The 72,089-nt window shown below is 37.0% G+C and overlaps 2 protein-coding genes and 1 long non-coding RNA gene across 10 annotated transcripts; 2 read left to right on the forward strand and 1 right to left on the reverse strand.

The window, feature by feature from the left end:
• The first annotated feature begins 1,532 nt into the window (after window positions 1-1,532).
• Window positions 1,533-22,273, forward strand: LOC127864363 (uncharacterized). The gene is made up of 8 exons (XR_008041801.1): window positions 1,533-1,556; window positions 10,051-10,194; window positions 11,702-11,795; window positions 14,242-14,391; window positions 15,899-15,992; window positions 18,443-18,592; window positions 20,099-20,192; window positions 20,500-22,273. It is a non-coding gene; the product is annotated as an uncharacterized LOC127864363 (long non-coding RNA).
• Window positions 6,090-28,530, reverse strand: LOC127864361 (uncharacterized). Of its 5 annotated transcripts, none has more exons than XM_052404017.1 (2): window positions 24,683-28,530; window positions 6,090-6,101 (listed from the first exon to the last, which is right to left on the reverse strand). In XM_052404017.1, exon 1 carries the CDS (start codon window positions 27,110-27,112, stop codon window positions 25,193-25,195), a length of 1,920 nt encoding a protein of 639 aa, XP_052259977.1. In that variant the 5' UTR covers window positions 27,113-28,530; the 3' UTR covers window positions 6,090-6,101; window positions 24,683-25,192. The 5 variants fall into 5 exon arrangements, with proteins under 5 accessions (XP_052259977.1, XP_052259976.1, XP_052259975.1 ...); XM_052404016.1 differs by lacking the exon at window positions 6,090-6,101 and adding an exon at window positions 10,154-10,301; XM_052404015.1 differs by lacking the exon at window positions 6,090-6,101 and adding an exon at window positions 12,938-14,498.
• LOC127864362 (uncharacterized) lies at window positions 28,496-57,312 on the forward strand. Of its 4 annotated transcripts, XM_052404021.1 has the most exons (16): window positions 28,496-28,625; window positions 29,993-30,251; window positions 30,966-31,062; window positions 33,593-33,674; window positions 34,041-34,120; window positions 36,659-36,729; window positions 38,088-38,208; window positions 38,365-38,457; window positions 39,680-39,772; window positions 41,641-41,774; window positions 43,363-43,482; window positions 46,911-47,054; window positions 49,387-49,443; window positions 55,860-55,975; window positions 56,178-56,382; window positions 56,611-57,312. In XM_052404021.1, the coding sequence occupies exons 2-14, from the start codon at window positions 30,036-30,038 to the stop codon at window positions 55,881-55,883; spliced, it is 1,332 nt and encodes a 443-aa protein (XP_052259981.1). In that variant the 5' UTR covers window positions 28,496-28,625; window positions 29,993-30,035; the 3' UTR covers window positions 55,884-55,975; window positions 56,178-56,382; window positions 56,611-57,312. The 4 variants fall into 4 exon arrangements, with proteins under 4 accessions (XP_052259981.1, XP_052259978.1, XP_052259979.1 ...); XM_052404018.1 differs by lacking the exons at window positions 55,860-55,975; window positions 56,178-56,382; window positions 56,611-57,312 and having other exon boundaries at window positions 49,387-52,360; XM_052404019.1 differs by lacking the exons at window positions 39,680-39,772; window positions 55,860-55,975; window positions 56,178-56,382; window positions 56,611-57,312 and having other exon boundaries at window positions 49,387-52,360.
• Window positions 57,313-72,089: the final 14,777 nt, after the last annotated feature.

Genomic DNA, 72,089 nt, shown 5'->3' on the forward strand with positions numbered 1-72,089 from the left:
CCCGGGTACAGGGCTCTGTTGCGTGCCGCTTTCTAAGTAGAATCTGACTATTTGTACCGCACTGAGCCTTCCTGCGGCTGTCATATTCCCGTCTCGATCCTTGGCCTTCAGTGGTTGTAATCATGCTATGGAAACTGATTTTTTTCCCTGTCACCTTTTCTGCCACCTTCATTGATGATTTGCTGGGCCCCATAGACCTTGTATGAAACTGCAGAATGACACAGAGCTGCAAAGTTTCTAGCATAGAATGAAGTTTTTGGGGGCATAATGATGAAAACAGATGCATTTAAGCTCTCACAAGCATTGTGTTAAAGAGCTTTGCCACTTCTTTAAACCCGTGGCATCAAATGTTTTAAATGTTCCTAAAATAATTTTCTTGTCACTCTCCTGGAGTGCTAGTGGCTCTCCATAGGGCAAATGTTTGTACGAGCTGGTCACTCGATAGGTGCACACTCGTGAGCGTTCCTTGCACATCTTGTGATACCGGAGAAGCAATGCATGATGTTTCTATAGCAAATTTGGCCGATCGAAGAAAAAAGCTCATCATGCAGCTCGTTTTCGCAGTCTTTCCAGTTCAATGCGCACTCGGCAGCGGAGGCAGCTGGCCAGCTTACGCATGTATTCGTCTTTGTTGTACTTTTTGGAAGGATTTGATGTCTGACTTTGCGGCACGCACATGTCTTTCGAGAGCTCTCAGCTTGTGAACAAAGCACTTGTAGTGGGTGGCCGTCTGCTTTTTAAGTGATTTGTTTGCTTTTTAAGCTCATAGTATCCCGTATAGCCTTTGCCGATTGCGTTACCAGAGTCGGTGGTTATTGACCTTACTGCCAAAGGACCATCTTTCACTTTATCCCATGACCTGTGAAGTAATACTCGCTCACTGCTTGCAATCGAGGCCTCAGCTGCAAGGTTTTTGAGCAGATCATGCCTGCAGTACCTTTTTCTGCAAGCTTGTTGGCCATGGCTATGGCAAGTGGGAGTTTTGACCTGTATTGTGTTCTACCAGGGCCCCAAAGCTTGTGTAGACTTTTCGCATCCCCCCTGGGGTCGACATGTGTAGGCGACGTCAAATTGGATGTCAACTTCAGGTTCGAAGCCGGTTTTCATGACATTTGCGACATAGTCCTGATTTAGTTCCAATTGTTTGTCGCTCAGTTCTGTTGTGCTGTCCCAAGTCATTAAACTTTTTTGAAATGTTTGCTTGCATGGCGCCTTAATATTAAGCCATGTTAATACAGTAGCTACATCATCCATTCCAATTTTAGATTTTAGCACTGGCATTGCTACTAAATAGTTCAAAAATCCTGCAGGGGGGCCTCTTGCGGTCTGGATTGTGTCCGACATTGGCAATGTTGCGAAATTAAATCCACAGTAACTACATTTTACACAGATGTAGACACACAGACCAGCACGTGTAACTTTCATTTTCATGTTTGGTTTCTTACAACCACTTGCATGTACATCTTTAATAAGTGCCAGCATTTTCTCATTATTCACAAATGAAATTTTCATTGCGGTCACACTCACAATCTGTTTTTCTTCCTTTTCAGGTTTAGGTCTGAGAGTGTATGCCAGAGTGTCTGCCTGTGCTAACCTGCTGTGGTTCTGACGAATTGACTGTCCCTGGCTTCCTTGTCTGTCAGCGCCGTACCAGTCGTTAGAAGCTTTCGGCGCCTCGGAACTTGCACTGGAAACTCCAGGTTGGTGTATTTCAGTGGATGTAGTCCATTTTGGCTTGTGTCCCAGCTTAACTGGGTGGCTTTCTTGCCTCTACTCCTGCGTGTGCTAATATTCCCCGCGTTTTCTGTAATTAAAAGGCATTTTCACCACTAAGTACAAATGTATGTCCAAAGTAGAAAAATAGATGTTGACTGAATAGCAACTTTACAAAAAATGATACCTGGCTATAAAGACTCCCACAAATGAAGGTTTTATCTGCAAAATATCACCAGGTCATTGTTTGGGGCTCTAATCTGCTTCAATGGATCATATTACCATAAGACAAATATTTAGACTAAAAAATGTGAGTGTATTAAGACTTGGAACTTCATGGTCAAATATGGCTATAGGAATTACCTCCTTGCATTGTAAGCACATCTGCTTAGAGCTGTAGTCTCTGTTTCTGTGTGCCATAGGCTTAGATATTTATGCAAGTAATACCAAGTTGACTTAAATCAACTATTTATACAACATTTAGTGCCTTTCAAACCATTTAAACCCCATATGTGCATCAACTTTGATGAAAAGTGAGTAAAAACACACTGATTTTATCGAAAAAATCATCAAAATTCATTTTATTTTTAACTTGGACCAGTGTTGTGAACAATTTTTTACTCAGGATCAAAAGATGAAACTCATTAGGAGTCATTTGTGGCAATATGATTATACTACATTTCATATCTGTGCCAACTGAGTGAGTTTTTAGACGGGGTAGAAAACCAAAAAAAATGACCAAAAAGTTGTGTGAAATGCGCCTCTGATATGCCTCACTAAAAATAGTATGCAATTGTACATTGTAGTTATTTCACAAAGAAAAACCACCCAGTTTCATCCAGAATTGACTGAAGTATACAAATAATTCAAATTTAGATGGGTTTAAAACTTTTGACTGCTATCTTAAGGAGGCAGTCGTTACAGTTTTTTTAGCCTTATCTGCGCATTGGCCCGGTCAAATTTCTGAATTTAAGCGTGTATGGCCTAAAAGAAATTGTTTTTTGACTCCAGGAGCTGAAATGTAAGTATAAATGGTCAATATTCTAGTAATTTCACATGTTTTGAGTAATTCGAAACTAAATGACCTGAATTTTAGTCAACAACAACAACATGCTGAGTGAGAAGTAAACACATGTACTTTCTGCTTGAAACAGCCGGCATTGACAGATTTCAACGGTGGGTTTAAATAAGTTAGCAGTGACAAAAAGTTCAATGGTAATGACCCAATTTGTTTGGGTTAGTTTGAAAGCATTTGCTTTGATAGTGTAGAAGGCATGTTGTCGACTGCTGTGGCGTATTCTTACCGGAAAGCTTAATGTGATTGCCGGGTTTATGTAAAAATGGGGTTTTTATGGGCAATTTCCGAGACCCCCGAAAGTTATTTTATTTTTTATTTTTTTTTTTTTTATCTTCCCCAGCAGATATAATTTAAAGAGCATTTTCTGCCTTGTTGTTTGCTTTATTTTCAAGCTGTTGACGGGCCGCAACAGCCGCAATGAATATGGTCTGAATATATTTTCAGGTTTGTGACTGAAGGCCTGTTTGAGGGTTGTTTTGCCAGAACCAGTGCTTGTCGGCCTGGGGATTTTCCAGAAAAAACTGTTAGAATGGCCCCTTAAGGTAAAAAATGCCAAATTTCACATCCAAGGCAGCATAGTCAAATGTGACATTTTTTGATAAAATATAATCCTCACCACCTGAAAACAGTTTTCCCATTCAATTCTGCCCAATTTTGAGCAGAGATATAACATTTCAGTAGGGGGAGGTAAGGCCTGATTTTTGAATAAAAACCCTTACTTTGCATGGACAGTTTTTAACCACTATACTTATCGTAGGTGATGTTAAATTTACCATTTCAGAGAGTGAAATCTTCTAAATAGGCATAATAGAATGTTCTGCTACAAAATTAAGAGTATTTACTTTCCACTTTCTTCAGATTCATCTGTGCTTAAGACCCTAGTGATCATGGCCGGCCTGCTTTTTTTTCGAGTTTCCCCCGGATCAGCTGTAGTTGAAACTGGGGAAGCTGTTTTCTGGGGTTGAAAAGAGTAGAGTTGGATGGTCTGTTTTTTGTTGCCTGTGGGATGGTGAAACCAGATAGGTACGGGCTATGGTGTGGCCACCGTGTTGTTGTATCGGGCAAGCGCATTCAAGCTAAAAGTCCACCGTCTCAAGTACTATTTGTTGTGATCCCGGGACACAGTGCACTGCAGCCGCCAATTTCCATATTTCTCACACCTCTTGCCACAATAAGCTTTGCATATAATATAGAGCATTTATCGTATGAGCCAGTAAATGTTAATAATGTCCCGCACAAGTGTTGCCTTACAAATGGTCAATGCTCGGGTTCACAGGGGCTTCAGGAAGTGCTTGTCTGTGGTCTGCGGTTTAATATACAAGTTAGGTTATTGTATGTTGGCCGTTCGTCAGTTTGCATTGTACTGTAACATCACCAGTTTTTTCGCTTTACACTTTAAGTCCATAGCTATGAGTCAGCTAGCAACTTGTAGATGGCACATACTTTCAGAGGCATATAGACCGTCCCGCGGTACAGGGCTCTGTTTGCGTGCCGCTTTCTAAGGTAGAATCTGACTATTTTGTACCGCACTGAGGCCTTCCTGCGGCTGTCATATTCCCGTCTGCGATCCTTGGCCTTCAGTGGTTGTATATCATGCTATGTAAACTGATTTTTTTCCCTGTCACCTTTTCTGCCACCTTCATTGATGATTTGCTGGGCCCCCCATAGACCCTTGTATGAACTGCAGAATGACACAGAGCTGCAAAGTTTCTAGCATAGAATGAAGTTTTGGGGGGCATAATGAAACACAGATGCATTTAAGCTCTCACAAGCATTTGTGTTAAAGAGCTTTGCCACTTCTTTCAACCCCGTGGCATCAAAGTTTTATTAATGTTTCCTAAAATAATTTTCTTGTCACTCTCCTGGAGTGCTAGTGGCTCTCCATAGGGCAAATGTTTGTCCGAGCTGGTCACTCGATAGGTGCCACACTCGTGAGCGTTCCTTGCACATCTTGTGATCTCCGGAGAAGCAATGCATGATGTTTTCTATAGCAAATTTGGCCGATCGAAGAAAAGCTCATCACTGCAGGCTCTGTTTTCGCAGTCTTTCCAGTTCAATGCGCACTCGGCAGCGGAGGCAGCTGGCCAGCTTACGCATGTATTCGTCTTTGTTGTACTTTTTTGGAATGGATTTGATGTCTGACTTTGCGGCACGCACATGTCTTTCGAGAGCTCTCAGCTTGTGAACAAAGCACTTGTAGTGGGTGGCCGTCTGCTTTTTAAGTGATTTGTTTGCTTTTTAAGCTCATAGTAATCCCGTATAGCCTTTGCCGATTGCGTACCAGAGTCGGTGGTTATTGACCTTACTGCCAAAGGACCATCTTTCACTTTATCCAATGACCTGTGAAGTAATACTCGCTCACTGCTTGCAATCGAGGCCTCAGCTGCAAAGGTTTTTGAGCAGTTATCATGCCTGCAGTACCTTTTTCTGCCAATGCTTGTTGGCCATGGCTATGGCAAGTGGGAGTTTTTGACCTGTATTTGTGTTCTACCAGGGCCCCAAAGCTTGTGTAGACTTTTTCGCATCCCCCCTGGGGTCGACATGTGTAGGCGACGTCAATTGGATGTCAACTTCAGGTTCGAAGCCGGCTTTTTTCATGACATTTGCGACATAGTCCTGATTTAGTTCCAATTGTTTGTCGCCTCAGTTCTGTTTGTGCTTGTCCCAAGTCATTAAACTTTTTTTGAATGTTTTGCTTGCATGGCGCCTTTAATATAAGCCATGTTAATACAGTAGCTAAATCATCCATTCCAATTTTTAGATTTTAGCACTGGCATTGCTACTAAATAGTTCAAAAATCCTGCAGGGGGCCTCTTGCGGTCTGGGATTGTGTCCGACATTGGCACTGTTTGCCGAATTAAATCCACAGTAACTACATTTTACACAGATGTAGACACACAGACCAGCACGTGTACTTTCATTTTTCATGTTTGGTTTCTTACAACCACTTGCATGTACATCTTTAATAAGTGCCAGCATTTTTCTCATTATTCACAATGGAAAATTTTCATTGCGGTCACACTCACAATCTGTTTTTTTTCTTCCTTTTCAGGTTTAGGTCTGAGAGTGTATGCCAGAGTGTCTGCATGTGCTAACCCTGCTGTGGTTCTGACGAATTGACTGTCCCTGGCTTCCTTGTCTGTCAGCCGTACCAGTCGTTTAGAAGCTTTCGGCGCCTCGGAACTTGCACTGGAAAACTCCAGGTTGGTGTATTTCAGTGGATGTAGTCCATTTTGGCTTGTGTCCAGCTTAAACTGGGTGGCTTCTTTGCCTCTACTCCTTGCGTTGTGCTAATATTCCCGCGCTTTTTCTGTAATTAAAAGGCATTGTTCACACTAAGTACAAATGTATGTCCAAAGTAGAAAAATAGATGTTGACTGAATAGCAACTTTCACAAAAATGATACCCTGGCCTATAAAGACTCCCACAAATGAAGGTTTTATCTGCAAAATATCACCAGGTCATTGTTTTGGGGCTCTAATCTGCTTCAAATGGCATCATATTACCATAAGACAATATTTAGACTAAAAAATGTGAGTGTATTAAGACTTGGAACTTCATGGTCAAATATGGCTATAGGAATTACCTCCCTTGCATTGTAAGCACATCTGCTTTAGAGCTGTAGTCTCTGTTTCTGTGTGCCATAGGCTTAGATATTTATGCAAGTAATACCAAGTTGACTTAAATCAACTATTTATACAACATTTAGTGCCTTTCAAACCATTTAAACCCCTATATGTGCATCAACTTTGATGAAAAGTGAGTAAAACACACTGATTTTATCGAAAAAATCATCAAAATTCATTTATTTTTTAACTTGGACCAGTGTTGTGAACAATTTTTTACTCAGGATCAAAGATGAAACTCATAGGAGTCATTTGTGGCAATATGATTATACCTACATTTCATATCTGTGCAAACTGAGTGATTTTTAGACTTGGGTAGAAAACCAAAAAAATGACCAAAAAGTTGTCGTGAAATGCCGCCTCGATATGCTCACTAAAAATAGTATGCCAATTGTACATTGTAGTTATTTCACAAAGGAAAACCACCCAGTTTCATCCAGAATTGACTGAAGTATACAAATAATTCAAATTAGATGGGTTTAAAACTTTTGACTGCTATCTTAAGGAGGCAGTCTACATGTTTTTTAGCCTTATCTGCGCATTGGCCCCCGGTCAATTTCCTGAATTTAAGGTGTATGGCCTAAAAGAAATTGTTTTTTGACTCCAGGAGCTGAAATGTAAGTATAAATGGTCAATATTCTAGTAATTTCACATGTTTTGAGTAATTCGAAACTAAATGACCTGAATTTTAGTCAACAACAACAACATGCTGAGTGAGAAGTAAACACATGTACTTTCTGCTTGAAACAGCCGGCATTTGACAGATTTCAACGGTGGGTTTTAAATAAGTTAGCAGTGCAAAAAGTTCAATGGTAATGACCCATTTTGTTTGGGTTAGTTTGAAAGCATTTGCTTTGATAGTGCGAAGCATGTTGTCGACTGTGTGCGTATTCTTACCCGGAAAGTTAAATGTGATTGCCGGGTTTATGTAAAATGGGGTTTTTATGGGCAATTTCCGAGACCCCCGAAAAGGTCTATTTTACCCCAGATATAAATTTAAAGAAGCATTTTCTGCATTGTTTTGTGCTTTATTTTCAAGCTGTTGACGGGCCGCAATGAATATGGTCTGAATATATTTTCAGGTTGTGACCTGAAGGCCTTGTTTTGAGGGTGTTTTGCAGACCAGTGCTTGTCGGCCTGGGGATTTTCCAGAAAAACTGTAGACTGCCCCCTTAAGGTAAAAAATGCCAAATTTCACATCCAAGGCAGCATAGTCAAATGTGACATTTTTTGATAAAATATAATCATCAACACCTGAAAACAGTTTTTCCCATTCAATTCTGACCAATTTGAGCAGAGATATTAACATTTCAGTAGGGGGAGGTAAGCCTGATTTTTGAATAAAACCCTACTTTGCATGACAGTTTAACCACTATACTTATCGTAGGTGATTTAAATTTACATTTCAGAGAGTGAAATCTTCTAAATAGGCATAATAGAATGTGATGCTACAAAATTAAGAGTATTTACTTCACTTTTCTTCAGATTCATCTGTGCTTAAGACCCTGTGACTCATGGCCGCTGCTTTTTTTTTCGAGTTTTTCCCCCGGATCAGCTTGTAGTGAAACTGGAAGCTGTTCTGGGTGAAAGAGTGAGTTGGTTGGTCTGTGTTGCCTGTGGACTGGTGAAACAGATAGGTACGGCTATGGTGTGCACCGTGTTGTTGTATCGGGCAAGCGCATCAAGCTAAAAGTCCACCGTCTCAAGTACTATTTGTGTGATCCCGGACACAGTGCACTGCAGCGCAATTTCCCATATCTCACACCTCTGCCACAATAAGCTTTGCATTAATATAGAGCATTTATCGTATGAGCCAGTAACTGTTAATAATTCCCCGCAAAGTGTGCCTTACAAATGGTCAATGCTCGGGTCACAGGGGCTTCAGGGAATGCTGTCTGTGGTCTGCGGTAAATATACAAGTTAGGTTATTGTTATGTTGCCGTTCGCAGTTTGCATGTACTGTACATCACAAGGTTTTCTGCTTTACACTTTAAGTCCATAGCTATGGTCAGCAGCACTTGTAGATGGCATACTTTCAGAGGCATATAGACCGTCCCGGTACAGGGCTCTGTTTGCGTGCCGCTTTCTAAGGTAGAATCTGACTATTTGTACCGCACTGAGGCCTTCCTGCGGCTGTCATATTCCCGTCTGCGATCCTTGGCCTTCAGTTGGTTGTATATCATGCTATGTAAACTGATTTTTTTCCCTGTCACCTTTTCTGCCACCTTCATTGATGATTTGCTGGGCCCCATAGACCTTGTATGAACTGCAGAATGACACAGAGCTGCAAAGTTTCTAGCATAGAATGAAGTTTTGGGGGCATAATGAAACACAGATGCATTTAAGCTCTCACAAGCATTTGTGTTAAAGAGCTTTGCCACTTCTTTCAACCCCGTGGCATCAAATGTTTTATTAATGTTTCCTAAAATAATTTTCTTGTCACTCTCCTGGAGTGCTAGTGGCTCTCCATAGGGCAAATGTTTGTACGAGCTGGTCACTCGATAGGTGCACACTCGTGAGCGTTCCTTGCACATCTTGTGATCTCCGGAGAAGCAATGCATGATGTTTTCTATAGCAAATTTGGCCGATCGAAGAAGAAAGCTCATCACTGCAGCTCTGTTTTCGCAGTCTTTCCAGTTCAATGCGCACTCGGCAGCGGAGGCAGCTGGCCAGCTTACGCATGTATTCGTCTTTGTTGTACTTTTTTGGAATGGATTTGATGTCTGACTTTGCGGCACGCACATGTCTTTCGAGAGCTCTCAGCTTGTGAACAAAGCACTTGTAGTGGGTGGCCGTCTGCTTTTTTAAGTGATTTGTTTGCTTTTTAAGCTCATAGTAATCCCGTATAGCCTTTGCCGATTGCGTACCAGAGTCGGTGGTTATTGACCTTACTGCCAAAGGACCATCTTTCACTTTATCCAATGACCTGTGAAGTAATACTCGCTCACTGCTTGCAATCGAGGCCTCAGCTGCAAAGGTTTTGAGCAGTTATCATGCCTGCAGTACCTTTTTCTGCAATGCTTGTTGGCCATGGCTATGGCAAGTGGGAGTTTTTGACCTGTATTGTGTTCTACCAGGGCCCCAAAGCTTTGTGTAGACTTTTCGCATCCCCCCTGGGGTCGACATGTGTAGGCGACGTCAAATTGGATGTCAACTTCAGGTTCGAAGCCGGCTTTTTTCATGACATTTGCGACATAGTCCTGATTTAGTTCCAATTGTTTGTCGCTCAGTTCTGTTTGTGCTTGTCCCAAGTCATTAAACTTTTTTTGAAATGTTTGCTTGCATGGCGCCTTAATATTAAGCCATGTTAATACAGTAGCTACATCATCCATTCCAATTTTAGATTTTAGCACTGGCATTGCTACTAAATAGTTCAAAAATCCTGCAGGGGGGCCTCTTGCGGTCTGGATTGTGTCCGACATTGGCAATGTTTGCGAATTAAATCCACAGTAACTACATTTTACACAGATGTAGACACACAGACCAGCACGTGTAACTTTCATTTTCATGTTTGGTTTCTTACAACCACTTGCATGTACATCTTTAATAAGTGCCAGCATTTTCTCATTATTCACAATGAAATTTTCATTGCGGTCACACTCACAATCTGTTTTTTCTTCCTTTTCAGGTTAGGTCTGAGAGTGTATGCCAGAGTGTCTGCCTGTGCTAACCCTGCTGTGGTTCTGACGAATTGACTGTCCCTGGCTTCCTTGTCTGTCAGCCGTACCAGTCGTTTAGAAGCTTTCGGCGCCTCGGAACTTGCACTGGAAACTCCAGGTTGGTGTATTTCAGTGGATGTAGTCCATTTTGGCTTGTGTCCCAGCTTAAACTGGGTGGCTTTCTTGCCTCTACTCCTGCGTGTGCTAATATTCCCCGCGCTTTTTCTGTAATTAAAAGGCATTTTCACACTAAGTACAAATGTATGTCCAAAGTAGAAAAATAGATGTTGACTGAATAGCAACTTTCACAAAAATGATACCCTGGCCTATAAAGACTCCCACAAATGAAGGTTTTATCTGCAAAATATCACAGGTCATTGTTTTGGGGCTCTAATCTTGCTTCAATGGCATCATATTACCATAAGACAAATATTTAGACTAAAAAATGTGAGTGTATTAAGACTTGGAACTTCATGGTCAAATATGGCTATAGGAATTACCTCCCTTGCATTGTAAGCACATCTGCTTTAGAGCTGTAGTCCTCTGTTTCTGTGTGCCATAGGCTTAGATATTTATGCAAGTAATACCAAGTTGACTTAAATCAACTATTTATACAACATTTAGTGCCTTTCAAACCATTTAAACCCCTATATGTGCATCAACTTTGATGAAAAGTGAGTAAAACACACTGATTTTATCGAAAAAAATCATCAAAATTCATTTTATTTTTTAACTTGGACCAGTGGTTGTGAACAATTTTTTACTCAGGATCAAAGATGAAACTCATTAGGAGTCATTTGTGGCAATATGATTATACCTACATTTCATATCTGTGCAAACTGAGTGATTTTTAGACTTGGGTAGAAAACCAAAAAAATGACCAAAAAGTTGTGTGAAAATGCCGCCTCTGATATGCTCACTAAAAATAGTATGCAATTGTACATTGTAGTTATTTCACAAAGAAAACCACCCAGTTTCATCCAGAATTGACTGAAGTATACAAATAATTCAAATTTAGATGGGTTTAAAACTTTTGACTGCTATCTTAAGGAGGCAGTCTACAGTTTTTTAGCCTTATCTGCGCATTGGCCCCGGTCAATTTCCTGAATTTAAGGTGTATGGCCTAAAAGAAATTGTTTTTTGACTCCAGGAGCTGAAATGTAAGTATAAATGGTCAATATTCTAGTAATTTCACATGTTTTGAGTAATTCGAAACTAAATGACCTGAATTTTAGTCAACAACAACAACATGCTGAGTGAGAAGTAAACACATGTACTTTCTGCTTGAAACAGCCGGCATTTGACAGATTTCAACGGTGGGTTTAAATAAGTTAGCAGTGCAAAAAAGTTCAATGGTAATGACCCATTTTGTTTGGGTTAGTTTGAAAGCATTTGCTTTGATAGTGCGAAGCATGTTGTCGACTGTGTGCGTATTCTTACCCGGAAAGTTAAATGTGATTGCCGGGTTTATGTAAAAATGGGGGTTTTTATGGGCAATTTCCGAGACCCCCGAAAAGGTCTATTTTACCCCAGATATAAATTTAAAGAGCATTTTCTGCATTGTTTTGTGCTTTATTTTCAAGCTGTTGACGGGCCGCAATGAATATGGTCTGATATATTTTCAGGTTGTGACTGAAGGCCTTGTTTTGAGGGTGTTTTGCAGACCAGTGCTTGTCGGCCTGGGGATTTTCCAGAAAAACTGTAGACTGCCCCCTTAAGGTAAAAAATGCCAAATTTCACATCCAAGGCAGCATAGTCAAATGTGACATTTTTGATAAAATATAATCATCAACACCTGAAAACAGTTTTCCCATTCAATTCTGACCAATTTGAGCAGAGATATTAACATTTCAGTAGGGGGAGGTAAGCCTGATTTTTGAATAAAACCCTACTTTGCATGACAGTTTAACCACTATACTTATCGTAGGTGATTTAAATTTACATTTCAGAGAGTGAAATCTTCTAAATAGGCATAATAGAATGTGATGCTACAAAATTAAGAGTATTTACTTCACTTTTCTTCAGATTCATCTGTGCTTAAGACCCTGTGACTCATGGCCGCTGCTTTTTTTTTCGAGTTTTCCCCCGGATCAGCTTGTAGTGAAACTGGAAGCTGTTCTGGGTGAAAAGAGTGAGTTGGTTGGTCTGTGTTGCCTGTGGACTGGTGAAACAGATAGGTACGGCTATGGTGTGCACCGTGTTGTTGTATCGGGCAAGCGCATCAAGCTAAAAGTCCACCGTCTCAAGTACTATTTGTGTGATCCCGGACACAGTGCACTGCAGCGCAATTTCCATATCTCACACCTCTGCCACAATAAGCTTTGCATTAATATAGAGCATTTATCGTATGAGCCAGTAACTGTTAATAATTCCCGCAAAGTGTGCCTTACAAATGGTCAATGCTCGGGTCACAGGGGCTTCAGGGAATGCTGTCTGTGGTCTGCGGTAAATATACAAGTTAGGTTATTGTTATGTTGCCGTTCGCAGTTTGCATGTACTGTACATCACAAGGTTTTCTGCTTTACACTTTAAGTCCATAGCTATGGTCAGCAGCACTTGTAGATGGCATACTTTCAGAGGCATATAGACCGTCCCGGTACAGGGCTCTGTTTGCGTGCCGCTTTCTAAGGTAGAATCTGACTATTTTGTACCGCACTGAGGCCTTCCTGCGGCTGTCATATTCCCGTCTGCGATCCTTGGCCTTCAGTTGGTTGTATATCATGCTATGTAAACTGATTTTTTCCCTGTCACCTTTCTGCCACCTTCATTGATGATTTGCTGGGCCCCATAGACCTTGTATGAACTGCAGAATGACACAGAGCTGCAAAGTTTCTAGCATAGAATGAAGTTTTGGGGGCATAATGAAACACAGATGCATTTAAGCTCTCACAAGCATTTGTGTTAAAGAGCTTTGCCACTTCTTTCAACCCCGTGGCATCAAATGTTTTATTAATGTTTCCTAAAATAATTTTCTTGTCACTCTCCTGGAGTGCTAGTGGCTCTCCATAGGGCAAATGTTTGTACGAGCTGGTCACTCGATAGGTGCACACTCGTGAGCGTTCCTTGCACATCTTGTGATCTCCGGAGAAGCAATGCATGATGTTTTCTATAGCAAATTTGGCCGATCGAAGAAAAAGCTCATCACTGCAGCTCTGTTTTCGCAGTCTTTCCAGTTCAATGCGCACTCGGCAGCGGAGGCAGCTGGCCAGCTTACGCATGTATTCGTCTTTGTTGTACTTTTTTGGAATGGATTTGATGTCTGACTTTGCGGCACGCACATGTCTTTCGAGAGCTCTCAGCTTGTGAACAAAGCACTTGTAGTGGGTGGCCGTCTGCTTTTTTAAGTGATTTGTTTGCTTTTTAAGCTCATAGTAATCCCGTATAGCCTTTGCCGATTGCGTACCAGAGTCGGTGGTTATTGACCTTACTGCCAAAGGACCATCTTTCACTTTATCCAATGACCTGTGAAGTAATACTCGCTCACTGCTTGCAATCGAGGCCTCAGCTGCAAAGGTTTTTGAGCAGTTATCATGCCTGCAGTACCTTTTTCTGCAATGCTTGTTGGCCATGGCTATGGCAAGTGGGAGTTTTTGACCTGTATTGTGTTCTACCAGGGCCCCAAAGCTTTGTGTAGACTTTTCGCATCCCCCCTGGGGTCGACATGTGTAGGCGACGTCAAATTGGATGTCAACTTCAGGTTCGAAGCCGGCTTTTTTCATGACATTTGCGACATAGTCCTGATTTAGTTCCAATTGTTTGTCGCTCAGTTCTGTTTGTGCTTGTCCCAAGTCATTAAACTTTTTTTGAAATGTTTGCTTGCATGGCGCCTTAATATTAAGCCATGTTAATACAGTAGCTACATCATCCATTCCAATTTTAGATTTTAGCACTGGCATTGCTACTAAATAGTTCAAAAATCCTGCAGGGGGGCCTCTTGCGGTCTGGATTGTGTCCGACATTGGCAATGTTTGCGAATTAAATCCACAGTAACTACATTTTACACAGATGTAGACACACAGACCAGCACGTGTAACTTTCATTTTCATGTTTGGTTTCTTACAACCACTTGCATGTACATCTTTAATAAGTGCCAGCATTTTCTCATTATTCACAATGAAATTTTCATTGCGGTCACACTCACAATCTGTTTTTTCTTCCTTTTCAGGTTTAGGTCTGAGAGTGTATGCCAGAGTGTCTGCCTGTGCTAACCCTGCTGTGGTTCTGACGAATTGACTGTCCCTGGCTTCCTTGTCTGTCAGCCGTACCAGTCGTTTAGAAGCTTTCGGCGCCTCGGAACTTGCACTGGAAACTCCAGGTTGGTGTATTTCAGTGGATGTAGTCCATTTTGGCTTGTGTCCCAGCTTAAACTGGGTGGCTTTCTTGCCTCTACTCCTGCGTGTGCTAATATTCCCCGCGCTTTTTCTGTAATTAAAAGGCATTTTCACACTAAGTACAAATGTATGTCCAAAGTAGAAAAATAGATGTTGACTGAATAGCAACTTTCACAAAAATGATACCCTGGCCTATAAAGACTCCCACAAATGAAGGTTTTATCTGCAAAATATCACCAGGTCATTGTTTTGGGGCTCTAATCTTGCTTCAATGGCATCATATTACCATAAGACAAATATTTAGACTAAAAAATGTGAGTGTATTAAGACTTGGAACTTCATGGTCAAATATGGCTATAGGAATTACCTCCCTTGCATTGTAAGCACATCTGCTTTAGAGCTGTAGTCTCTGTTTCTGTGTGCCATAGGCTTAGATATTATGCAAGTAATACCAAGTTGACTTAAATCAACTATTTATACAACATTTAGTGCCTTTCAAACCATTTAAAACCCCTATATGTGCATCAACTTTGATGAAAGTGAGTAAAACACACTGATTTTATCGAAAAAATCATCAAAATTCATTTTATTTTTTAACTTGGACCAGTGTTGTGAACAATTTTTTACTCAGGATCAAAGATGAAACTCATTAGGAGTCATTTGTGGCAATATGATTATACCTACATTTCATATCTGTGCAAACTGAGTGATTTTTAGACTTGGGTAGAAAACCAAAAAAATGACCAAAAAGTTGTGTGAAAATGCCGCCTCTGATATGCTCACTAAAAATAGTATGCAATTGTACATTGTAGTTATTTCACAAAGAAAACCACCCAGTTTCATCCAGAATTGACTGAAGTATACAAATAATTCAAATTTAGATGGGTTTAAAAACTTTTGACTGCTATCTTAAGGAGGCAGTCTACAGTTTTTTAGCCTTATCTGCGCATTGGCCCCGGTCAATTTCCTGAATTTAAGGTGTATGGCCTAAAAGAAATTGTTTTTTGACTCCAGGAGCTGAAATGTAAGTATAAATGGTCAATATTCTAGTAATTTCACATGTTTTGAGTAATTCGAAACTAAATGACCTGAATTTTAGTCAACAACAACAACATGCTGAGTGAGAAGTAAACACATGTACTTTCTGCTTGAAACAGCCGGCATTTGACAGATTTCAACGGTGGGTTTAAATAAGTTAGCAGTGCAAAAAAGTTCAATGGTAATGACCCATTTTGTTTGGGTTAGTTTGAAAGCATTTGCTTTGATAGTGCGAAGCATGTTGTCGACTGTGTGCGTATTCTTACCCCGGAAAGTTAAATGTGATTGCCGGGTTTATGTAAAAATGGGGTTTTTATGGGCAATTTCCGAGACCCCCCGAAAAGGTCTATTTTACCCCAGATATAAATTTAAAGAGCATTTTCTGCATTGTTTTGTGCTTTATTTTCAAGCTGTTGACGGGCCGCAATGAATATGGTCTGAATATATTTTCAGGTTGTGACTGAAGGCCTTGTTTTGAGGGTGTTTTGCAGACCAGTGCTTGTCGGCCTGGGGATTTTCCAGAAAAACTGTAGACTGCCCCCTTAAGGTAAAAAATGCCAAATTTCACATCCAAGGCAGCATAGTCAAATGTGACATTTTTTGATAAAATATAATCATCAACACCTGAAAACAGTTTTCCCATTCAATTCTGACCAATTTGAGCAGAGATATTAACATTTCAGTAGGGGGAGGTAAGCCTGATTTTTGAATAAAACCCTACTTTGCATGACAGTTTAACCACTATACTTATCGTAGGTGATTTAAATTTACATTTCAGAGAGTGAAATCTTCTAAATAGGCATAATAGAATGTGATGCTACAAAATTAAGAGTATTTACTTCACTTTTCTTCAGATTCATCTGTGCTTAAGACCCTGTGACTCATGGCCGCTGCTTTTTTTTTCGAGTTTTCCCCCGGATCAGCTTGTAGTGAAACTGGAAGCTGTTCTGGGTGAAAAGAGTGAGTTGGTTGGTCTGTGTTGCCTGTGGACTGGTGAAACAGATAGGTACGGCTATGGTGTGCACCGTGTTGTTGTATCGGGCAAGCGCATCAAGCTAAAAGTCCACCGTCTCAAGTACTATTTGTGTGATCCCGGACACAGTGCACTGCAGCGCAATTTCCATATCTCACACCTCTGCCACAATAAGCTTTGCATTAATATAGAGCATTTATCGTATGAGCCAGTAACTGTTAATAATTCCCGCAAAGTGTGCCTTACAAATGGTCAATGCTCGGGTCACAGGGGCTTCAGGGAATGCTGTCTGTGGTCTGCGGTAAATATACAAGTTAGGTTATTGTTATGTTGCCGTTCGCAGTTTGCATGTACTGTACATCACAAGGTTTTCTGCTTTACACTTTAAGTCCATAGCTATGGTCAGCAGCACTTGTAGATGGCATACTTTCAGAGGCATATAGACCGTCCCGGTACAGGGCTCTGTTTGCGTGCCGCTTTCTAAGGTAGAATCTGACTATTTTGTACCGCACTGAGGCCTTCCTGCGGCTGTCATATTCCCGTCTGCGATCCTTGGCCTTCAGTTGGTTGTATATCATGCTATGTAAACTGATTTTTTTTCCCTGTCACCTTTTCTGCCACCTTCATTGATGATTTGCTGGGCCCCATAGACCTTGTATGAACTGCAGAATGACACAGAGCTGCAAAGTTTCTAGCATAGAATGAAGTTTTGGGGGCATAATGAAACACAGATGCATTTAAGCTCTCACAAGCATTTGTGTTAAAGAGCTTTGCCACTTCTTTCAACCCCGTGGCATCAAATGTTTTATTAATGTTTCCTAAAATAATTTTCTTGTCACTCTCCTGGAGTGCTAGTGGCTCTCCATAGGGCAAATGTTTGTACGAGCTGGTCACTCGATAGGTGCACACTCGTGAGCGTTCCTTGCACATCTTGTGATCTCCGGAGAAGCAATGCATGATGTTTTCTATAGCAAATTTGGCCGATCGAAGAAAAAGCTCATCACTGCAGCTCTGTTTTCGCAGTCTTTCCAGTTCAATGCGCACTCGGCAGCGGAGGCAGCTGGCCAGCTTACGCATGTATTCGTCTTTGTTGTACTTTTTTGGAATGGATTTGATGTCTGACTTTGCGGCACGCACATGTCTTTCGAGAGCTCTCAGCTTGTGAACAAAGCACTTGTAGTGGGTGGCCGTCTGCTTTTTTAAGTGATTTGTTTGCTTTTTAAGCTCATAGTAATCCCGTATAGCCTTTGCCGATTGCGTACCAGAGTCGGTGGTTATTGACCTTACTGCCAAAGGACCATCTTTCACTTTATCCAATGACCTGTGAAGTAATACTCGCTCACTGCTTGCAATCGAGGCCTCAGCTGCAAAGGTTTTTGAGCAGTTATCATGCCTGCAGTACCTTTTTCTGCAATGCTTGTTGGCCATGGCTATGGCAAGTGGGAGTTTTTGACCTGTATTGTGTTCTACCAGGGCCCCAAAGCTTTGTGTAGACTTTTCGCATCCCCCCTGGGGTCGACATGTGTAGGCGACGTCAAATTGGATGTCAACTTCAGGTTCGAAGCCGGCTTTTTTCATGACATTTGCGACATAGTCCTGATTTAGTTCCAATTGTTTGTCGCTCAGTTCTGTTTGTGCTTGTCCCAAGTCATTAAACTTTTTTTGAAATGTTTGCTTGCATGGCGCCTTAATATTAAGCCATGTTAATACAGTAGCTACATCATCCATTCCAATTTTAGATTTTAGCACTGGCATTGCTACTAAATAGTTCAAAAATCCTGCAGGGGGGCCTCTTGCGGTCTGGATTGTGTCCGACATTGGCAATGTTTGCGAATTAAATCCACAGTAACTACATTTTACACAGATGTAGACACACAGACCAGCACGTGTAACTTTCATTTTCATGTTTGGTTTCTTACAACCACTTGCATGTACATCTTTAATAAGTGCCAGCATTTTCTCATTATTCACAATGAAATTTTCATTGCGGTCACACTCACAATCTGTTTTTTCTTCCTTTTCAGGTTTAGGTCTGAGAGTGTATGCCAGAGTGTCTGCCTGTGCTAACCCTGCTGTGGTTCTGACGAATTGACTGTCCCTGGCTTCCTTGTCTGTCAGCCGTACCAGTCGTTTAGAAGCTTTCGGCGCCTCGGAACTTGCACTGGAAACTCCAGGTTGGTGTATTTCAGTGGATGTAGTCCATTTTGGCTTGTGTCCCAGCTTAAACTGGGTGGCTTTCTTGCCTCTACTCCTGCGTGTGCTAATATTCCCCGCGCTTTTTCTGTAATTAAAAGGCATTTTCACACTAAGTACAAATGTATGTCCAAAGTAGAAAAATAGATGTTGACTGAATAGCAACTTTCACAAAAATGATACCCTGGCCTATAAAGACTCCCACAAATGAAGGTTTTATCTGCAAAATATCACCAGGTCATTGTTTTGGGGCTCTAATCTTGCTTCAATGGCATCATATTACCATAAGACAAATATTTAGACTAAAAAATGTGAGTGTATTAAGACTTGGAACTTCATGGTCAAATATGGCTATAGGAATTACCTCCCTTGCATTGTAAGCACATCTGCTTTAGAGCTGTAGTCTCTGTTTCTGTGTGCCATAGGCTTAGATATTTATGCAAGTAATACCAAGTTGACTTAAATCAACTATTTATACAACATTTAGTGCCTTTCAAACCATTTAAACCCCTATATGTGCATCAACTTTGATGAAAAGTGAGTAAAACACACTGATTTTATCGAAAAAATCATCAAAATTCATTTTATTTTTTAACTTGGACCAGTGTTGTGAACAATTTTTTACTCAGGATCAAAGATGAAACTCATTAGGAGTCATTTGTGGCAATATGATTATACCTACATTTCATATCTGTGCAAACTGAGTGATTTTTAGACTTGGGTAGAAAACCAAAAAAATGACCAAAAAGTTGTGTGAAAATGCCGCCTCTGATATGCTCACTAAAAATAGTATGCAATTGTACATTGTAGTTATTTCACAAAGAAAACCACCCAGTTTCATCCAGAATTGACTGAAGTATACAAATAATTCAAATTTAGATGGGTTTAAAACTTTTGACTGCTATCTTAAGGAGGCAGTCTACAGTTTTTTAGCCTTATCTGCGCATTGGCCCCGGTCAATTTCCTGAATTTAAGGTGTATGGCCTAAAAGAAATTGTTTTTTTGACTCCAGGAGCTGAAATGTAAGTATAAATGGTCAATATTCTAGTAATTTCACATGTTTTGAGTAATTCGAAACTAAATGACCTGAATTTTAGTCAACAACAACAACATGCTGAGTGAGAAGTAAACACATGTACTTTCTGCTTGAAACAGCCGGCATTTGACAGATTTCAACGGTGGGTTTAAATAAGTTAGCAGTGCAAAAAAGTTCAATGGTAATGACCCATTTTGTTTGGGTTAGTTTGAAAGCATTTGCTTTGATAGTGCGAAGCATGTTGTCGACTGTGTGCGTATTCTTACCCGGAAAGTTAAATGTGATTGCCGGGTTTATGTAAAAATGGGGTTTTTATGGGCAATTTCCGAGACCCCCGAAAAGGTCTATTTTACCCCAGATATAAATTTAAAGAGCATTTTCTGCATTGTTTTGTGCTTTATTTTCAAGCTGTTGACGGGCCGCAATGAATATGGTCTGAATATATTTTCAGGTTGTGACTGAAGGCCTTGTTTTGAGGGTGTTTTGCAGACCAGTGCTTGTCGGCCTGGGGATTTTCCAGAAAAACTGTAGACTGCCCCCTTAAGGTAAAAAATGCCAAATTTCACATCCAAGGCAGCATAGTCAAATGTGACATTTTTTGATAAAATATAATCATCAACACCTGAAAACAGTTTTCCCATTCAATTCTGACCAATTTGAGCAGAGATATTAACATTTCAGTAGGGGGAGGTAAGCCTGATTTTTGAATAAAACCCTACTTTGCATGACAGTTTAACCACTATACTTATCGTAGGTGATTTAAATTTACATTTCAGAGAGTGAAATCTTCTAAATAGGCATAATAGAATGTGATGCTACAAAATTAAGAGTATTTACTTCACTTTTCTTCAGATTCATCTGTGCTTAAGACCCTGTGACTCATGGCCGCTGCTTTTTTTTTCGAGTTTTCCCCCGGATCAGCTTGTAGTGAAACTGGAAGCTGTTCTGGGTGAAAAGAGTGAGTTGGTTGGTCTGTGTTGCCTGTGGACTGGTGAAACAGATAGGTACGGCTATGGTGTGCACCGTGTTGTTGTATCGGGCAAGCGCATCAAGCTAAAAGTCCACCGTCTCAAGTACTATTTGTGTGATCCCGGACACAGTGCACTGCAGCGCAATTTCCATATCTCACACCTCTGCCACAATAAGCTTTGCATTAATATAGAGCATTTATCGTATGAGCCAGTAACTGTTAATAATTCCCGCAAAGTGTGCCTTACAAATGGTCAATGCTCGGGTCACAGGGGCTTCAGGGAATGCTGTCTGTGGTCTGCGGTAAATATACAAGTTAGGTTATTGTTATGTTGCCGTTCGCAGTTTGCATGTACTGTACATCACAAGGTTTTCTGCTTTACACTTTAAGTCCATAGCTATGGTCAGCAGCACTTGTAGATGGCATACTTTCAGAGGCATATAGACCGTCCCGGTACAGGGCTCTGTTTGCGTGCCGCTTTCTAAGGTAGAATCTGACTATTTTGTACCGCACTGAGGCCTTCCTGCGGCTGTCATATTCCCGTCTGCGATCCTTGGCCTTCAGTTGGTTGTATATCATGCTATGTAAACTGATTTTTTTCCCTGTCACCTTTTCTGCCACCTTCATTGATGATTTGCTGGGCCCCATAGACCTTGTATGAACTGCAGAATGACACAGAGCTGCAAAGTTTCTAGCATAGAATGAAGTTTTGGGGGCATAATGAAACACAGATGCATTTAAGCTCTCACAAGCATTTGTGTTAAAGAGCTTTGCCACTTCTTTCAACCCCGTGGCATCAAATGTTTTATTAATGTTTCCTAAAATAATTTTCTTGTCACTCTCCTGGAGTGCTAGTGGCTCTCCATAGGGCAAATGTTTGTACGAGCTGGTCACTCGATAGGTGCACACTCGTGAGCGTTCCTTGCACATCTTGTGATCTCCGGAGAAGCAATGCATGATGTTTTCTATAGCAAATTTGGCCGATCGAAGAAAAAGCTCATCACTGCAGCTCTGTTTTCGCAGTCTTTCCAGTTCAATGCGCACTCGGCAGCGGAGGCAGCTGGCCAGCTTACGCATGTATTCGTCTTTGTTGTACTTTTTTGGAATGGATTTGATGTCTGACTTTGCGGCACGCACATGTCTTTCGAGAGCTCTCAGCTTGTGAACAAAGCACTTGTAGTGGGTGGCCGTCTGCTTTTTTAAGTGATTTGTTTGCTTTTTAAGCTCATAGTAATCCCGTATAGCCTTTGCCGATTGCGTACCAGAGTCGGTGGTTATTGACCTTACTGCCAAAGGACCATCTTTCACTTTATCCAATGACCTGTGAAGTAATACTCGCTCACTGCTTGCAATCGAGGCCTCAGCTGCAAAGGTTTTTGAGCAGTTATCATGCCTGCAGTACCTTTTTCTGCAATGCTTGTTGGCCATGGCTATGGCAAGTGGGAGTTTTTGACCTGTATTGTGTTCTACCAGGGCCCCAAAGCTTTGTGTAGACTTTTCGCATCCCCCCTGGGGTCGACATGTGTAGGCGACGTCAAATTGGATGTCAACTTCAGGTTCGAAGCCGGCTTTTTTCATGACATTTGCGACATAGTCCTGATTTAGTTCCAATTGTTTGTCGCTCAGTTCTGTTTGTGCTTGTCCCAAGTCATTAAACTTTTTTTGAAATGTTTGCTTGCATGGCGCCTTAATATTAAGCCATGTTAATACAGTAGCTACATCATCCATTCCAATTTTAGATTTTAGCACTGGCATTGCTACTAAATAGTTCAAAAATCCTGCAGGGGGGCCTCTTGCGGTCTGGATTGTGTCCGACATTGGCAATGTTTGCGAATTAAATCCACAGTAACTACATTTTACACAGATGTAGACACACAGACCAGCACGTGTAACTTTCATTTTCATGTTTGGTTTCTTACAACCACTTGCATGTACATCTTTAATAAGTGCCAGCATTTTCTCATTATTCACAATGAAATTTTCATTGCGGTCACACTCACAATCTGTTTTTTCTTCCTTTTCAGGTTTAGGTCTGAGAGTGTATGCCAGAGTGTCTGCCTGTGCTAACCCTGCTGTGGTTCTGACGAATTGACTGTCCCTGGCTTCCTTGTCTGTCAGCCGTACCAGTCGTTTAGAAGCTTTCGGCGCCTCGGAACTTGCACTGGAAACTCCAGGTTGGTGTATTTCAGTGGATGTAGTCCATTTTGGCTTGTGTCCCAGCTTAAACTGGGTGGCTTTCTTGCCTCTACTCCTGCGTGTGCTAATATTCCCCGCGCTTTTTCTGTAATTAAAAGGCATTTTCACACTAAGTACAAATGTATGTCCAAAGTAGAAAAATAGATGTTGACTGAATAGCAACTTTCACAAAAATGATACCCTGGCCTATAAAGACTCCCACAAATGAAGGTTTTATCTGCAAAATATCACCAGGTCATTGTTTTGGGGCTCTAATCTTGCTTCAATGGCATCATATTACCATAAGACAAATATTTAGACTAAAAAATGTGAGTGTATTAAGACTTGGAACTTCATGGTCAAATATGGCTATAGGAATTACCTCCCTTGCATTGTAAGCACATCTGCTTTAGAGCTGTAGTCTCTGTTTCTGTGTGCCATAGGCTTAGATATTTATGCAAGTAATACCAAGTTGACTTAAATCAACTATTTATACAACATTTAGTGCCTTTCAAACCATTTAAACCCCTATATGTGCATCAACTTTGATGAAAAGTGAGTAAAACACACTGATTTTATCGAAAAAATCATCAAAATTCATTTTATTTTTTAACTTGGACCAGTGTTGTGAACAATTTTTTACTCAGGATCAAAGATGAAACTCATTAGGAGTCATTTGTGGCAATATGATTATACCTACATTTCATATCTGTGCAAACTGAGTGATTTTTAGACTTGGGTAGAAAACCAAAAAAATGACCAAAAAGTTGTGTGAAAATGCCGCCTCTGATATGCTCACTAAAAATAGTATGCAATTGTACATTGTAGTTATTTCACAAAGAAAACCACCCAGTTTCATCCAGAATTGACTGAAGTATACAAATAATTCAAATTTAGATGGGTTTAAAACTTTTGACTGCTATCTTAAGGAGGCAGTCTACAGTTTTTTAGCCTTATCTGCGCATTGGCCCCGGTCAATTTCCTGAATTTAAGGTGTATGGCCTAAAAGAAATTGTTTTTTGACTCCAGGAGCTGAAATGTAAGTATAAATGGTCAATATTCTAGTAATTTCACATGTTTTGAGTAATTCGAAACTAAATGACCTGAATTTTAGTCAACAACAACAACATGCTGAGTGAGAAGTAAACACATGTACTTTCTGCTTGAAACAGCCGGCATTTGACAGATTTCAACGGTGGGTTTAAATAAGTTAGCAGTGCAAAAAAGTTCAATGGTAATGACCCATTTTGTTTGGGTTAGTTTGAAAGCATTTGCTTTGATAGTGCGAAGCATGTTGTCGACTGTGTGCGTATTCTTACCCGGAAAGTTAAATGTGATTGCCGGGTTTATGTAAAAATGGGGTTTTTATGGGCAATTTCCGAGACCCCCGAAAAGGTCTATTTTACCCCAGATATAAATTTAAAGAGCATTTTCTGCATTGTTTTGTGCTTTATTTTCAAGCTGTTGACGGGCCGCAATGAATATGGTCTGAATATATTTTCAGGTTGTGACTGAAGGCCTTGTTTTGAGGGTGTTTTGCAGACCAGTGCTTGTCGGCCTGGGGATTTTCCAGAAAAACTGTAGACTGCCCCCTTAAGGTAAAAAATGCCAAATTTCACATCCAAGGCAGCATAGTCAAATGTGACATTTTTTGATAAAATATAATCATCAACACCTGAAAACAGTTTTCCCATTCAATTCTGACCAATTTGAGCAGAGATATTAACATTTCAGTAGGGGGAGGTAAGCCTGATTTTTGAATAAAACCCTACTTTGCATGACAGTTTAACCACTATACTTATCGTAGGTGATTTAAATTTACATTTCAGAGAGTGAAATCTTCTAAATAGGCATAATAGAATGTGATGCTACAAAATTAAGAGTATTTACTTCACTTTTCTTCAGATTCATCTGTGCTTAAGACCCTGTGACTCATGGCCGCTGCTTTTTTTTCGAGTTTTCCCCCGGATCAGCTTGTAGTGAAACTGGAAGCTGTTCTGGGTGAAAAGAGTGAGTTGGTTGGTCTGTGTTGCCTGTGGACTGGTGAAACAGATAGGTACGGCTATGGTGTGCACCGTGTTGTTGTATCGGGCAAGCGCATCAAGCTAAAAGTCCACCGTCTCAAGTACTATTTGTGTGATCCCGGACACAGTGCACTGCAGCGCAATTTCCATATCTCACACCTCTGCCACAATAAGCTTTGCATTAATATAGAGCATTTATCGTATGAGCCAGTAACTGTTAATAATTCCCGCAAAGTGTGCCTTACAAATGGTCAATGCTCGGGTCACAGGGGCTTCAGGGAATGCTGTCTGTGGTCTGCGGTAAATATACAAGTTAGGTTATTGTTATGTTGCCGTTCGCAGTTTGCATGTACTGTACATCACAAGGTTTTCTGCTTTACACTTTAAGTCCATAGCTATGGTCAGCAGCACTTGTAGATGGCATACTTTCAGAGGCATATAGACCGTCCCGGTACAGGGCTCTGTTTGCGTGCCGCTTTCTAAGGTAGAATCTGACTATTTTGTACCGCACTGAGGCCTTCCTGCGGCTGTCATATTCCCGTCTGCGATCCTTGGCCTTCAGTTGGTTGTATATCATGCTATGTAAACTGATTTTTTTCCCTGTCACCTTTTCTGCCACCTTCATTGATGATTTGCTGGGCCCCATAGACCTTGTATGAACTGCAGAATGACACAGAGCTGCAAAGTTTCTAGCATAGAATGAAGTTTTGGGGGCATAATGAAACACAGATGCATTTAAGCTCTCACAAGCATTTGTGTTAAAGAGCTTTGCCACTTCTTTCAACCCCGTGGCATCAAATGTTTTATTAATGTTTCCTAAAATAATTTTCTTGTCACTCTCCTGGAGTGCTAGTGGCTCTCCATAGGGCAAATGTTTGTACGAGCTGGTCACTCGATAGGTGCACACTCGTGAGCGTTCCTTGCACATCTTGTGATCTCCGGAGAAGCAATGCATGATGTTTTCTATAGCAAATTTGGCCGATCGAAGAAAAAGCTCATCACTGCAGCTCTGTTTTCGCAGTCTTTCCAGTTCAATGCGCACTCGGCAGCGGAGGCAGCTGGCCAGCTTACGCATGTATTCGTCTTTGTTGTACTTTTTTGGAATGGATTTGATGTCTGACTTTGCGGCACGCACATGTCTTTCGAGAGCTCTCAGCTTGTGAACAAAGCACTTGTAGTGGGTGGCCGTCTGCTTTTTTAAGTGATTTGTTTGCTTTTTAAGCTCATAGTAATCCCGTATAGCCTTTGCCGATTGCGTACCAGAGTCGGTGGTTATTGACCTTACTGCCAAAGGACCATCTTTCACTTTATCCAATGACCTGTGAAGTAATACTCGCTCACTGCTTGCAATCGAGGCCTCAGCTGCAAAGGTTTTTGAGCAGTTATCATGCCTGCAGTACCTTTTTCTGCAATGCTTGTTGGCCATGGCTATGGCAAGTGGGAGTTTTTGACCTGTATTGTGTTCTACCAGGGCCCCAAAGCTTTGTGTAGACTTTTCGCATCCCCCCTGGGGTCGACATGTGTAGGCGACGTCAAATTGGATGTCAACTTCAGGTTCGAAGCCGGCTTTTTTCATGACATTTGCGACATAGTCCTGATTTAGTTCCAATTGTTTGTCGCTCAGTTCTGTTTGTGCTTGTCCCAAGTCATTAAACTTTTTTTGAAATGTTTGCTTGCATGGCGCCTTAATATTAAGCCATGTTAATACAGTAGCTACATCATCCATTCCAATTTTAGATTTTAGCACTGGCATTGCTACTAAATAGTTCAAAAATCCTGCAGGGGGGCCTCTTGCGGTCTGGATTGTGTCCGACATTGGCAATGTTTGCGAATTAAATCCACAGTAACTACATTTTACACAGATGTAGACACACAGACCAGCACGTGTAACTTTCATTTTCATGTTTGGTTTCTTACAACCACTTGCATGTACATCTTTAATAAGTGCCAGCATTTTCTCATTATTCACAATGAAATTTTCATTGCGGTCACACTCACAATCTGTTTTTTCTTCCTTTTCAGGTTTAGGTCTGAGAGTGTATGCCAGAGTGTCTGCCTGTGCTAACCCTGCTGTGGTTCTGACGAATTGACTGTCCCTGGCTTCCTTGTCTGTCAGCCGTACCAGTCGTTTAGAAGCTTTCGGCGCCTCGGAACTTGCACTGGAAACTCCAGGTTGGTGTATTTCAGTGGATGTAGTCCATTTTGGCTTGTGTCCCAGCTTAAACTGGGTGGCTTTCTTGCCTCTACTCCTGCGTGTGCTAATATTCCCCGCGCTTTTTCTGTAATTAAAAGGCATTTTCACACTAAGTACAAATGTATGTCCAAAGTAGAAAAATAGATGTTGACTGAATAGCAACTTTCACAAAAATGATACCCTGGCCTATAAAGACTCCCACAAATGAAGGTTTTATCTGCAAAATATCACCAGGTCATTGTTTTGGGGCTCTAATCTTGCTTCAATGGCATCATATTACCATAAGACAAATATTTAGACTAAAAAATGTGAGTGTATTAAGACTTGGAACTTCATGGTCAAATATGGCTATAGGAATTACCTCCCTTGCATTGTAAGCACATCTGCTTTAGAGCTGTAGTCTCTGTTTCTGTGTGCCATAGGCTTAGATATTTATGCAAGTAATACCAAGTTGACTTAAATCAACTATTTATACAACATTTAGTGCCTTTCAAACCATTTAAACCCCTATATGTGCATCAACTTTGATGAAAAGTGAGTAAAACACACTGATTTTATCGAAAAAATCATCAAAATTCATTTTATTTTTTAACTTGGACCAGTGTTGTGAACAATTTTTTACTCAGGATCAAAGATGAAACTCATTAGGAGTCATTTGTGGCAATATGATTATACCTACATTTCATATCTGTGCAAACTGAGTGATTTTTAGACTTGGGTAGAAAACCAAAAAAATGACCAAAAAGTTGTGTGAAAATGCCGCCTCTGATATGCTCACTAAAAATAGTATGCAATTGTACATTGTAGTTATTTCACAAAGAAAACCACCCAGTTTCATCCAGAATTGACTGAAGTATACAAATAATTCAAATTTAGATGGGTTTAAAACTTTTGACTGCTATCTTAAGGAGGCAGTCTACAGTTTTTTAGCCTTATCTGCGCATTGGCCCCGGTCAATTTCCTGAATTTAAGGTGTATGGCCTAAAAGAAATTGTTTTTTTGACTCCAGGAGCTGAAATGTAAGTATAAATGGTCAATATTCTAGTAATTTCACATGTTTTGAGTAATTCGAAACTAAATGACCTGAATTTTAGTCAACAACAACAACATGCTGAGTGAGAAGTAAACACATGTACTTTCTGCTTGAAACAGCCGGCATTTGACAGATTTCAACGGTGGGTTTAAATAAGTTAGCAGTGCAAAAAAGTTCAATGGTAATGACCCATTTTGTTTGGGTTAGTTTGAAAGCATTTGCTTTGATAGTGCGAAGCATGTTGTCGACTGTGTGCGTATTCTTACCCGGAAAGTTAAATGTGATTGCCGGGTTTATGTAAAAATGGGGTTTTTATGGGCAATTTCCGAGACCCCCGAAAAGGTCTATTTTACCCCAGATATAAATTTAAAGAGCATTTTCTGCATTGTTTTGTGCTTTATTTTCAAGCTGTTGACGGGCCGCAATGAATATGGTCTGAATATATTTTCAGGTTGTGACTGAAGGCCTTGTTTTGAGGGTGTTTTGCAGACCAGTGCTTGTCGGCCTGGGGATTTTCCAGAAAAACTGTAGACTGCCCCCTAAACCAAGCTGAAAGACGCACCGTCAAAATTAAAATAAAAAGTATGGGAACATTTTGGGTTTCGCGAAAGTTCTGATGCAAAGGCAACTTGCAAAACGTGTATCGTTGACTTAAGTTGTAATCAGTCAGTTGGTTTGTTTACTTAACTGTGTGCATTCTGTTAAGAAGTCAACTTCGAAGTTGTTTATATACTTACATGTTTGTTTTTGATTTGATTTTCTGTTAAACACATGTGACACATTGTGCATTTTATGTTATTTAAGAATAACTCAATACATGTGTTACTTATAAACCAATGTGCGTTTTTTAAATTTTATTTTAAAAATGGAACACTTTAAATGTACAACATAATAACTTAATAAGTTTATAACAAATACCAAACATATTAATTCATGACCCGGACAAACCAAACATGAAATAGTTTGCAAAATAGTTTAATTTGAATCGAATCGAAAATATTTGAATCGGACCATTTGGTATCGAAATCGAATCGCATCGAATAATGAGTGAATTGTTACAGCTATAATGTCTATATGTATCTTACACCGTAATCTCTTATTTTTAAATTCTCCAAAACATAAGACCAAACAATTCCGGTACAGCCATAACACATTATTTTAATGTCAGTAACACAATTTGATGGCTTTTTGAGACATCCCCTTTTACTCAAAGGACACAGGACACGCTTGATCCGCTGTTGCCCTAATTCTTCATCGTCTTTACGGTGGTGCAAAATCTTAAAAAAGAAACAAAACTGAAATGGTGTTTTGCAAGAAAGAAAGATTACTAAATGGCCTTTAAATATGTGCATATACTTCTTACTTACCAACATAGTTATATGTGGCCTCGCGAAATGTCAAACCTCGTTCTCAAATCGTGACGGAAGTAAATAAAGTCGTATGTACATGTCGGCAAAAATACTAAAATGATTGACAAAAAGATGCCCGAGTTTGACAAAAAAAAAATATCGCGTTTTAAATAAAATGCATTGAATATGCTGACTGCAAAGTATCATCTTAAAATAATAACTATTAATCGTGATACGCATTCTTGAACATCAAAGTGATCCGCTATTGGTAATGATTCGTTAATGGTAACTTGACTGTCATATTATCGAATTCGGACGCGTGCGACGCACGGATGTTTTTATTATTGCGTCATAAACACATTCATTAATAGGAATTGACGAACCGATAGGAAAGAAGGAAAGTATAAAACAACTCTCGACTTCAGTATTTTGACCCCTGCAAGTTTCATTTGACTGCTAAGCATTAAATGTTCAAGCATGGATTCATGTGACACCTGTTTTTTATTCATTTGAAATACCTGGCTTACCTTAAAGTCTTTCCCATGACAAACCATTTAATTTTGTTGTAATACTTAATATATTGAACTGCTTCTTTTGTAGACGTTTTGAGGAAAATTGTGTTGGAACACTACCTTAGTAGAAAATGTCGTTAAGCACAGCACAACAACACAAAACACACAACATGTTCACTGCAGCCTGTGCAAACTTTGTTAAGACGGTAGAACCGAAAACTCTGCACGCTACTCCTAGTCTTGACGAAAAAGACAACGTCAAGTTGTTTCAAGTCGTAAAAAAATACAAACATCAAAGGGTCAAATTTTGGGAGAGGAAATTAATTTTCCGTCCTTCAGAGTTTCAGGTATGATTTTTCATTTTTTCTTGAGGTTCATGGTGTAACTCAAATAACCTTGTAAGGTGTGTTCCACTCTGTCTCAATATAATTTTGAATAGCAGTGAATAGCTTTTCGACATTTTGTTTGAGATTGCATACATTAACAACACGAATTCAAAAAATAATAACTGACGATTGGCAAGCTATGCCAGTGCAGAACTGTTTTCGATCTGTTATGAAGGCAATCCTTTCTTAACTAGATATCAAAAAGAGTGATATAAGTGTTGTTTTTTTTTAATTTATGCATGCCATTATATTTGCACCTATCTTAAAATAGCCAGAATTCTTTAAGAATTACAACTTAAATTTTGCTGTCAAACACATTAATCCTATAGGTTACCCTGAATATCAATGTTGTTTTCAAAGCAAGAATTAACAGTAGTTTTAACTTATAAATTTAAGCTGAATTCTTGGAATGTCTCGGGCATATTGAAATACTCGAGTCCCCTGGGTAGAACCAGTACTTGGTATATTTGGGGTAGATGAAAAGAACGGTTCGACAATCTGGATCGAACCTGTGTTTTCCCAGTCGCTAGACATACACTATACAAGCTAAGCTACAGCAACATTAGTAATGTATTACTTGGGTTGTTTGTGACTAGTGGAGGGTACCAATTTTTGAACCATTCTTTGGTATGAAGGAATGTATTGCAAAATGATAACAACACGTTCGCATTTCAGTTGACAGATATGTTGGTGGATAGAAAGTCTTTGAATGTCAAGCAGGAATCTACTGACTTTGAACAAAAATTCAACTGCACTGAGGAATATTTTGTCGGTAGGTCAGTCTGTTTACCCGTTCTCTCTCAGAAGCCAAGTGAAAATGGCTTTGTGCAACCAGCATAAAACCAGAACAGCCTGCGAGTAACTCGCAGTCTGTTCAGGTTTCCCTGCTGTTTGCTGCTCATCAGTATCTAAGGGATGGAATATAAGCCTTAAAATCTTTAATTTGGTAACAAAGATTTAAATGTTATTTTGTTAGGGGCTACAAAGGTGTCAATTTGCCTGCCTATCATTATGAGCGAGAAAGGGTAAACGCATATTTTTGATAATATGTGGGTGAAAGTGGGCACTAATCTCCAATTTCATGTTGCAGTATTTTCCACTATTTAATTGTGTGTGGTTGCGCATTAAAGGTGCTAAGAGAATAATATTATGTATTTGTTTTTGTTAGTTGAAATCTTTAGGGAAATTGCCAGAACTAACATCAAGTAGTTTTAATGTTTCCAGTTGTTTTACGCCATTATTTAATGATGGTAATACTTATTAACCATTTATTTTATGATATTAGTTACAGAATGTTATAATAGTAATTAATGATAATAATAATACATTCTTAATAACTAAAAATTATAAATAATAATAATAATAAAGATGATCATTATGATTTATTAGCTCATCTATTTTTTGAAAAAAAATTATGAGCTATTGTCATCACCTTGGCGTCGGCGTTGGCGTTGGCGTTGGCGTTGGCGTCGGCGTCCGGTTAAGTTTTGCGTTTAGGTCCACTTTTCTCAGAAAGTATCAATGCTATTGCATTCAAACTTGGTACACTTACTTACTATCATGAGGGGACTAGGCAGGCAAAGTTAGATAACTCTGGCGTGCATTTTGACAGAATTATGTGCCCTTTTTGTACTTAAAAAATTGCAAATTTTGGTTAAGTTTTGCGTTTAGTTCCACTTTTCTCAGTAAGTATCAATGCTATTGCATTCAAACTTGGTACACTTACTTACTATCATGAGGGGACTGGGCAGGCAAAGTTAGATAACTCTGGCATGCATTTTGACAGAATTATGTGCCCTTTTTATACTTAGAAAATTGACAATTTTGGTTAAGTTTTGTGTTTAGGTCCATTTTATTCCTTAAGCATCAAAGCTATTGCTTTCATACTTGCAACACTTACTAACTATCATAAGGGGACTGTGCAGGCAAAGTAATGTAACTCTGACTGGCATTTTGACAGAATTATGTGCCCTTTTTATACTTAGAAAATTGAAAATTTGATTAAGTTTTGTGTTTAGGTCCACTTTATTCCTACAGTATCAAAGCTATTGCTTTCATACTTGCAAGATTTATGAACTATCATAAGGGGACGGTGCAGGCAAAGTTATGTAACTCTGACTGGCATTTGGACGGAATTATGGGCCCTTTATACTTAGAAAATTGAAAATTTGGTTAAGATTTATGTTTTGGTCACTTTACCCCTAAAGTATCATAGATATTGCTTTCATACTTGGAACACTCACAAACTATCATAAGGGTACAGTAAAAGGACAAGTTGCATAACTCTGGTTGTCATTGTTACGGAATTATGGCCCTTTTTTGACTTAGTAACTTTTAATATATGGTTAAATTTTGTGTTTCGATCCACTCGAAGTATCAAGGCTATTGCTTTCAAACTTCAAATACTTACATGCTATCATGAGGTTACTGTACCTGGCAACTTGAATTTTACTTTGACCTTTGAATGACCTTGACTCTCAAGGTCAAATTATTAAATTTTGCTAAAATTGCCATAACTTCTTTATTTATGATTAGATTTGATTGATACTTTGATGAAACTACTCTTACCTGACATACCACAATAGACTTCACCCAAACCATCCCCCGTGCCCTCCCCCCCCCTCCCCCCCTCCCCCCCCCCCCCCTAATTTTTTTTTTTTTTTTTTTTTTTATAAGATCATCTCACAAATGACCACCACACCCTCACACTATACCCCCACCCCACCCCCCCACCCCCCCCCCCAAATTTTTTTTTTGATTTTTTTTTTTTTTTTTTTTTTTTTTTTAAGATCATCTCACAAATTATCACCACACCCTCACACTATACCCCCCCCCCCCCGATTTTTTTTTTTTTTTTTTTTTTTTTTCGCTTTTTTGGAAGATAATGTAATAAATGTCCACAACCCCACACTATACACCCCTCTTCACTCCACTCCTCCCTCCTTTGTGATTGAAAATGAGAGTCCCTTCACCTTTAAAAAGAAAATAGATGAGCGGTCTGCACCCGCAAGGCGGTGCTCTTGTTATAATACTATTTATATAAAGAAGTGGACCTCTATCTGCTGTGGCAGTATTGAATTCTCATGATATACAATTAGTTGGTCCTTTATTTCAGGCAAGTGACCCATTGCCAAAAACAGTACAAATAACTTATAAAAATAATTATAATAACCAATAAGAATGAAAAAATAACGATAATTATTATCAAATATGTTGATGACAAGACTGTCATGTTATAATTGATACAGACTCAGTACTCTCAGCTTGGATTTTACTTTTTACAAATTGTCCCTGTTTTCTAGATGGTGCACTGGATATCAAATTCGGTAGAGTGCAGAAGCAGGAATTGGTGTATACAGACCTGATTGGTGAACTTTGCAATAGGTGGGTAAATTGATGAACTTAGCAATTGGTGGGTACATTGATGAACTTAGCAATATGTGGGTACATTGATGAACTTAGCAATATATGGGTACAGGCTTAACTTGCCTTTAAACAACTTACTTTGTCGTTTATATGAGTTGCGCTCTATGAAAACCATGCATGAGCGTAAAGTGTCGTCCCAGGATAGCCTGTGCAGTCGATATATGACCCCAAATAACAACAGTAGAGGTGCAGATTGTGTTAATTATTATCAGTTGAATGATGAGACTTACAAGATTTTACACTTCAGTACATTGGATGCTTCCGCAGAAGTAATGCCAGATTTCTTTCCGCCAAATTGTGACAAGTATGTTGTTCTTGATACAGGCAAATAAACATGGAACATCCCTATGTGAGGCAAATGCAAATACGACGGAACAAGAGGAACTCTCTATATCTGATATCAGGTGAGATAAATTGTGTTACAGTTAATAATATACCAAACTATATGTTGAGTGACTCGCAGTCTGTTCAGGTTTTGAGCTGTTTGCTGCTTATCAGTATCTAAGGGTTGGAAATGAAGCTTTTAAAACTTGAATCTAGTAAGAAAGGCTTTTAATGAAATTAAACTTTCTAAGGGACTACAAATGCGTAAAAATACGTATCTAAGTGGTAAAAGGTTTAACCCCATTTTCTCTGAGCACAGATCGCATATGCAGTATAAACCAAGATCTTTGGGTTGATACCGGCATTCTACAAAACATGGCTGGTATGAACACTCCCGTAGCAATAGCTTGGTGTACCTCAATTTTTTTCATTAAAATTTAGTTTTCTTATTACTTTGAACATACTTTTAGTAAAAATGGCACTGATTTCTCCCCAAAAATGTTTAATCTGATTTTATAAATTGAGGCTTATTAAGTCAAGTATTTCATTGATTCATTTTACTAATTTTAAGTAATTTCAAATGAATTTCTAATGGACAGGTTTATTCATAGATTTCTAATTTTGCCTAAAGAAACAACAGAACAACTTAGGATTTTGTGTCTGTCATTTGCCAATAAGTTTTTGATACATGCACTTGTCTGCAATAAATGGGGAAAGTGAGTCACTTTCAAGAGGTTGTCCTTGTTTATCAAATGCTAATTAAAGAGTCAATTGTTCTTGTTAATTGCATGCCAATTAACAATCAATTGTCGAGAAGTCAATTATACACCAAGCTAAATGTATTTCTCAAATAATTTCTCATTGAATTAAACAATTTCAAGTGTATACAATTCTATCTAAATTCGTGTACATCTACTTAAATACATACGTATTATACATAAATGTTTTTAAATTGTCTGTAATAAACTTGGAGAAATTATTTAAATTATTTATCGATCACACAGAGTCAACTTTTAGTTGTAATTAAGATTGTCTATAATCAGCACTTTGTTTGCTGTATAACCCTTTATCACTTACATACATGCATGTATTTTTACGCATTTGTACTCCCTTAGAAAGTTACATTTAATTAAATACCTTTCTTACTGTATTCAAGTTTTAAAGGCTTCATTTTAAACACTTATATACATGAACTGATGAATAGCAAACAGCATAAAACCTTAACAGACTGCGAGTTACTCGCAGTCAGTTGAGGTTTTATGCTGTTTGCTGCTCATCAGTATCTAAGGTTTGGAGCTGAGACCTTAAACACTTGAATCTAATTAAAATGGTCTTTAATTAAATATAATTTCTAAGGGACTACAAATGTGTGAACATATGTATCTAAGTGGTAAAGGGTTAAAATCAAACAAATGAAACACTGTGTATATTTATTGTTTGTTATCTAAAATTAGTTATTTGGTCTACCTGCAAAATTAATGTAAATCAATGTTTCATGAATAATAATTGAGCCGCGCGCAGTTGATAGGGGGTTAAATGCATGTGCGTAAAGTGTCGTCCCAGATTAGCCTGTGCAGTCCGCAGAGGCTAATCAGGGCGACATGTTCCGCTTTTATGATAGTTTTATGCTCCCGGATCGAATGATCGGGGGTAAATTGTTTTTGGCCTGTCTGTTCGTCATTGTATGTGTATGTCATTCTGTCACTCTATCATTCTTTCACTCTGTCATTATGTCACTCTGTGATTCTGTCCCAAAACTTTAACCTTGGTCATAGCTTGTGCATTATTGAAGATAGCAAATTGATATTTGGCATGCATGTGTATCACATAGAGCTGCACATTTTGAGTGGTGAAAGGTCAAGGTCAACGTCATTCTTTAAGGTCAAAGGTAAAATATATGGCTTCAAAGCGGCGCACAAGTGGGCATTGTGTTTCTGACAAAAAAAATATTGTTCTTTTAAAGATAGTCTATTCATCACAAAAATCCAGTTTAGGCGGAAAGTGCCATCCCTGATTAGCCTGTGTGGACTGCACAGGCTAATCTGGGACGACACTTTACGAACATGCATTACACCCCCTTTTCACAGAGCGCGGCTCATTTATTTTGTATTATGTGTTTCAACTGGTCACTCAGAAGTACATATTATAATATCAGATGAATATATAGATCTAAATAAAAAGGAAATATTAACTTATAAAATGATGCTATGAATAAAAAAAAGTATGTTGGCAATTTAAGACATAACAGTACGTCAATAGTAATTTGATATTTCAGCTGGATTAATTTAAACTTTGCAAAATTTAGAAGTTTACATTATGGAACCTGCAGAGAAACCATACAAATTTATTTGAGCCTCACTCTGTGAAAACAAGGCTAAACACATGTGTATACTGTGAAGACCCAGATTAACTCCTGCAGTTTGTGCACGCTAATCAGGGAAGACATATTCCACTTAGAGTGGCTTTTTGTTTAAAAGTGACTCCCATTTAATAATAAAAACAATACAAGCAAGAATTTTCATCCCTGTTCACCTTCTGCATAGGCTGATCTTAGACGAGATTTTATGATTGAGCAATCAGGCCTTTTTCCCCAAAGCAATTTATATATATATTGCCAGGCGTGGCGTTTTTACCTGATGGTGGCGAAATTCACAGAAAAACAGTTGAGGATGCCAAAGCCAAAGGAGATGTAAGTCAATACATGTAGTTTATAAATGGAAACCTATTTATTTCAGATAATTTTTTGGAAGTCTAATTCTAGTCATGACAGTTTAATGTTGTAACAAATTCATAATCCTGGTTATTAGATTCGGGTCGGTGATGTTAAACAGTTGGTTTCCACTCAAATAACTTTAGTTGTCACAGATCAATTAATACATCTTTGGATATAGCAAGCTTGCATGGAGTTCGTACTTAAAGATGTACTTAAAGATTTTATTTGGGGCTAGTTGGGTCAAAGTGAGGGTCACTGTTACTCAGAATAGTAAAAATTGTTTTCCACTCAATAAATTCAGTTTGGACGGAGGTATTGCACTGGAATTGTGTGGGTAGGTAGATTGCATGCTGGCCTAGCATGGAATTGCATTTTCGAGGCCTATAGAATACTACAGAACAGATGATTTCCTGTCAATACAATAACTGAAACTTGCACTGACCAAACCTGATGAAATTTTTGATAGTTTTTGATAGCAAGTTTGCATCGAGAACAAGCTTGCTGTTGTGTTTGGGGCCAGTAAGACAATTGTCAAAGTCACTGTTAGTAAAAAGAGAACAGCAGTTTCTGCTCAATAACTTAAGTTTGGATGGAGGTAATGCCCTTTAGGATCATTCGACACATCTCATATTAAGATATCATCAGTGAGTTTTAATGATTGTATTGTGTTGAAACGTTTTATACATTGGTAATTTACACGAAAAGCTATCTTGAGATTGCACAAATATTTAATTTACAGAAAAAATCTAATTAAATATTTTAAAACAATATGTGTTGTTCCAATTTAGCAAATATCAGGTATCCATATATTTGTATTAATATTGTCACCATAGTTGATAAATAGGAAAAGCAGTGAAAAATATAACACTAAATAATCACCGCTTCGTCATAAGACCATTAATTCTGTTTTCCAAAATTGAAAATTAATTAATCCTCAAATTAAACTTTACTAATGGGTGACTTCATTTATAGTGTGTCTTGCATTGTGTTGATTCAATTCTTAACCTTTATTTAATTTAAACAGTATATCAACATTTTTTAATTTTTTTTTTTTATTTAAAAAAAGTTCTTTACATAGTATTAAAGAAACACACATACCAGAGAATTAAAAGATTGATACGAACTAGCACAGGCTTATCAGGGACGTCAATTTTAGCTTTTATTGAGTTTTTTTGTTTAAAGAACGTCTCGTCCGCATGAAAATCTATTTTACGTGGTAAGTGTCGTACCTGAATAGCCTGACTGCACAGGCAGATCTTGGACAACACTTCGTACAAGCATTTAACCCTATTTTCCCAGAGAAAGGCTCAAATCTATTGAAATCTTTGTTTCAGCCTCTGAAAGTCAATGCTAGTGCAGGTTTTGGATCTGTCATCGTTCTGGCCAAGTCCACTGCAGTGGCTTTTACCGTACAGGAGCTAGAGATAGACAGAAATACTGGTCATATTGGACCGGGTAAGTATGTGTTTTCAATGTTTATGACTGTTCTTGTTGCCAGTAAGATTCTAAGTGCGGCCTGTATTGTACACTAGTTTGACATATACCCAAACATTGTGGCGCGATGAAACTTTTTTTTCTGCAAGTTATTTGTGTATTCACTTTTTTCCAAAGTCAATACGAGTGCCGCCTATGATGTTGGTGGATGGATCGGCGCCTCTATTCTAGGCTATGAAGAATATGAAGATAAAGAAGACGTATCTGTGGGTGAGTAGGAGGGGCAATGTGCGGGCTTTCATTGGGCTATGATTTAGTAGACGCAGTGATTGGGACGTAGGTGAGTAAGAGGGAAAAATGTTTTTATATAACGTGTTATACTTTTAGAAAACAAATTCTGAGATTTGTATTGTCTCTATCAATACTAGGGTCGATACAGGTCGAGGGCATCCTGTTCTCACTTTATGAAGTTGATGTTCATAGCAAAACCTTACATGGTTAGGAGTAAAAATGATAAAATGATACTAAATTATTAATATTATATTGACACCATATAATTATTCAGCGAACAAAACTTGCTTTTACTTGTATAACGTTGATTGCATTGATGGCCTTTTGTTTATAGAGATACATTTGGGTCTGTTATCTAGGAATGTCTTTTTAAATAGCAGGGCCCTTATGCCCCTTCCAACACTGAAGTGTAAATATAGACTTTAGTTTAATATATACGATTCTAAAAGTACACTAATGCTGATATTTAGATGATATGTAGCAATATATCAAATCAATTTACATTTAGAACAATTTATTTATGGTATAACACACATGGTTACCCTGTACATACCCAACGTATTGAGTTTTGTACAATGCTTTCATTCTGTTCTTTATTCTTAAGTCCAAGATTGTGTTGGTGAATACATACCCTGGTGTCAAACTTATGACATCCGTGTTAAATTGCAGACACAATATCCACTGCAACTTTAATATTAAGCTAAAGTGATGTTAATCTTATTATTAATTTCGTGTTGTTTGAATTCAGTGTTGTATATTCCTTGCTACCCATCTAGACTGCCAAAGCTATGTTGGTAATTTCAACGCTTAACACATTTAATTGTAAAATTGTATATTGCATTTTAGCTTTGCTTTGGGAGAAAAACAGAGTTTTATGCCTGCTTGTTAAGTGTTCCACGTTAGGCTTTGAAGTGGTCTCAGGCTAACGAGCAACGGCAAGTTCTGCCTTATGGCCCTTTTCTACTACGTAAACAAGCCCACGATTCGATACGATTTATCACATTTATTGAATCGGGAAGACTCGTGACAGTCTACAATTTAGTTACGACACTGGTACGATTGAGTTACGACGAATCGTGGTGTTCGGTTGAAGTCTTGCTTATAGAGTCGCGACTTCACTACGATGTGTAAGAATCAAACATTGTGGCGCGATGAAACTTTTTTTTCTGCAAGTTATTTGTGTATTCACTTTTTTCCAAAGTCAATACGAGTGCCGCCTATGATGTTGGTGGATGGATCGGCGCCTCTATTCTAGGCTATGAAGAATATGAAGATAAAGAAGACGTATCTGTGGGTGAGTAGGAGGGGCAATGTGCGGGCTTTCATTGGGCTATGATTTAGTAGACGCAGTGATTGGGACGTAGGTGAGTAAGAGGGAAAAATGTTTTTATATAACGTGTTATACTTTTAGAAAACAAATTCTGAGATTTGTATTGTCTCTATCAATACTAGGGTCGATACAGGTCGAGGGCATCCTGTTCTCACTTTATGAAGTTGATGTTCATAGCAAAACCTTACATGGTTAGGAGTAAAAATGATAAAATGATACTAAATTATTAATATTTTATTGACACCATATAATTATTCAGCGAACAAAACTTGCTTTTACTTGTATAACGTTGATTGCATTGATGGCCTTTTGTTTATAGAGATACATTTGGGTCTGTTATCTAGGAATGTCTTTTTAAATAGCAGGGCCCTTATGCCCCTTCCAACACTGAAGTGTAAATATAGACTTTAGTTTAATATATACGATTCTAAAAGTACACTAATGCTGATATTTAGATGATATGTAGCAATATATCAAATCAATTTACATTTAGAACAATTTATTTATGGTATAACACACATGGTTACCCTGTACATACCCAACGTATTGAGTTTTGTACAATGCTTTCATTCTGTTCTTTATTCTTAAGTCCAAGATTGTGTTGGTGAATACATACCCTGGTGTCAAACTTATGACATCCGTGTTAAATTGCAGACACAATATCCACTGCAACTTTAATATTAAGCTAAAGTGATGTTAATCTTATTATTAATTTTGTGTTGTTTGAATTCAGTGTTGTATATTCCTTGCTACCCATCTAGACTGCCAAAGCTATGTTGGTAATTTCAACGCTTAACACATTTAATTGTAAAATTGTATATTGCATTTTAGCTTTGCTTTGGGAGAAAAACAGAGTTTTATGCCTGCTTGTTAAGTGTTCCACGTTAGGCTTTGAAGTGGTCTCAGGCTAACGAGCAACGGCAAGTTCTGCCTTATGGCCCTTTTCTACTACGTAAACAAGCCCACGATTCGATACGATTTATCACATTTATTGAATCGGGAAGACTCGTGACAGTCTACAATTTAGTTACGACACTGGTACGATTGAGTTACGACGAATCGTGGTGTTCGGTTGAAGTCTTGCTTATAGAGTCGCGACTTCACTACGATGTGTAAGAATCTACTGCGACAGTACTACGAACGATGCAGATCGGTCACGACTAAGCTAGGATCTCACCGAACGCACCCATGAATTAGGCGCCAATATCTCTTGATATTGATCTTAATCGCGAGAATCTTAGCGGGCTCGCAAATCACTCGGGGTGAACTCGTGAGAGTTTTGATCTAAATCGCGAGAATCTTAGCGGGCTCGCAACTCACTCAGGGTGAATTCGTGAGAGTCTTGACAAAGTCGTAGCTGATTTGTAGACAGATCACGTGATCACCGATTTTCCGATTGAGTCACGAATTACCTACACTTCCATTACGACGCCCAAGAACGCACTTCGGCGCTGTTACAAGTCAACTGCGATTAAATTCAGTCTTGGAGGTCCTGGCCAAATTTTAAACACGTTTAAAATCTGGCCACGATTCTTCGGGAGCTCACGAGTTGCAGGAATCACTTACGACCGGCCCACGGCTAGCTACGAATGAGTTAGGACCTTCGCCGATTGAGCTACAAATGTCCTCGACCTCAAAATATTGTAAATCGGGAAAATCGTGGGGAATTGGGTCGTAGTGGAATACCCTTATTAACTGTAATTTCAATTAGAAGAGACTTCCATTAAAGCAACAAATGTCGTCTCTGATTTTCACAGGCTTATCTGGCACGACACATTACACACATGAATTAAGCCTTTCCCAGAGCGCAGCTAATTTAGACTTTGTTCCAGATTGTCAGCTTGACCATGCACGTGAGGTGTTTTCCTATTTGCTTGACCTTGACCAGGAAGCTAGAAAAATCGTCAATACAAATCTCCTAAAGCTAATGAAGTATCCCAGTGACTTGGTTGATATTGCATCGTTGGTGAGTAAAATTGGTCACTATGTTTAATAAACATAATTTTTAATGACGTTACAAAGACTGGGTGATATAGTGGGGTATTTATAATAGCAGATCATACTTGGTTTCCATTTTTGTTTTTGTAAATTAGACATGCATGAAGAGATAACTTTGGTCACATTTCTTGTGTGAAATTTGCACACTCTTAATCACTCCAAAGAAAGCTTGTTTGTAGTGAGACATTTGATATCTGGGCCTTTCTCTGTAAAAGGGGGTTTTATGCATATGCATAAAGTGTCGTAGTAGATGAGCCTGTGCAGTCCGCACAGGCTAGCCAGGGACGACACTTACTACCCAAACTGAATTTTTGCTAAATAAAAATATTTGCTTTAAACAGAAAATATCATAACAGCGGAAAGTGTTGTCCCTGACTAGCCTTTACGGACTGCACAGGCTAACCTGAGACGACACTTTACGCACATGTATAAAACCCCTTTTTCACAGAACACGTCTTTTTTAGATTAGTAGTCACACGTCAAGCGAGGTATTGACTGTCAATGTTCAGCGTGTTAGCACTATCTGTTAATCATCAGTTACATACATTAACATGTTTTTTATCGTTTGTAAATCTGCTCCAAAGTTTAACATTTGATAGATTGAGATTTTACTTCCTAATGATTGCCTTACATGAAACACTGCATAACATCTTATCCACAATTTGTTTGGCTTGACTCTGCACTTCAATGAATTGCTCAAGTGCTTGTTAAGAACATAATTGCCTGACCATGGCGCTGAGGAAATGAAAACAATTGTCTTAGAACGTTATTAATACTTAACTTTCCGTATTCAGCTGAATGTATATACCAAAGTATTTGTCATTTGCATTTATATATTTCTGTATCAACACTGATGGTTACGACTACATGTTTTTAAGTTCTTTATGCTCATTAATTGCCATGCATCCGTTTTTAATCTCTTGCATTGTAATATCCTATATACAGTCTAAAACCCATATCTAAATAAATTTATATTTAAAAAAGGTGAATATTAAATATCCTGAACATAACTTGTGCCGAAAGTTAATTTATTAATATATAATTTTCAATATTAAACCAGCTTTAAAAATTACTCATATATTGTTTTAATGTAAGCTTCATTTAGGAACAGGTTACAAGTTAATTAGGTACTCACTTAACAAACGTATATTATTCTTAAACTGCTATGTTAGGAATATCACCAGAACACATTTATTTATTTTTCCTCTAAGTGAGAATATAAATGGGCCGTGATCTGTGAAAAGGTGGTTAAATGCATCTGCGTAAAGTGAACTCACATATTAGTCTGTGCAGTCTTCACAGGCTAATCAGAAACGACGCTCTCCATCTGAACTTTATTTTGGCTAAGAAGAGACTATATTAAAACGAAAAATACCATAAACGCGGAAAGTGTCATCCCTGATTAGCCTGTGTGGACTACACAGGCTAATCTGGGATGACACTTTATGCACATGCATTAAACCCTCTTTTGACAGAGCACAGTCCAGATGCTTTTTGATTAAGACTCAACTGGTCAACGTTTGACAGACGAGATTACTTGATTAACATGTTTTCAGCTTAACTACGTCGAAGCAGGGCTGGAGGTGGATATCAATGTCAGTGACCTTGCTGAGAGTTTAGTCTCCCCTAGTGAAGTGTGGCAGTATGTCCTGCAACAGGCTGAATTCAGTGTCACCGTACGTTGTCTATATGAGTCGCGGTCTGGGAAAATTGGGCTTAATTCATAGGCGCACTGGTAAAATGGTGTCCTGCACAGGCTAATCAGGGATGACACTTTCCGCCTAAACTGTATTTTCATTTAGAAGAGAACTTTTAAAGGAAAAATTCCATCAAAGTTGAAAGTGTCTTTCCTGATTAGCCTGTGTGGTCTTATATTAGATGAAACTTTATGCTGATGCATTAAGCCCAGTTTTCCAACAATGCTTAAATCTTTCATGCATTCTAGGGTTGTAAACTCACATTTAGACCACGGTCGTCCTATGGGTTAGTTTAATATATTTTTGGAAATTGAATTTCTCACAGAACATAGATGGACAGTGGCCCACAACAAATTGTATGGTTATTTGCGCTTATCCTGCCTCTGTTGCAAACATTGACCTAATAAAGCAGGGTCGGATAAACTAGTTGATCTCTGGCAGTACCTCACGTGACCGCGATCTAACCGTAAGTATTTATTCCCACGCGCCGATTAACATGTTCTAATATTTGACCTTTGAAATGTATTGGGACGCATCATGAATGTTATCGTTATATATCATCCTTGTTTTTCTTTTTTAAAATATATTATCGAACCAGCTTTCCGTATTTATCATTTTCATTTACTTGATTACGCAATTGATGACGTATATAGTGTGACGTCATTTCTCAGACGAAACATGCTATCTAGTTTCTCTCAGGATTTTAGGGACAACAATTTTGACGTGGTAGTTTTAACAGTATTTAACATTTTCTTTAAAGAATCGTACGAATCATAAACGTATTTCGGATTGTGTGTTTGTCATTCATAATTGTTAACTTCGATAGGAATAACATAATTCTGTACGACAGGATTACGATTTCGAAAATCAGGTTTGGGGTCAGAGTGCTTAGAATTCGATACAAACGCTATGATAAAATAGCATGGTTTAAAATACATATCGATAATAGGGATGGAAGAACAGAAAATTGATGTGTATATCGTTGTTATTTTATAGTTATACGCGTTACCGGTAGGTTATTTTGTGGGTTCTATCGTGGAAGAAAACTCAATTTGGCTGAAATATATATTTATTAATGATATTAAAAATCATTAATATATCAAAGATGTAAACTCTTTGAAAGTAAAGCATCGCATCCACTAACACTAATATTTATAATAGACACATACAAGTAATGCATGATCCGACGGTGATCATTTAAATACAAGCACTACAATATATAATTCAAACAACGAACATAATGAAATTAATAAACACATTTACCTGAAATATATATTTATTAATGATATTAAAAATCATTAATATATCAAAGATGTAAATTCTTTTAAAGTAAAGCATCGAATGACTATAGCAATCATTCGATGCCCGAGATCGACATTGAACCTACTAGTGCACGGGAAAAGGAAGGAGTGATCTGAGTATTAGTCAAATTATTAACGTGCAACTGTATGGATTAGGTGAACTGATCTTATCTTTACCTAGAGAAAAACGACTTTAACGACTAAATCGAATAAACAACTGACTAAAATTATATTCCCATAGAATACTCGTGATGTACTTTCAAATAAACTAAATATATAGATACTGGTTAAACAATAAAACAACACAACACAGTTAGTTTAATATTTATTTAATAAACTGCATAAATTACTTTATAATAAAAAGTGACCTATAACATAAACAATGGATTAAAGTTGTCATTAAGGCAAATAACATTTAGTTTTTGTTTTGCTGCTGCATTTTGTTAGGTCACATGAGCACAACGTGCTCATTGTGAGCTCTCGTAATGACCTTTTGTCCGTCGTCCATCGTGCGTCGCCGTCATCCGTCGTCAACATTTTGCCTTATTAACACTCTAGAGGCCACATGTATTGTCTGATCATCATGAAACTTTGTCAGAAGATTTGTCCCAATAATATCTTGGTCGAGTTTACAACTGGGTCACGTGAGGTCAAAACCTAGGTCACTAGGTCAAATCAAAGAAAAAGCGTGTTAACACTATAGAAGTTACATGTATTGTCAAAACTTCATGAAACTTTTTCAGAAAATGAGTCCCAATAATATCTCAGCTGAGTTTGAAAATGGTTCCGGTCAGTTTAAAAACATGGCAGCCAGGGCGCGGGGTAGTTTAGCTTATATGGCTATAGTTTAACCTTGTTAACACTCTAGAAGTCTTATTTTTAGTTCAATCTGCATAAAACTTGGTCATAACATTGTCTCAATGATAGCTCAGTTGAATTTGAAAATGGTTCTGGTCCATTGAAAGATATGGCCGCCAGTGGGGTGGTGGGGAAGTTTTCCTAATATTGCTATAGTAAAACCTTGTTACCACTATAGGAGTCACATTTATAGTTAAAACTTCATGCAACTTGGTCACTACATTTGTTCTTATGATAGCTAGGCTGAGTTTGAAAAAAGTTCGGTTGAAAAACATGGCCGCCAGGGGGCGGGGCAGTTTTCCTTATATGGCTATAGTAAAACACAGTAGAAGTTACATTTATAGTCCAATCTTTATAGATATTGGTCTGAAGATTTGTTCTAATAATAGCTTGGCTGAGTTCGAAAAAATGGTTACAGTTCATTGAAAAACATGGCCACCAGGGGAGCGGCAGTTTACCTAATATGACTATATTAAAAGCATGTTAACACTCTAGATGTAGTGAGGATTTCGGTGCACTATGATGATGATGATGATGATGATGGTAATGATGATGATGATGTAGATGATGGTGGTGGTGGTGGTGGTGATGATGATGATGATGATTATTTATTTTTGCAGAAATTCAAAATAGTGTTAACACCAATAAAACAACAAGAATTGTTACATATGCATCTTATTTGACTTTTAATCATTCACTCATCCTACTCTCTATAACACTCATACCCGTGCAATGTTGCAGTACAATAGTGTGGATTGAAGTCTTCTTAATGTGTAACACTCCCTGGAAATTGGCTCCAATTAACTGGGCTCTCCCATCAAAGACATATAGAAAAAGTGACTTTTCCATGCAAGCTTAGTGGATTTATTTCAAAATATAAGGGTATAAAAAAATGATCATTTTTGATTGTCAAACTTGATTCTTAAGTAATAAATGCAAGTCAAACGTAATACCTAAGTCCACTAACATAAATGGCATGACAGTTATTATGAAATCCACTAAACAAAATATAATTATATTAATTATGAAGTCAACTAACTGATATATCATGACAGTTTATATGAAGTCCCGTAAGCAAGATACAATTATATTAATTATGAAGTCCACTTACTGAAATTGCGTGATAGTTACTATGAAGTCCACTAAGCGAAATGTAATGACATTAATTTAAATTATGAAGTCCACTAACTGAAATTGCATGTCATTAATTCTGAAGTCAACTATTGGGTAACTGGATTTCTTTGGCAGGATGACAGTCTAAATATCCCGAAGTCCACAGAGAGGATTTCTATGTTCGGAGAGTTCTTCGATGCAGCCACAGAACTGGAGGAGTCCCTGTTGGTGCTCGTCACAGACCTTTCTCCCTCGAATGCTGATAACATCCTACCCGTGGTAAGTGCAGGTGTACTTTTTGTTTTAGACACCAGTTTTAAAATAGAGCTTTTACCCATGGAAAGGAGAATTAAATTATAATTTGGAAAAAAAGTATATTTGTTTTTATCATTTTAACAATTGTTGCATTTTATTAATTAAAAAAAATGTCTTTTTTTATAATAAGCATTTGAATAATGTTTGCCTCGCACACTGATAGAATTCCTTATAGTGGTGAATTAAGGTGTACTTGTACCTTGTGGTCAAGATCGGTCACCATTTGCATAATACATTTTAAATTTGGATTAAGTGCATTAGTTTTGAGCTATTAAGAAATTGTACCTTTCAATTGATCTTGCCAAAGTAATCTAATGTTAATGATCGAGGAAATGTATTATTGTTTGATACATACAATTTGAAAAATTATTGAGAAAACTTAAAATCCTGAATATAATAAATAATCATTTGAATAATAATTAAATGTCTAAACTGAAAACGCATTTCCAATCAATGCAATATTAAATCACCATTTGTGAAAAATTGGATAGGAAAATACAGCATTTTTTTGTAAATTGGTTTATAACCCAAAAATGGCTACAAAATCAGTAGTGAGTATGGTGTCTACCTAGCAACCGGAAGGTTAGAGGTTTGATCCCTACTGTTGAAGCGTTCTTTGGCATTTCCCCAGAGACACAAAATACTGGTTCTACCCAGGAAAGTTATTTAAGAATCTTTGAATAAGCCTGAGGATTTTGATACAAACGAGCTTAAATAAATAAGTTATAACTAGACCAGTAAGTGAGTGAGTCCATCAGTCTGCTGGTCAGGATGTCTGTTGCAAAAGATGATTTTTGAAATTTTCCATGAGTATAATGCTGACGTTGTTTCTCATTATTTGTCAATTTAAAATTGTATGATGAGATGCGTTATTTTACGGTTAATGTGTTAATCTACATTTATATAAAGTCTCCATTGCTTTACAAAGGCGCAACAGGCCTCTAAATCAGTGTTCATGTACTAATTAATACTCTACATTGAACAGTATTTATTTAAATAAAATGTGTTCAATCATTGTTCAATTTGACTTTTTTAAGATTCAATTGATACACAATAACTCTATACTTTAGATATATGGAAACCTGTATTCAATCACTATATGCCAATTGCCCTAGTCCGGCTAAACAAGCTACTTAAATCCCTTGTATATGTTCTTGTATCATTGATATCAGTGCTATATGTTATTGTTTCAATTCATTATCCTTACTATATGTTCTTGTATAATTGAAATCAATGCTATTTAGTATTGTGTAATAATAATTTAATAATAATAAGAAGAATTTGTGTATTCAGACACTTTGTTCCGCCTGTTATGTAACAACAGAGTATATGTTTTTGCTCCGTCTTTGACCTAGTTATTTTGGCCGTATAATTATATTTAGGCGGGAAAATTGTACTATGTTATATTGCTCCATATATTATTTTTTATGTAATTCATGCTTATCTTGCTTTTCATGAGATGTAAGTTAGTTTGCGGGAAATTATTGTATAAATACCACGCCATGTGCTTTGATTAAAGAGAATTAGAGAAAGCATAAAAGAAAAAGGATTGTATGTTAAAGTTTACCTTGACAAGTTGGAGTTATTATATTATAAATAGTGTGAAATAAGAAAAGAGAATTTATGTAAAAGAAAAGTGATTTGTTGAGAATCATGAACTGAAAATTAAAAGTGATTGAAAGTTGAACCAGTGTCCTGTGTTTACTTATTTAAAGGTCAATGTGGCTAAAGTAAAGAAAGTTCACCACAGCATTATCATTATCTATATATTCTGGTATCATTTAAAGCCTTTCTTTATGATATTGTATAATTGAAATACGTGTAAACGGTTAACTTATATCCCAGTAATCGGGGGGGGGGGTAAATAAATGTCAATTTCAGTTGAAGATGAGTCTTGTATCATAATCACACTTTAAACAAATGCCCCTACCCCACCCTCTCCATAGTTTAATCGTACCATTGAAATCCCTTCCATACGTTCTTGTATTGTTGAAATCCTTGCTATATGATGTTGTTTCGTTGAAATATATGCTATATTTTTGTATTATTGAAGTTTTTGCTAAATGTTCTTGTATAATTGAAATACTTGCTATATGCTCTTTTATCATTAAAAATTAGTTCTATATTTTCGGTATCATGAAAATCCATGTTATATGTGCTTGTATGATGAAATCCTTGCTATATGTTCTTGTATCATTGAAATCTATACTATATTTTCTTGTATTATTTAAGTTTTTGCTATAATTATGTTCTTGTATCATTACAATCCCTGCATATGGACTTTTATCATTTGCAGCTGAGGTATGGCATATCAAAAAAACGGGGTATTGATTGGACGAAAATGAAGGAAAAGGTTGACTATGACGACACAAGTTTCAATTTGCTGAAACAATTGAACTATGACATGCGCATCCTCTCTATGTCGCCCCCAGAAAATGTGCCGTCCTGCATGTACGCCTTGTACTGGGTATTGTTTGCATTGTATGGAAAATAGATGCATGCCATGCCTTAAATTGGATAGTTTTTGCAATGTACAGGACAAAAAAAGACGTGCCATTGAACAATAAGATTTCGAAAAAGCCATTCTGCATTAAAGCTTTATTTTGGATAGTGCTTGCACTATAGAGGAAATTGATACTTACCATTAAACAATTGAGTTTGGAATTTGATCCACATGCGTTTATTTTGTCTGTAAAGGGTGAAGTGTTTGCTGTATTTTTGTTTACCCTTTTTTAACAATAAAATAATGTTTTAATTTTTTTAAGATTTAAATAAGATGGCTGTAAAAACGATAATAGTATTAAAAGTATTGTAGACCAATGAGATGTCAGTGTTGATACTTTACATGTTACATTAATAATTATGTGTATTTAAGCTGGGAAATGTTTGATGAAAACTATTTTAAGAAGCAAAATGATTTTTTATGACATAACATCTACTTGTTAACAGAGGAATATAATTTATGTTGCATAAATAATTGTAAAATGAATCGTATTTTGATATTAAATGATTATCTTATATTCAAATGTATGTGTTATTTACGGTCATGTATACAGTTTTTCTTTTCAAACAGATAACCAAAATACTCTTACAATATTTCAATTGTATTATTTTACTAACTGATTAAATATTTTGCTGGAAGTTCAATTAATCATATTCACAGTACAACTCAAACCAATGGCACATTTCTCTTTTAATTGCTTTTAATTGCCAACATTATATGTTTATATTCATTTGAATTATGTAGCCGTTCTTTAAACAAAAACGTTGCTGCTGACAAAGGCCATATATTTTCATAAATGTGTTCACAGTATGTTTAAAGGTAATCGCACGTGTTATAATTTTGTGATTTTTTTTTAAAACCAGGTTTACTCTGTTCTGACATTGCTGCACTAAGAGTTTAAGTCCATTTGTGTGACTGTCTTACATGATCAAAAAGAAGAATATATTTGTTTGCATGACTGCTAGCTGGTGTTAATGATGTAAAAAAGTATGAACACAGATCATGATAGTCAATTCATTATGATGTTATTATCCATTCAGTCAGTTTCTAGTATTAGTGAAAGTATCGCTATTGGATCTTCTTTTTGTATTTATCAAATTACCTATTACTTTATGTGCATAGTTTGTTCAATGTAAGTTCCTTTTTTATGACCGATAAACAGTGTTTTTAGTTCTTCAAGAGTAAAAGTGATCCATTTGATTATTATATCTAAATTTTGAACTTTGACTGGTATATATTCCATTGCTTTTTTCCATAGAACATCTTGTAGGCCCTGTAATATTCCATTCGTATTGATTTTAATATATTAATTTACTTTCATTTAACGAACAAAATAGATGAATCAACATTAACTAAATATTCCAAAATATACTCCGAGTTGTGCATTTGTTTATTGCCATATATAAATGACTGCATTGATTCATGAGCTTTCTCTCGCCCTGTAGCATTTGAAGTTTGACTTCAGTTTTATCGGTTCTTAGCCTTTATTTTTTGTAACATTTTTAACTCTAGATGTGGATTGTGACGCACACAGATGTATGCATTAAAACCAGTCCTATACAAAGAAAGAATATTGAATATGCCTACCTAAGATTTGTTTAATTGGTGCTGGTACAGTTTCATTTTTCCACGTCCATTCGATTTTTCGTACCTGTCTATTTACAAGTCTAATGCACTTTAAAATGAGCCAGTTTGGTTGTTTCTATTATAAATATGCTCAAACAGTTTAGTTGTACTTGTGTAACCCTTGCATTTGTCTTAAATTTATGTTCAAATATCTAATTTAGCTTGCACTGTTCATCAGATACTATCATAAAGATAACCTGTTTTGCTTTGTATCATTATATTTTGTGTACAATTGTAATCACAGCTTGCATTGTTGTATTTTGTTTCCATTTTCTGTACAATTGAAACTGCATGTTTAATTAAGATTTCATTGTGCCATTGAAACCTTTATACATGTATTTCACTTGCACCTCTTTCATAGTGGCATATAATCCTTTTTACTTGTTTATTTCTCAATCAATGCTTACTTATTTTGACTAAAACTGACGACAACATGCCCAATTTTAAGAACCAAATACATTAATTTGTTAGACAGAAGTTAATGAGGGCATCCTGCCAGAATATAGGTTTCTTTATATTAGTTTGAATGTCCACTTTATGCCGTTCTTCTAGTCACTATTTATCAATGTTAATAAATCTTAATGACACATAATTTTAATAGTTAGAACAGTAATTACATTGTTAACGCTCTTTATCCGTTAATTTCAAGGTAATACTAATACAGCCGTAGTTAGAAATAGGTATATTATTTCTCGTTTTCATCAACATGATTTTTAAAAAGTAACTTTTATGGTAAGATAACAGCATATTTGCATTTATTAAATACAAAATAATGTAGCCATTTGTATTATTATACCCCCACTAAACGAAGTTTAGGGGGTATATAGGAGTGAGCTTGTCTGTCGGTCGGTCGGTCGGTCGGTCTGTCGGTCGGTCCGTGTCCGCTCTTTAATTCAAGTAGTTTTCATCCGATCTTCACCAAACTTGGTCAGAATTTGTATCTAAATTTGGAGCTAAAAATTCCCAATGGAAGATTTAAAAAAAATAAATAAAAACATATCTCAATATTTTGTTATCTCCCAACCATATAATATCACCACCTTAGTAAATATAATACTGGACACACTTGTATTCTCAATTTAGAAGCATTTGTTAGCAAAACAACAACAACACCAATTTCCCTATTTTAGTAAAAATGCGCGAATTTTCCCAATCCAAATGGACCCGGCCCCATTCCCAAAATGATGGAAAAAAACACTGCTTGGTCAGAAATTGTATCTAGATGATGTGTAGGTCAAGTTTCAACATGGGCCATGCAGGGTCAAAAACCAGGTCACGGGGTCACTTAGTGCGTATTAAACATTGAGCATGATGTCCGCTGTTTTGTGTGAAGACAACATGTTAAATATTATGTGTCCATGCGAAATGTGGGGGTATTCGTCACGTCTTTGACAAAGCTCTAGTTTTAACTATTGTAAACCTTAGAGATCTTAAGAAGATTCAAAACCAGTTTGCAAATATTTCGATATATTTTTCCACCATGGTTCATAACCATCAATTATAATAGCAGCTCTTACAATGCATTTGTTTTTATCTGTTCCGTGAAAAATAACACAATGCTGATGTTTTTAACATTATAAAATCGTTTAGTCATTGTACTACTAGATTAACATAAAACGTTTGGCAAAGTGCTTCGAATTAATTTAAATTTGAACAATAGTTCTTAATCACGACAACAATAATATTCTTGCATATGTTTTGAAGGCAAATCATTTTGATTGAATCACAAATATATACACTGTGTCTATTATATCCTAAGCATTACGTTTTATAAAAAAAAACGTATATTCAACAAAATTTTGTAATATTCGTTTGATGTTTTTGTGCAAGTAATAATGCTTTGCTTTAAAAAAGACATGAATAAATTATAGAAACATATAGTAACATATTCGTGTTGTATTTATGGTATGCATAATTTAGAAGATCATTTAAAGGATAGCATAAACTAAAAAAGCCCCGTCTCTCATGTAACAGCTAAAGCAGTCCATTATAGGTGGTCAGTGACTCATGGTAAGTCATGCTTGAAACTAATTTGAAAGTTATCATTCGGTGCTCGTTGATTTCGTTCAAGAAAATGAAGGTTTTATTAACTTAGATTGAAAGGCCTTATCGCACACCATTGCTTATGTTAGATAATGTTCATAAATGACTATATAATGTCATTCCTAAAGCAATTCTGGTTTGGAAAGCATTCTTTGAATCGCTTCAAATCAAAGTATTCGCTTCAATGGGATCACAAATGCCATTTTTGGGGTTATAATTCCTTTCTTTGTCAAACTTATTCGTTTGTGTAATGTACTTTCCGGTACGAAAAATGTGAAATATGTGAAAAGCAAACAATCAAATAAATTCATGGTGTAGATGGAAAAGCCTTTTCAAAATAGTTTGGGTTGTTTGCGTGCTTCCCCATCCGCAACACAAATATCACTCGTAGCGTACTTACACATGGACGTGAACCTTGTAAAGTCCATATGTATTAATAATACATACATGAGTAAAATGGTTTGTATTAAGTCTTGCAATTATATTCAAGCCTCACATAAAATAAAAGTATTATGTTATAAATACGTAAAAATAAAAGCAATATAAGTTGAGGTACAGATTTAGAACGACGGAATCGGTATACAACTGCATTTGACTATCCATGTTCAGTTTATTTGATTAAAATAAGCTCTATGAAGTGTTGTATATATTTTAAGTTGAGCTAATGCATATCCGGATTATACAATTTACACAAAGTAATGAAAGATCTGTTTATTTCTACCGCAGGAGCTATAAGAACAATTTGCCCATCCCGCCAATAAGGGAACGCGATTGGCTCCAAATATATGTATTTCTGAAATAATTGGAAGATAATTCCATAATTGACTAGCTTTTAGGAAGTCATATGGGTGTGCCTAAAATCGTGTATGAGGAGTGCTTAAATTATTTAAAGATCATGCACTTTATTTGGGCAGGTCGCGTTTATACTATTTTGGAGCTTTTCAATACAATACATGCCTTTCGATGACGAATTTGGTGTATACATGTAGTTTGAAATAACTTTAACTTTGGGTTTTAAATTATGCATATTCTCTTATACATGGTGTTGATCTAATATGTTATTATTATAGTTTGTTCGCTTAACATTCTTGCAGTACTGTTTTGTTGTAAGATATAATAATAAATAAAAATTTTAAGAAATAGCTTCTCTTTTCTTTTTGTTATTATCCACCGCCATAGGTGGACGGATATAGTTTTAGCATTGTCCGTCCGGAACAATATCTCAGAATTGCTTGAACGGATTTCATGGAAACTTGATATAAGTGTATATATCATAATATAATGATGTGTGTAAAATGCTGTTGCAATTCATTTGCAAATAACAGAGTAATGGCCTTTTTTGCTTGAAAATAATCACACTATTGTGTCTGGAGAGTAATCTTGGAACTGCTTGTGCAGATTTCATTTAAACTTGGAATGAGTATACATATTGATAAGAGGATGGTAAAGGTCAAATTGTCACTCAAACAATTGGTCAATAATGGAGTTATGGCCACTTTTTACATAAAAATACATGTTTATAATATTGGTATTTTAACTGCTTTTTGGATTTGATTGTACCTTTATTTAAGTGTATCATGTATGAATCTAAAGCAGTAGTTGTTTACAGAATTTGGCGTTGCAAGCATGTGGCGTGTGGTATCAATTTAACAAATGTGCTTGTTTGTTTATATTTTTATTAGGGATGGCAACGAATACCGATTTCAGTATTCGAATATTTGGTCATCCTTCCGAACGAATATTCGGATATTCGGTCAACATCTGTTGAAAAAAAGTCAACTTTGTTTACCGTACCATTACTCCATGAATTCTACTTTACAAAACAAAAATAAATTGTACTTATTTACAGTATAACATGGTTCTAAGTTATGTAAAAACCTATGCGGATAGGAATTGTGCCCTTTGGTTGACTCATTTTGCATAACGGGTCAGCCAATCGGGGGGAATTGTGCCAATAGGTTGCCCAATTTTGTGTAACGGGTCAGCCAATCGTGCGCTGTGATCTGAGTCATGTTCACTTGACAGTTAACATTTCCCGCGCCTAGCGTGCCCTTCTCGCGACTAAGAGAACGCTTTTAAAAGAAAGTTGCTTAAAAAAACACTTCCATTTCACCTCCGGCATTTTTTTTCATGTCGCCTTCCATGTGTGCTTTTACCTCATGCCTTTAAAGTTGTCATGCATTAATTAAGACTAATTTAGATTTTGTGTTCAAGTTAACGACATTTTGCAATACAAGTCCTAAGATTGGTTTTCTGTATATTCTTCGTCACTCCATCCTAATCCCCTGATGGTGAAAGTCACTATGTTAGTGGAAAGGCAATTCCTAAAATTATCTGGGAACTATTTAAAGAAGCTACTTACGTTTTCTGATCGGGTGCGCATATTTATAATACAATCCATGCTTCTTAATTAACTAATAGTTTGATAATAATTGGTAGTAATCTTTGAAAAATAAATAACATACAATTTAATTAAACTCCCTGTGTACGTCAGATATTTGCGTTAGTAGTTAAATTAGTAAAAGTGTACCCATATAATTAAATACAACGCTATAACTATTATAATTATGATACTATTTGTATGATAAAATCTTCAGACCGAATATTCGACTGGCGGTTAGAAATCGACTGATCACGCTGAGGAAGAGCTGGTGTGGTTGCTGCAACAGTTTCAGACAACACCCACACTGGTCAAGACTATAATATTCTGCAAGTGTGTAATTTTAATTCAATTCAATTCTGTTTTAATCAGAATGTTGGCTTGTTTGTTTAAAATTTATGTATGATGTACAATAGTGTGAAGATCTTTGTAATTGGGTAAACTACACTGTACTATGCTTTTCTATGTCCGTGTTCCTATAAAAAAAATCTTATATTACATGTATGTCAAAAAGATCTTCCTTTTGCGATTTCAGATCGTACAGGTGTGTATATCAAGTGTGGTCATGGTTGGTTATTCAACTCGGTGACACGTCTTACGACGGGCAGCACCGTAGCTACAACCGCGTTGTTGAAATGTTTACATCTTCAACAACGGACGCCACGAAGGAGAGGATTCTAAATGATTTCCGGGCCGGAAGAGTTAGCGTTGTTGTGGCAACAGTCGCCTTTGGGCTTGGAGTAAGTTACTTTCACAATGATTATAACTCACTTCGACATTTTTTTCTCAATAAAACTATTATTTACTTAGTTAATAAAGTTTCTCTTATTCAATTTTGCTCAATCACGTTCATACCATATAAATTAAACTTGTATATCGTACGAAGTTAAAACATGAGTATGTATTTTTATTTAAAAAAAAGGTAAATCTTGATACTCAACAATGACATTTATTTTCTGTGATGGTAGATCGACATTCCGGACGTGTGGCTCGTGGTCAACTGGGGCGCACCGCGCTCTATCCTGTCTTACTGGCAGAGCCGGTAGCGATGGAGATCCCGCTCTTGCTCTAGTTTTCGCGTTACCTCGGTCCATAACGGATTGCCATGACGCTATGAAGACCATGGTGAATGGGACGGAATGCGTCAGACGTACCGTTCTGAAGGAGCTAAGAACTAAAGACATGAATCCTATTCCTGTCCAAGGCGATGGTTGTCAAGATGACACATGTGAAGTGTGTGTTTGCCAGTTGTGTATTTGTTGTAACAGATGCTCACGAAGCTGTACATGTTTTGGAGCGTGTCCGGACAAACTATTATGAAGTTCTCTTTATGTTGATTGTTTTGTGACCATTATCATGGGTTTAGCATTATTTCGATTGATTTTTTCTAGTAAATGTATGTCTATAATTAACACTTACACTGAATAGTACTAGTAGTGCTTATTTCACTGTTTACTGGCAGGTAGTAACATTTGTGCATGACATTGTTGATATTTATAATTATAATTGCCAAAGTACTTTGTCATTGGGGATACACAGCGTTGGGACAAGAACCAATTAATATGGTAGCATATTTTTCATTTGACGTGTTAGACTTGTTTCAATGTTCAATGTAGATGTATTCATTTTAACATGCTATTTTCATTGATGAAGTAAAGTTTTCTAATGTTGATGTGATCGTTTTGTGACCATTTTTATGGGTTAAATGTTATTTCGATTGATTTATTTTCTTAAGTTTGTGTTTATAATTTAGACTTTCACCAAAACGTCGGTGAATACGGACCCATAGCACCTAGCAGAGTTGATGTTCATCTGTTGTGCAAACAATTGGTGTAATGCGCTAGCCAACAGCGACATTTTAATTCGGGAAATTGCGAACTGATCCAATATGGTTGATAAAAAGTACGAAAGAAAGACGAAGTCAATAAAAAGCAATTATTGCTTGCTTAAATGGTACCATTCGCATGAGTTTGTGGTTTAGGTTACAATATACTAAATACTCGTTTCATGTAGGGCTGTACTCTCTAAAAAAATATCATAGTTGACTCGAAGGCATGTTTTACTTCTTAAACTATTGTTCGGGTTTTATCTTTCGGAGATAATGGTAGGGCATAAATAGGTGTTCACCACCGAATCCCTGAAATAGGATGAACTTGGAGACTTAAGTAAAGCCTTGCACTGAAAAAGGTTACATTCCACTAAGAAACGGCCGAAAAAAAGTTGCAAAAACAGTCGATTTTGATTAGCGTCAAGTTCTTTTTTGGTTTGTACATGACATATCTTTTTTATTGCATAAATCGATTCCGCTTAGAATGGCCTTTAAGAAAAGGTATGGTTATGGGGGTCTCTATGTTCAAAATGTTGAATTTATTTTCGCTCAACGTTGTCGCTTTTACATTGAATTATAGGGAAACTATTTAGTATATTGTGACCTTTAGACAGGTAAACTTTGATAAGATCTTGCAGTTTCAGTGTTCCTTAACCCTTGCATTGTTGATAACATTTTGCACCCATGGCCAAGAGAGAGCGCATTGCAACTATCAGCAACCCATTGGGTTATAAAGCTGATAGTTGAATTATTGCAACTATATGGGTCTCTATGGCAGCATTGGCGTTTGATTTAGTGTAAAATAACCTCAAACATAAATTAAACGTATACGAAGCCGTCAGTCAATTGAACGCGTATTTGTGTACCGAATCAACCCACTAGTACGGGCAAAAGCCCGTGAAGCGGGCGTTGACCGTTCATACATATGGGAATTTAGACTTAAAATTACATGAGAATACCACATATGGATACGTCTCAAAAAAAATTGCCACGCGACGTTTATTTTCGCGATGCTATTTATGGCCTTGAACAAATCAAAAACACTTTGACATATGCTAAATCACATGTAAATGCATACCTCAGGAAAAGTTATACAGGTTTTTTTTTCCACTTTTTGGGAAGATAGCCCATGGCTTTGGGATTGGGAATTTTATCGGCATTTTCATGAAATTGGGAAAATTAATTCATTAGCCATTTTTTCCAAACGAAGTCCACTTATTAGGGAAATACTAAATTTGATATAACACTTTATAATCATTAAAATTAAAAGAACAATATCATAAAATACTTTGTTAGTTGTAATTGAATTAAAATTGAGATAAAATACGCATAAAACACTTCTTTACTTCTTTCTAAAAAATCTATACAAAAAAATATAAAAAAAATATTTATTTATTTTTTTTTTTTTTTGAAAATTGGGAATTTTTTGCCACATTTTGGGAAAAAAGTATACTTTTTGGGATTGGAAACATAGTCGTATTTTGGCTATAAAATCGGGCCAAAAAAAACCCTGTTATATCAATGACATCATAATTGTGTAGCGAATCACACTAAATATTCTCGCATTATTTTTTCTTCGCAACCGTTCCAAAATTAAGTCATTACTCAATTATCTCCCCTGAATGCTCTTCTTCAGTGGGTATAAGCCAAAGACTGGTTCACTACATATAGTGACAGTCTTTACCAAACACAATTTAGGTGAACATAACCCGTCTTTAATATATTGTCGAATCTCAGATTTCTGTCGAATTTATTTGCTTTGATCTTTTCGATATCTTATTGTTATTATTATCCTGACAAATCACAAAGGCTTGTTAAAAAAATATTTGTTTTAAACATTATAGCTGGCATCTCTATTCTTCCAGTATTCTCGCGGTATTTCAATAACGACACCCTACTGTTTATTTGTCAGAATTTGTGACGCATTTTCCATTCGCTCTCAGAAAGAAGTTTTTACTTGTGATCATGAGCAATATTCTGGTAAGTTGTCGTTGTTATCCACCAGAAACACATTTATTTTCAAAATTTAAAGATATTCCAATCTAACTTTTTAGTCTTTTAGCTTTAATTTTTAACGTATTTACACCTCGTCTGCTCGCACTTTACCGATATCCCCAAAGGTTACATATCACTATAATTAGTTAAGGCCTCAAACCACAAAATCCGATACCATTGGATTTTCGTACAACAATCTTACGTAAAAAATCTGCCAGATTCAAATCAACAAAAAACAAGACACTTATAAATTGTCTGCGTTATTGATCAAATTTTAAGATATTTGTTGGTTTTCCTTTTTTTAGAAGCTGTTCTGCGAAGGCAAGAGCTGGGCTTCATACAAGCCTATCTATCCAGCAAAACTGACAGTTTTGGTTTACAGAAATCAACTAAGGAGGGATTCCTGAACTATCATAATTTCCAAGCTATACACATCTGTTATTATCTGTGGTGATTTTTATTGGTTCTGTTGGTTTACTTGGATGGAACATGTGTGAACTTTTATAGAACTTTGAAAAGTCTATATATGTCTATCTATAAACAAAAATCATCTATGGTATAATAAGATCAGATGTGCAAACAATGTCAAAGGGTTGTTAAATTAACAATTTGAAGGCAATTATGCTGAAAAAATATGAAAGTTCCCATGCAAATTTTGTCTGTATATCGACAAGTGTCTGCCGATAGTTGTCAAACTAGTAATACAAAACTTACCACAAGTATGTAAAAGCACTAAGTACCTGTGAGTACCTAAGTACCTCATTTTTAGTAAGATAGTGTAATTCTAAACAGTAGCAAATGTCTTGTTTAGTAAATGCATAATGCAATTAATATGGTTTCCATTCTATTGTGTAATTAATAAATTGGTTGTTACTTGTCAATCCATGATAAATGTTTAAAGGCTAATACAAAACCAGCAATGTTAATTTTGTAAAAGGTAATACAATAACACCACTTTGTAATTTCATATACGTTAATATTCTTGAAATGTAGGTTGATGACAGTGTTTTAGTTTTACTTATTTTGTAACTATTATTTTATGTGCAAATAAATGATGTGAAGTGTTTGGTATCTCCACACAATACCACATACCTTTTTATTTATGTACTGTGTTATGTGTTATTTGAATGTCTAAATAAAAAAATATGGATGATATAACATGATGCATTCTAATATTTGCATTCAAATTGTGACTATAGACAGAGCTCCAGATAAGGGCCGTACAGCCGTAAATACGTCGAAAGTCTACAAGAAGTACTAGGTAGAACAAGAAATGTACTTCGACGTACAATTTTCACCGACCCTTGAGTGTTAGCCAATCAGAAGACACCTTACGTCTGTTGCTTTTAGAGATATTTGACATTGAACATTATTATTATTATTATTATTTATACTGAATTATGCGACTATCGACCGCTTACTCATAGATATTGTGCGTATTTATTGACCTGGCGTGGCGGAATTAACCTCTGACTTATGCTAGTTATGGTTATCACAAAATACGACCAACGGGGAGGTTATAATACATTATTTTTCCCGTTAATGCTTTGTAACTGTTTGGTTACCGTTGGGAATTTCCTACACAGTAATGCGCTGGACGGTCGTGATACTCCGCCCCGCATGATCAATAAATACTCACAATATGCGGAATAATTTTAATTTTAAAAAGGTAACAATTGAATCTTCTTCAAATTTGTATTTAATCTATTTCAATGCATTAAATACTTAAAACTTCTATTTGTTGTTTTTTTGCCATTCTGATATTTTTATTCATTTTTTCCTCAATTAAAAAAGAGATTTTAAACATTTATTATGAATAAATCTGAAGGAAAAGCGGCTCAAGAGACTAGTGTTTTGATTGGCTGTTCAGAGTTGTGTACGTAGAAGTACAAACATGTATGTCGAAGTACAAATTGTACTTTGACGTACAAATATATACTTTGAAGTGTATTTTATATTTATGTCGACCTACAATTATTGTACTTTGCCGTACATTTCTCTTTTTAACTTGTAGGTCTTCTTGACTCAACCCAAATGGTACGCCATAGTATGTCTTTAGGGTTATCTAAAGAATGCTCCCACTAAAGGGTTCAATACAGACACCTCCCAGTAACTAAGCCAGTTAGCAGACACCCCATCCACTAAACCACAGACACCGAACCAGCTATAAATTCTGTGGCTAGAAAAAAAAAAAAAATAAGATGCTAGATCTTTAAGCTTGGAACATGTATCACGTTTTAAGATTGATTTTTTTGGATGCATTACTAAATTATTGCAACAATTACAATATTTTGAACACAATCATGTCCATGTATTTATTAAAAATACATGGTTATCAAAAAAAACTTTAAAAGCTTTTGCCCGTAAATTAGGTAGCACCTATAATCATATTATGAATTTGATGCCGTTAAAGCTTCCGACATGAATTCATGTCGGAACGATGCTATTGCAAAAAAACGTTAAACGATATGAGGTCGATGTAAATCGACCTCATATTTATAGGAGTAATTTTTAATACGGGCAAAAGCCCGCAAAGCGGGCGTTGACCGTTTATTTGTATCACTTTTCTGAAATACAAAGAGACATTACCTTATAGGGATACAAGTCAAATAATTTCTGCCGTCACCTATTTTCGCGATGGAAAATCATATGCGCTGGAGCACATAGGCACTTCGACAAACGCTATATGACACGTAGATGCATTCCTCGTGAAATAATACGGCATGGCAGTAATTATTAAGAAGCGAATCGTACTCTATGTTATTGTATTATGACTTTCTACGATCAAAATACGTCTGTTTGCCTCCCTGTGTGACACTTCCTGTTTCCCATAATGCATTGCAAATTGAAAATTGCTCTAGATGTTGTTAACAAAATCTTAAAAAAGATAACCCGTCTAAATTATTTGCGTACTTCCGGTTTACAAAACCGAATAAGATTAGTTTCGAATTAACTTCTTCAATTAAAAACCAATATTCTATAGTTAATATTATCTCTTTACATAAATAAACAATTGTTTAAAAGTTTAATTTGTTCACAACATGAACGGCCGCGTTTCTTTCGTCGACAACTATACATGTCTGTGTGACGTCACTGCTTTCGTCGATACGTCATTAAGAAGTAAAAATTGAAACTGACATACTCTGGTGGATGTTTACATTGTTGAAATTTAATAAATAAATGGAATGCACTCGATTGGTAAGTCATTATTCAATTAAAATATTGCGTTTGGTTACATGTCATAAACATCAATCTATATACATGTTATATTGCTAAAGATTACCTTTGATAACATGGGAACTGTTTTCGGCACATACAAAAATTCGCCGATTTTAAATTTAAGGTCATTATTATTCAGTCAAACTAATGGAACATAAAAGTTATCATTTTATTAAGTTTTGGAGTTATTTCTTGAGTATATTCTACGTGATTATTCTAAAGACCCTTTCTTTTGTGATGTATTAAGTTACGTTGTGATTGTAAACAATATTGCATCTCCGACTCATACTCGATCATTTTCGTACCAAACTGTTTCAAACTTTAAAAAATCAAACTGTGCTTACATACACATTGGAAATAGACTAATTCATATAGATTCTTTTTGATTTTCTTTTAGAAGCTGCATTGTCAAATGCTGGACTTCACACATTCCATGCAGCATTCTGCTGAGCAAAACTGACTGCATGCTTTGTACTCAACAACAAAGCAATTCTGGACCTATAAAGCTTGACCGGGACTGAAACATTAGCAATTGTGACTCTGTAATGTTCAACCTTAGTGGACTGTAAAGAAACTGCAATTATTGTGAAAAGACTCTGTATGTCTGTAAGCAAAAAGAATATACAGCATAACAAATATCAGGTGTGAAAACAATGTGAAAAAATAGTGAAATTAACAATTTGCAATCAGGCATGTCAAATGAATTGTTGATATTAAAAATGATAGTTCCCAGGCAGCTCTAGACGTTTGTTTCTGTATTTCTGTTACTAGAATTTATTCATTAAATGTATGCATCAATTAAAAAGCACACTCTGTTTAGAGACCATTGTGTTGTCTCATTGTGTGATGATGACTTTGAGTAATACATTGTACATTAAACAATATCTACTAAGTTGTTTTTAAGTATCGGATTTCTTGTTTATTATATAAATGAATTTTAATTTTTGCTTAAATATAAATGTGCATAATGCAGTGCCAGTAGCACACTTTGCAATATTTTTATTACAAAAAAGTGTGTTGTACACTTGAACTTATACCTATAATTAAAAATCCTTGCTTAAAAATTCATTTGACACACCTGAGACCATGTTGTGTATTACCATTATTATTTTGCACATTATGCTGACACTTTGAAAAAATTGCAAATAAGCGAAAAGCAGACGTTTAGTCTTGTCAACTGTCTCTGATTACCACTGATTACTTACTTTTGAAGACCATATAAGAAGCGAAAGTGTAGGATACGGTATTCATTTTATTTGATGACTGCTTGTTATTATTTCTTCATAGAAGGCGTACTGGATGAGTGGAGTATTTCTTTTGGTTGAAGTCAACTCATTGACATTTAGTGCCATGACTGAGCGTGTTTTTTAACTAACAAACACGTGGTAGGAACTTACGGAATATATGCAAACTCATAACAGTGTGTCTAATACTATATGTGTTGAGTGCACAGAAACAAAGGCGAGAAGATAAGGGTATAAATGAACATACTGAATGTGTTATTTTGTTAATGAGCTTGAACATACAAAAACTTGACTTTAATCAATTGGGATGTACATGCAGTTTAATAATCGGGTTGTTATTTTATAATCATATTCATGTGGAAACTGCCTCATTCACATGCAATACGCAGCTGCTGTCTATATGTTTAATGCCACATTCCATAATGACTGAGTATGTTTACTTTCAAAACATGAAAATGAATTAAATGAAATGAAAATAAAAAAAATAATGTAATTAAATTCAGGTGAAAAATATTTGATTATATTTTATTTAAATATGGTTTGGTAAATTATTTACTGGTAAAACAATTCTTGTTGATTACAGTAAATTCGTGATAATAAGTATGTTGTTGTTTATTTTTTGTCTCACACATAAAGTGACAGGTACACTCATATATTTAGCGTTAAGCTTATAATGTGGGTCTTCATCATAAACCTAAATTTTTGCTACTAGTATTTTCTCCTTAGCACCAACCTAGTAATGTTCAATCTGTGTATGCCATAAGCGATAGTTTTTACCAACTGTTAATTCCTGAGGATTCAGAAAAATACAATAAGTTTACCACATTTCATGACATAAGCTCTAACAGTGCGGAAGATATCCAAATAGTATTGTGTCCAAAGCCAAAGGTGATATTTCTGGTCTGTGTAATTTTGCGCAGTGAATGAGGTCTTTGCACTTCTTTCAAGATAGACGCAAACACTCCCGCAAGCATTGTTGCATTTATATATTTATTAATATTAATTAAGTACAAAAAGTTTTTCATTTACATATGCAGGGGATACATTTACGAGGTTAATGATTTAGACATGGGACCAAAATAATGAAGTACGGCACCTTTCTTTTTTTGCTTAAGTTAAATAAAATCGTTTTAGAAATAATCTTGCCCTAAAACATAAATGGCATCCCTGCATATGGAAAACATCAATTAAACACAGTTTCGCGAGATTTTTATTATATTTTTTTAAATTCTAACATTGTTTTTAAAAAATGGAAACAAAAAATGAAATACATGTTTAAGAGTTTGAAAACAGTACAAGGGGTTACTATACAAAAAGCATAGCTTCATAAACTTGTTTAAGATTTTAACAAATTATATTTTATTGTTTTGCTAAATTACATATTGTTTTGTAAAGAAATTGAATGTTTTGTTGCATGATAATGTGCAGACTAGTGCTGCAACAATATACCGGTATATCGGTATATATCGCAATACGCAATCTGCATATTGTATTGCGATACGATTTTCATCATACCGGTACAAAATTTTAACAAAAATTAATTCACATTTCGTCCAGAAAAGCCATCCAAAATAATGATAACAAGGTAAACAAAATAAGCAGTGTAATTTTTTGTTTCGTTAAAATAGCATTCTGAAAAGTATATTATACGGAGTAACGTTGTTACATCGGAGCATTCGTTCGATGCTTTTGAACAGATTATCGTTGAATTAATTGCACACAGCTGTAAATGTTTCGTTCGATTCTAAATTGAGCATTTTTAAATTTGTAATCCAAATTTCGGAAATACGCTTCAAAATTTTAATGCTAATGTGACAATAAAAAAATATAGCGTCAAATAAAAAGTGCTTTATCCTTTGTCTCAATAAAGAGCGCGCGAAAATGATACAGACATGTAGGACATCGCATGGAAAGTATGGGTGTATTTTGTGCTGTATAAAAATGGGAACATCACGTCAGGTGAATTACGCGTGTTCAGTGGAAAAAAAATGCCTGGGTTGGACGTTATTTCATCACATCTTTAAATAGTAACAAATGCCAAAATGTATTTGATATATAAGAAAAGTTGCGAATGATTGTGTGTCTTGTTATTCTTGAGCATATTTACCGGCATATAGTAAATATTTACCAAAATTTGCTTTAAAACTGGAATATTCGGGATTATCGGATAATTGGCAAGTTATAATTTTGGTACAAGTTAGCAATATATTGCGATGTATTGCAATACGGGTTTTTTAACTGACAATATATTGCAATACGGTTTTTGGCGTATTGTTGCAGCACTAGTGCAGACATATATTACCCGTGTTATCTTTATCAAACATTAAATAAGCTTTTGCACGTAAATTAGGTAGCACATATTATCATATTAAGAATCCTTCATCCGTATAGAATATATTTGTAAACAGTATTTACTGTATCAATCCTCTGGATCTGGATCTGGATATGTACGTCGCAGGACCTTTCGGTGTAGGCGCGACGGAAGAGAGGGTGGTTTAGTCCCACTGAAGGACAGTTGACCTGAATATGTCAACTGTGTCCGCGCGAACAACACTTTCTTCAAGATTGTTCCATTCTATTAATGTCTTAGGGAAAAATGAGTTTTTGTATAATTGGGTTTTGCACTGGATTGGTGTGAAACACTTAGAGTTATTAACTGAATATTGTTCAACGATATTGTTTACTTTGAAGTCTTTGAAATGTTTAGGGGTAATTTTACGCTTTGATTGCCGGACTGGGGTAAGGAAGTCTTGGCTAGGCATTGCTGGCACCAGCCCCTCAACCACCTTGAAGAAGAAGATAAGTCTATTGGCCTTCCTTCTTTCCTGGAGAGGTGGGATCTTCATACTCTTCAGCATGTTTGTCACGCAACCTGGTGTTTTGGTGTAGTAGTCGCCGGTTATGAACCTCGCCGATTGTTTTTGGATCTTTTCAATTTTATCGATGTCTTTTTGAAGGAGTGGGTCCCAGACAATGGAGCTATATTCTAGAGTAGTTCTTATTAAGGCGAAGTATGCTGTTTTACGGCAGGATTCGGGGCAGTGTTTCAGGTTGCGTCTTAGGAAGCCGAGTGTAGAGTTTGCTTTTTTGGTGATTTTTTTTGTGTGTGAGCTCCAAGTTAGGTCTTCTGATATTGTCACTCCGAGGTATGGGTTTTCTGGGACTTGTTGAAGGATGTGGTTTTCGAGTTGGTAAAATTTTGAGGTTTTCTGGTTTATGGTTAGGATGTAGCATTTTTTGGCGTTGAATCGCATGCCCCATGTGTTAGCCCAGGTTTCTAGTTTGTTCAGGTCTTGTTGTAAAATTTCATGGTCATGGCGACTTCTGATGGGTCGATAAAGTAGGCAGTCGTCTGCAAATAGGCGGACCGATGACTTAACTGAATCGGGTAGGTCATTTATGTGGCAGAGGAAAAGCAGAGGGCCAAGGACTGTGCCCTGTGGAACACCGGAGTCGACAGTTACCGGGTTTGATTTCTCTCCCTCCACAACAACATTCATGCTCCTGTCTGTAAGGAAGTCCTCGAGCCAGTGATTTATGCTACCAGTGACGCCATACTGCTTCAGTTTATGCAGGAGCTTTTTATGTGGAACCGTATCGAAGGCCTTGCTGAAATCCAGGATAGCCATATCTATCTGCGTGCCAGAGTCATAGTTGGAGAGAAGGTCATGGACAGTGGTCAGTAGTTGTGTTTCACAGGAAAATCCGGTTCGGAAGCCATGGTTAAGTTTAGTTAAGATGTTGTTATTTTCCAGATGGTTTAGGATATGTTTGCATATGATATGTTCAAGAAGCTTGCATGTAACACAGGTTAGGGAGACGGGTCTATAATTTTCAGCTAGGTGGACGTCGCCTTTCTTGAAAACGGGTGAGACAAAAGCATCTTTCCAATCTCGAGGGAGATTACCGGAGTCTATAGATATTTGGAATATTGTTGATAAAGCAGGTGCTAACTGGCTGGCGCAGGTCTTCAATACTAAGTTCGGTATCATGTCTGGCCCTTGAGCTTTGGCAGGGTTGATGTTACGGAGGAGCTTCTCAACGCCTATTGTGGTGATACTGAGTGGGGGTATTTGTGTACGACATCTCTTTGTGGTGTCTGGAAGATGTGTATCTCCTGTATCCTTGGTGAAAGCAGATTTGAACTGGTCGATAAGCAGCTGGGCTTTCTCCTTACTGTCGCTCACAAGTCCACCCATCTTTTTCAGGGGAGCAACGCCGGAGCCATCTTGTCTGCGTGATTTTACGTAACTCCAGAAGGGTTTGGTGTTCTTTTCATCGAGGCCTTTTTGTATTGTGTTGTTGATGTGATTGATTTCGGCTTTCTTAAATGCCTTTTTACATTCTTTTTGGAAGGATTTGAAGGTGTTCCATTGTTTACTTTTTTTAGCGTGTTTGTAGAGTCTTGATTTACGTCTGATCATTCTTTTCAGGTTTTTGTTAAGCCATGGTAGAGACTTGAGCTTCTTGCTCATTTTAGATGGTACGTGTTTATTAATTGACTTTTCAATGCCTGCTTTTAGAGTGTCCCATAGTGACTGAGTGGTTGAATCTTTGCTTTCTGCTTCAGTAACGACTGTGGCTGAGAGATGCTGCATGTCCTCGTTGATGCTATCCCAGTTTGCTTTGGAGAAAATGAAAATCTTTCGAGGCTTTTGTTTAATCTTCTGGGGGATGATATCTATGTCAGTAACCACCATGGCATGGTCGCTTATACCAGGGACTGATGATGAAGTTTTAACTAGAGAAGGGTTATTAGTGAATACGAGATCGAGAATGTTGTTGTTCCTAGTAGGTTGGTCGTGGACTTGGGTTAGGCGATGTTCTATGGATAGGTCTACCAAGGCTTGTTGGACATCTCTATCAGTGGCTCCTTTTTTCACAATCAGGTTGGGCCAGTCAATATCTGGGCAGTTAAAGTCGCCGGCTAAGATGATGTACTTTTCTTTAGCAGTTGATGTTAGATGGCGGATAGATTCGTCTAGTTTATGGATGATGTTGATGTTGCGATGAGGCATATAGAAGGAACATAAGTATAAGTCCTTTCCCTTCCAGGTTTGTACTTTGGACCAGACTATTTCACAATCAGTGGTGAGATGTGGTTGGGCGTCCATCATGATGTTGGCACTCGCAGCGGTAAATACTCCTCCACCCACGGTTGATGTTCTGTCGTTCCGGTGTACAGTCAGGTTTGGCGGGAACACTTCGCTCGACAGGATGGCATTTTTATCCGGATCAGCACCTGGTTTTACTCCGCGCAGCCAGGACTCTGTGCCACATATTAGGTCTGGCTTGATGTAGTCTAGTGCTGCTATGAATTCTGATCTGTTGGTACGTAGTCCGCAACAATTAACGGTCAGTAAACGTAGGTTTGTCTTGTTTCGATCAGTTGCATGGTTGGTGGTATGCTGATGGCTGGAGTTTCCATGTGAACTGTTTGTGGACGATGTTCTGTTTTTACCTGTTGGGTGTGGATGAGGGCTGCTGGAGTGTAATGGACTGATTACAGTAAATTCGTGATAATAAGTATGTTGTTGTTTATTTTTTGTCTCACACATAAAGTGACAGGTACACTCATATATTTAGCGTTAAGCTTATAATGTGGGTCTTCATCATAAACCTAAATTTTTGCTACTAGTATTTTCTCCTTAGCACCAACCTAGTAATGTTCAATCTGTGTATGCCATAAGCGATAGTTTTTACCAACTGTTAATTCCTGAGGATTCAGAAAAATACAATAAGTTTACCACATTTCATGACATAAGCTCTAACAGTGCGGAAGATATCCAAATAGTATTGTGTCCAAAGCCAAAGGTGATATTTCTGGTCTGTGTAATTTTGCGCAGTGAATGAGGTCTTTGCACTTCTTTCAAGATAGACGCAAACACTCCCGCAAGCATTGTTGCATTTATATATTTATTAATATTAATTAAGTACAAAAAGTTTTTCATTTACATATGCAGGGGATACATTTACGAGGTTAATGATTTAGACATGGGACCAAAATAATGAAGTACGGCACCTTTCTTTTTTTGCTTAAGTTAAATAAAATCGTTTTAGAAATAATCTTGCCCTAAAACATAAATGGCATCCCTGCATATGGAAAACATCAATTAAACACAGTTTCGCGAGATTTTTATTATATTTTTTTAAATTCTAACATTGTTTTTAAAAAATGGAAACAAAAAATGAAATACATGTTTAAGAGTTTGAAAACAGTACAAGGGGTTACTATACAAAAAGCATAGCTTCATAAACTTGTTTAAGATTTTAACAAATTATATTTTATTGTTTTGCTAAATTACATATTGTTTTGTAAAGAAATTGAATGTTTTGTTGCATGATAATGTGCAGACTAGTGCTGCAACAATATACCGGTATATCGGTATATATCGCAATACGCAATCTGCATATTGTATTGCGATACGATTTTCATCATACCGGTACAAAATTTTAACAAAAATTAATTCACATTTCGTCCAGAAAAGCCATCCAAAATAATGATAACAAGGTAAACAAAATAAGCAGTGTAATTTTTTGTTTCGTTAAAATAGCATTCTGAAAAGTATATTATACGGAGTAACGTTGTTACATCGGAGCATTCGTTCGATGCTTTTGAACAGATTATCGTTGAATTAATTGCACACAGCTGTAAATGTTTCGTTCGATTCTAAATTGAGCATTTTTAAATTTGTAATCCAAATTTCGGAAATACGCTTCAAAATTTTAATGCTAATGTGACAATAAAAAAATATAGCGTCAAATAAAAAGTGCTTTATCCTTTGTCTCAATAAAGAGCGCGCGAAAATGATACAGACATGTAGGACATCGCATGGAAAGTATGGGTGTATTTTGTGCTGTATAAAAATGGGAACATCACGTCAGGTGAATTACGCGTGTTCAGTGGAAAAAAAATGCCTGGGTTGGACGTTATTTCATCACATCTTTAAATAGTAACAAATGCCAAAATGTATTTGATATATAAGAAAAGTTGCGAATGATTGTGTGTCTTGTTATTCTTGAGCATATTTACCGGCATATAGTAAATATTTACCAAAATTTGCTTTAAAACTGGAATATTCGGGATTATCGGATAATTGGCAAGTTATAATTTTGGTACAAGTTAGCAATATATTGCGATGTATTGCAATACGGGTTTTTTAACTGACAATATATTGCAATACGGTTTTTGGCGTATTGTTGCAGCACTAGTGCAGACATATATTACCCGTGTTATCTTTATCAAACATTAAATAAGCTTTTGCACGTAAATTAGGTAGCACATATTATCATATTAAGAATCCTTCATCCGTATAGAATATATTTGTAAACAGTATTTACTGTATCAATCCTCTGGATCTGGATCTGGATATGTACGTCGCAGGACCTTTCGGTGTAGGCGCGACGGAAGAGAGGGTGGTTTAGTCCCACTGAAGGACAGTTGACCTGAATATGTCAACTGTGTCCGCGCGAACAACACTTTCTTCAAGATTGTTCCATTCTATTAATGTCTTAGGGAAAAATGAGTTTTTGTATAATTGGGTTTTGCACTGGATTGGTGTGAAACACTTAGAGTTATTAACTGAATATTGTTCAACGATATTGTTTACTTTGAAGTCTTTGAAATGTTTAGGGGTAATTTTACGCTTTGATTGCCGGACTGGGGTAAGGAAGTCTTGGCTAGGCATTGCTGGCACCAGCCCCTCAACCACCTTGAAGAAGAAGATAAGTCTATTGGCCTTCCTTCTTTCCTGGAGAGGTGGGATCTTCATACTCTTCAGCATGTTTGTCACGCAACCTGGTGTTTTGGTGTAGTAGTCGCCGGTTATGAACCTCGCCGATTGTTTTTGGATCTTTTCAATTTTATCGATGTCTTTTTGAAGGAGTGGGTCCCAGACAATGGAGCTATATTCTAGAGTAGTTCTTATTAAGGCGAAGTATGCTGTTTTACGGCAGGATTCGGGGCAGTGTTTCAGGTTGCGTCTTAGGAAGCCGAGTGTAGAGTTTGCTTTTTTGGTGATTTTTTTTGTGTGTGAGCTCCAAGTTAGGTCTTCTGATATTGTCACTCCGAGGTATGGGTTTTCTGGGACTTGTTGAAGGATGTGGTTTTCGAGTTGGTAAAATTTTGAGGTTTTCTGGTTTATGGTTAGGATGTAGCATT

The sequence above is a fragment of the Dreissena polymorpha genome, chromosome 1 (genome assembly GCF_020536995.1).
Source record: "Dreissena polymorpha isolate Duluth1 chromosome 1, UMN_Dpol_1.0, whole genome shotgun sequence".
In the NCBI taxonomy this organism is placed as follows: Eukaryota; Metazoa; Mollusca; class Bivalvia; order Myida; family Dreissenidae; genus Dreissena; species Dreissena polymorpha.

What these genes read in the sequence shown, in the direction of transcription:
- LOC127864361 (XM_052404017.1), bottom strand. Translation starts at nt 27,112, where the DNA reads ATGCCTTTTAATTACAGAAAAAGCGCGGGGAATATTAGCACACGCAGG.
- LOC127864362 (XM_052404018.1), top strand. Translation starts at nt 30,036, where the DNA reads ATGTCGTTAAGCACAGCACAACAACACAAAACACACAACATGTTCACT. An exon ending in TCCGTCCTTCAGAGTTTCAG is followed by an intron (nt 30,252 to 30,965) that starts GTATGATTTTTC and finishes TTCGCATTTCAG; the next exon opens with TTGACAGATATGTTGGTGGA. An exon ending in TACTGGTCATATTGGACCGG is followed by an intron (nt 38,209 to 38,364) that starts GTAAGTATGTGT and finishes TTTTTTCCAAAG; the next exon opens with TCAATACGAGTGCCGCCTAT.